At 46.1% G+C, this 72,089-nt stretch overlaps 3 protein-coding genes across 3 annotated transcripts; 2 read left to right on the forward strand and 1 right to left on the reverse strand.

Annotated features, from left to right (window-relative positions):
* Window positions 1-750: 750 nt before the first annotated feature.
* On the forward strand, window positions 751-1,372 carry LOC135391639 (transcription factor Adf-1-like). Its single transcript, XM_064621965.1, has 3 exons — window positions 751-904; window positions 973-1,136; window positions 1,247-1,372. Exons 1-3 carry the CDS (start codon window positions 751-753, stop codon window positions 1,370-1,372), a joined length of 444 nt encoding a protein of 147 aa, XP_064478035.1.
* A 5,930-nt stretch (window positions 1,373-7,302) lies between these two features.
* LOC135391646 (uncharacterized) lies at window positions 7,303-10,770 on the reverse strand. The gene is made up of 5 exons (XM_064621977.1): window positions 10,531-10,770; window positions 8,248-8,411; window positions 7,862-7,991; window positions 7,603-7,746; window positions 7,303-7,482 (listed from the first exon to the last, which is right to left on the reverse strand). The coding sequence occupies exons 1-5, from the start codon at window positions 10,768-10,770 to the stop codon at window positions 7,303-7,305; spliced, it is 858 nt and encodes a 285-aa protein (XP_064478047.1).
* Window positions 10,771-12,016: 1,246 nt separating this feature from the next.
* On the forward strand, window positions 12,017-12,976 carry LOC135391653 (uncharacterized). Its single transcript, XM_064621992.1, has 2 exons — window positions 12,017-12,307; window positions 12,590-12,976. The coding sequence occupies exons 1-2, from the start codon at window positions 12,017-12,019 to the stop codon at window positions 12,974-12,976; spliced, it is 678 nt and encodes a 225-aa protein (XP_064478062.1).
* The last annotated feature ends 59,113 nt before the right edge of the window (window positions 12,977-72,089 follow it).

The following is a 72,089-nucleotide window of genomic DNA, read 5'->3' on the forward strand; positions in this document are numbered from 1 at the left end:
TTGCATGGTATTTAGACGGCAGTTTGTTGCAGCACGTCTACTGAGCATCCTGTCATTGTTAATGCTGATTCTGTGCTGTGAAATGAGGATCAACGTATTTCCAAGCAATAAGCTGAAGGTCCCCGGAAGAACTGTCCCCTGTGAAGAGGTTTCTCGGAGTTTCCCCAAAAAACAAAATTGGGGTGCTGAACAAGTGCAGAAAGTTGGGCTCGTTGGTGGGATAGCATACTGAAATATTTGGGGACGCGAAAGCCGAGTACATAAGGTACAGACAGAACAGACGTCAGAATCGAACGAGCGACTGAACGGAACGGGGTGTTGAGGATACGATCGCATGTAATTTAGGCCGCAGTTTGTTGCCGTACATTTATTGATCGTCAGATCATTGCTGATGCTTATTCTGTGCTGACAAGTAAGGGCCAACGTGTTCCAAGGAGTAAGTTGTAGGTAAGCCTGTTCACAATTACCGTCTAAAGGGCCAGACACATGTACGACCTAGCGCGCGACACGACGTGCGACGCGTCGGAGTGCAAAGCACTCTGGGACGGATTTTTGCGAAATGGGTCGTCGTAGCAGCCCTCTCCGACCTGTCGCATCGCGACAGACTTGCTTGGATATTTCGGCTCCTGTCGTGGAGTTGTCGTGAGGAGCCGGTGACGTCACGAGCTAAACCGCCAATGACGAGCCTACGTCTCGTGTGCGTTTCTCGGTAGAGAAGCCGAGAAGTCCTCGCCCGCTCTTTGCGAAAACATGGCTGAATCGACGCGCGTGGAATTCAACGAAAAGCTAATATATTTAGTGGAGGAGCGTCCCTCGCTCTGGGACATGAGGTCTAAAGTGTATAAGAACATTCACGTGAAGAACAAGGACTGGCGAATGGTGGCCGAATTACTGGACGCAACAGGTAAATAAGTTTTGGCGTACTGCACGTCCTTCCAATTGATAGCATTCTAAAGTGTCATATTATTACAGAAAAGCAAGTACAATCGCGATGGCGCAACCTGCGCGACTCCTACTCCCGTATCGTGAGGGACACAAAAGGGAAAAGTGGCGACCCAGCGAAGGAAGTGATCAGTACGTGGCCACATTATGACCAGATGTCCTTTCTTCGGGACATCGTGGAGCCGAGAAAGTATGTACGGTAGAAACTTGTAGCAGGCACGGTTTCACCAACGCCGATTAACATTTGAACCGAGATCAGCGCTCCCTTAACTTGAATTTAACTCTTAGCTCTGCTGTATTACAGGAAGTTACTGATACTGTCACTGAAACATTCATCACGTCACCAACGAACGTTTTTACAAAAGAATTGATCACAGGTTCAGAGTTAACCAGCGTTGAGAAGTCCATCAAGCCTGGTCCAGCTATTTGAAACTCTCTGCTTATTTATTTAATCAACACCCAGAGTTCAACTAACATACATGCATGCATATGCATGTATGTTGTACGTTAATGTTGTAAGAGTATATGTTGTACAGAAGCTATAGAAGAAGTGCTATTGTTTATGACTTTGCTTGTAAATTGCTATTGTGTGGAGAAGTAGATGAAATGTTCGAAAGATTATTGCAGAGTGAAATTAGAAATGAGATTGTGGAAATATTGTGGTCTCAAACAATGTGGGCTCATGCTCGTATTCTCTTATGCCCTCAGGTTGGTAATTCACCTTCCTTGTATGCCAAGAAAACCAGTGATCGTTGTTTGGTTGTCGTCCCATGCCCACAAGCGCTGATTTGTATATTCATTGATTGTGTGAATATTGTTCACCATCTATTAATACAGTGTGGTGACATTGAGCAAAATCCTGGACCCCCGACTGATGCTCTTGCAAAACAGATGACCGAAATGTTTGAAATGTTAAAAGAGTTAAAGAGTCAGACTACCTCACTCAATAGTCACCAAGAGGGCATCCTAAATGTCGTTCAAACCCTGCAAACTGGTCAAAAAGAAATATCAGACCGGTTGTTGAACTTAAGCTCGCGCCTTTCTGCTGTTGAAAAAATCAAATCCTCCGTTGAACAGATGAACGATGAGCTGAAATCTGTAAAAGCTGAAAACCTGCTCCTTCGCAATCGTCTTGATGACATTGAAAATCGGTCACGGAGTAACAATCTAGTCTTCCGCGGCGTTCCCGACTCACCGGCAGAAACGTGGAATGAAACAGAGGCTAAGATTGTTGAATTTATCTCAGAGAAGCTGGCAGTCCTCGTTAATAGCGATGCATTTGAACGAGTTCATCGTATAGGCTCATTTAAACAGGGCAGTTCCCGTCCAATCGTTGCAAAGTTTTCGTCATTCAAAACCCGGGATGCTGTGCTGCAAAACAAATCAAAACTAAAAGGCAGTGCCTTTTTTGTGCAAGAGGACTTTTGTGCTGCAAAACGGTTGGCAAGAAAAAGGCTATTCGAGTTTGGTCTCTCACAGAAAAAAACAGTTCAAACTTCGGTTTAATAAGCTCTGGATTGATAACATCTGCTATATATATGATTCGACCAGTGCTACTGTCCGCTGTGTTGACCCTAGTTTTAGTGATAATTCTGCTGTTCCCGTAGTTTCTTGAGATAACGCGGTTAGTGAGCAGTCCTCTCTTCTGCCGCAACATAAAAGTTCAATGATCTTGCGTCCCAGACGGGATGAAATCCGTAACCAATAACCATTGGCCAGGGCCATGAATAACCCTTCCGCCGTGTCCAGATTATCTGTTCTGTATACTAATATAAGAAGCTTAGTCAAAAAAACGTGACGAACTGTCTTCGATTATTGATTCATGTGACGCCGACATCGTGTTTCTCACAGAAACCTGGCTGAACGCCAGAATATCTAACTCCGAGCTATTCACGTGTTACAAGGGGTATACTACGTACCGTGCTGACAGGCCAAATAGAACAGGTGGTGGAGTACTGATTGCCCTATCAAATGTCTTGAATAGTTCTTTGGTAAATATTGACACAAACCTAGAAGCTATATGGCTGTCTGCAATGTGCTCTCGTAAACGAATAATTATCGGTGTGTGTTACCGTCCCCCCGCTGCAAGCAGTAAATTTGTTACAGAACTTCATGATGCATTGAATCTCATTGTCACGCGTTTTCCAAACAATCCAATATTTTTATTAGGTGATTTTAATTATCCGTCTATCGTATGGTCTCCTCGACATGTACCTGAAAGCTATGGTGAGGCTGCTGATTTTGTCAACGTGTGCAATGACTTCAATTTAACGCAATTGGTCACAACACCTACGAGAATTGTTGGTGTTACTGCTAACGTTCTGGATCTTGTCTTGACTTCCGATCCCTCTAAAGTATCCGACATTGTATACTTGCCCCCATTAAGTGATCATGTTGTCATGCACTTCTTTATTAACATTCCATCAAATCCTCGATCTAAACTTGTTAAAACTATACGTAATTACAACAGAGCTGATTTTGACGCCATTAATAGCGATCTAGAAAGCTTTTCTCGCGTTTTTTTTCGAGGGTTTTTCTAGTCGTACGCTCGAAGAAAACTGGAACATGTTTATTGATAGAATTGCGAAGCTTGTCGATGAATATATTCCGATTGTTAAAATCATCTCCTCACCCGAGTCTCCGTGGTTTGATAAAACTTTACGGCGTTTAAGAAATCGGAAGCGTAGGCTATTCCTAACAGCTCGAAGCACAACTAACCCACGTAATTGGCAAAGGTACAAAGAAGCCGTCAATGAATACAAAGTTGCCATTATAGAAGCCAAACAAACTTTTTTCTCTACAACACTTCCAAACTTGTTGCAAACTAACCCAAAACAATTTTGGCGCACTGTAAACAAACAAGTCCACCTACCAATAACACTCACTGATAATGATGGCACCGCCATACCGGACTCCGCAACAGCTGACGCATTCAACAACTATTTTGCTGATACCTTTTCTGCTCCAAATACCGATAACCCTCGTATGTCAAGACCACGAAACTTCTTGCCTATGGATGCACTAATAATTGATCCATTCGGTGTGGCCAACGTAATTGAGAGGCTCAAACTGTCGTCAAGTTCCGGTGTTGACAATATCAACACTAAACTCCTAAAAAACACGAAATTATATTCGTCAATCATGCTTACTAAACTCTTTGAACAGTCGCTGGGGGTGGGCGAGCTCCCGGATGCGTGGAAAATCGGAAAGGTCATCCCTACTTATAAATCAGGCAACAAATGCACTGCTGCTAACTACCGTCCCATATCACTAACGAGTATACCGTGCAAGATATTGGAACATATCATCTGCAGTCATCTAGTCCATCACCTTGAATCAAACTCTTTCTTTTGCCCTTATCAACATGGTTTTCGTAAACATTTTTCTTGTGAGACTCAGTTGGTATCTTTCATTCATGACATCCATCTCCTTTCGGACAGAGGAACTGATGTTGATTGTATATTTCTTGACTTCAGCAAAGCATTCGATAAGGTCCCCCATAATCTGTTGCTTTTAAAATTATCCTTACTAAATATTGACCCTAATGTATTGTCCTGGATTCAGTCTTTCCTTATTGGGCGGTCACAATTTGTCACAGTAAACAATGTCACCTTTGCCCTAACCCCTGTATCATCCGGCGTCCCCCAGGGTTCCGTCTTGGGCCCGCTACTTTTTCTCATATACATTAATGATTTACCTGGGTGCGTCAGGTCTTCCATTCGGCTTTATGCCGACGACTGTGTAATCTATCGAGCCATAACTAACCCCTCTGACCTTCATATTCTGCAGTCAGATCTAGACTCCGTTCTTGACTGGTGCTCAGCTTGGTGCATGGAAATGAATATTAAGAAATGTAAATGTTTAAGAATCTCGCGCTCACGTAGTCAGCCACCCGCGTTTTCATATAAAATTAACGATGTCCCTCTCGATCAAGTAACTGAATATAAGTATCTCGGTGTTCATATCTCATCGGACCTCTCTTGGAAGTCCCATATCACGCATATTTGCAATTCAGCTAACTCTTCTCTTGGCTTCATCAGACGCTCGTTCTACATGGCCCCGTCGAAGGTTAAGCTACAGCTATATAGGTCTCTCGTGCGACCAAAATTAGAGTACGCATCATCGGTATGGGATCCTGGAACAGATAACCTCATCAATATGTTAGAATCGATACAAAACCGAGCCAGCCGCTTTATACTCTCAAACTACCATCGTACATCAAGTGTCAGTACCATGAAAAGGTTTCTGGGTCTACCCTTGTTAGCGTCTCGTCGCAAGAAAGCTCGTTTGTCACTTTTCCATAATGTATTCTATCATAACGATCCCATTCTCTCCTCATACATTTCATCTGCCACTTACACTTCGCACCGCATTGACCATTTCCGTAAAGAACGCATTCCGCATGCATATACTAATGCCTTCTCTAACTCCTTCTTTGTTCGCACCGCGTTAGAATGGAACAGGTTGCCTCGTACTGTTGCTTCCATCCAGGACTCGCCCACCTTCAGGCACACCTTATCTGATTTACTTTGATGACTAACCTTTTTGTGCTATTTTATGTGTCACTATCTCTACAGAGACGGATACTTGTTCCATGTTGTCCTTTTTTATTTTGTTTCGATTTGTTTCCCAATGTTGTACTGCCCTTCCCCTCTTCAATGCCTCATGGCCCTGAGGGTATGGAAATAAATAAATAAATAAATAAATATGATAATCACACTGAACCCTTGAGAAGAGTGTAAGCTCGGCGAACGCTGAATTAGAACTATATGGCATACGAAACTGTCATTTGGCTTATACTGGAATATGCTAGTATTACATGGGATTGTCATACAAGGAAAGCTATTGGGAAAGATAGAAACGAAAGCTGTTGATAAAATAGAAAACATTCAGAAATTAGCTTTGTGGTATGGTGGATTCACCTCAACTGCTGAGCTGTTACATAAATGTAAGCTCCCATTGTTACAGGAGCATCCCAAACAGGCAGGACTGAGATTCATATATTCTCTTTATTCCAACAATTAGTTGCTCCGGACGGAAAGAAGCTGAAACGCAGGTATAGCCGTTTAGGCAACAGATATTTTTTAATTTTCACGATTTATCCGCAGAGAAACAGACCAAGCGGCATTATCGTAATAAAATTTTGGGGCATAATACGTCTTCTAACATCTACTTTGGCTTTCCGACACGGTTCTAATTTGTTTTATCTTCGTTACAATTCCCGAAGTTTATCTTGTCGAGCCCTGTACATATGTGCAATCATACAGAGCATGGTAAAATCTCTCAACCAAAGTACTGTTGCAAACAGAACGTTTCTGAGACCAACAAAGGTGTTGTAGGGCTACAGACCGGGAGCCTGGTACTGGCGACTGATTGCGCCAATATCGCTGATAAAATACCTTTTATAAAGGTCTCTAACGTCACTTGCTACACGCGAAAAATTTCTACAGGATGTCCTCTGCAGTGGCTGAGCTGTTCCCTGTAGCCCCTCTTCGCGCCACTGGTCCTGCCTCACATTTCCGTGCACATCCACGAAGTCACCATATCCAGATGGGCAATAAAATTGCTGTTCCTGTGCTCCTGGAGTCATAAGGAAGTTGTGCAGAACACATACGGCCTTCACGAGCTCCTCGGCATGCTCTGGGTGCTCTCCCAGTGAGCGCTCAAAAATCCTCCACCGTGACACCATTATGCCAAAGGTGTTCTCAACACACCTCCTGTGACAAAGAAATAAAAGTATGTAATGCAAGTATAGCTATGCTTCCTGAAGCATGCAAGTCCTTTTTATAAAAGCAAAACATAGCGGAAAGTGACCATTCTGAGCAGAGATGGAGAGTAACGCATTACCACTTTTAATACGTTTAAGTAACGAGTAGTTAGTTGAACCAAAAATGTTGTCGGTTTGGTTTGAGTTCCTTTGCAACACTGTTGTTGGCGCACATCATGCTCCGCATAGCATAATTTAAATTTCTCCCAGTTTTTCTCAAATTTGGGGCAGGTATGAATCATTATTTGAATCGGTTACCAAACATTTACAGATAACCTTTAATGTTTCAACTCAAGTTCAGCTCAGAGATGACGCCAATAGTTTCGGTCTGGTTCAGTTCAGGTAGACTCTCTAGTAACTGTAATGAATACATTTTGACCGAGTAATGCTGGGTGTCATTACTCACAACTTTCGTTGAATTTGAAATGTGATGATAAGTATGCGAAACAATAAAATAATGCTACCTGGCTCTGCTCAACCTGAAGTTGAATATCCTCTTCTCACTGTCCAGCCCTTGACCAGGGAATGGTCTCAGGAAGTTTGGCCGTAACTGAAACGCCTCGTCTCCCAGAATCACACATGGGGCTGTGCAGCTAGTGCCAGGTAGCTGTTGAGGTCCTGGTAACCGCAGTGTTCCAGCGTCCAGCATCTGTCCAAACCGAGACTGCCCTCAGGATGCCGCCGTCACTCTGCTTCCCATAGGCACCGACATCAACCACTACAAAGTTATAGTCTCCGTCGGCTACAGCCAGTAGAACGATTGAGAAAGTGTCCTGAAATGGAATTTGGAAATACTGATGCTTGTGGAGCGAACCTGAGCAGGGCACTGCGGTTATTCCTGCATCACCTGCACACAGATATTTATGATTTATTGACATCAGAAGTATGCATACCTTGTAGTTATGATACATGCTCCCAGAATTTGGTGGAGCACGGATTCGGACGTGCTTTCCGTCGACAGCTCCCAAACAATTGGGGAACTGCCAGTTTCGCTGAAAGCTCTCAGTTATTTTCTCCCAGTCTGCAGTGCCAGGTTTCTAAAAAGAAGTTACAGTTACGGATTTGATTAAAAGATGTTCAGCTGCCCTATAGTTTTCATAGAAATACTTATTGCAATTTGCATAGAAAAATAATACCGAGCAACTGTCGCACCTTCATGTATAATGGCTGCAATCTCGTCCACAAAGCCCTGCACGTTTCACGGATGGACTCCCTTGCTGTGAAGATGCCCACTCGGAAAGCAAGGGCAATATCCTGAACGAGGTCACCAGACGACAGGTACCTGCAAAATCATATAGCACTAGCCGTTCAAAGCACAGCCCTGAATTGGTCACCATTATACTAATTCAATTACATTAATGCGGTTAAATTTAACTACAATTAAACACAATTACAATGTCCTAAAATGCTCGTATTTGCTTGACTAACAATCGTTACAGTTTGACCAGTACACCATAGTAGTTTTACAGTAGACCACAAGTAGAACGCGAAATCGTTCATGTGTCACTGAAACTGTGAAATTTGCTAGACTTTTGTACCTCAGTGTCATGGCCAATCGTTGGACAGGACAAAGCGGCTCCCTGCACAAATGCTCCCTTTGCAGGTCAGCTCTGAATAGGCCAACAAGGAAGTCGAACTGCTGAGGTGTCATCCTGTAATACTTTTTGAAGTACTCCAGGTCACCTTGTCGCATCAGCTCCATCTGCAAATCATTCAGGAACGTTCAGCTGGTGAAATAGTCAGTATCATCCAATCATTCTTAAATCCGCTTACCGAAGTATAGAACTCGCTCTCGTTATGCCTGTTCCTCCAGGAAGGCCTCACCCACCAAGTTCGCTTTTTTTTCTTGCGCTGCTCTCTCAGCAACAACACTTTCTTCTTGAGCAGCAAACGTTTCGTGCGATGGCTGATGTGATACATTGTAACACGGGCGAAAATCACAGGAATGACGCGCGGATACGAACGATCTGTAGCGAGCGTGAGCGGCTGCACAACAGACAGGGTTCCCAACACAAGCCCCAGCAGTGCGCTTAACTGTAGATAAACGCGATAAATGGTTCGGCGTGGGATCAGTTTTCAGATGGGTATCACGGAAGGCTCACGAAACACTGAAAAAAGTGTTCTAGAATAAGAGTTTTATTCTCTGGGCACATTTTGTTTCGTGAAATGAAACGCAACCAAGCATTCCAGTCGCAGACTCTGGCCACACTGTTTCAACGACACGACGGTCGACTGCGGCACGTCGTGAGGGTGTCGTATCTCGTTTGTCCCCGGGTGGGAGATACGACATGTCGCAACGCGCGTATGGTACGACACGTCGCATGTCGTGTCGCGTGTTTTGTCGTACATGTGTCTCGCCCTTAAGGACTCATTTGCTGTCACATTAACATATATGATGATACTCACACAAGTCTGCTTTAATTAATCAAGAAGCAATAGGAATACCGCCGAAAAAGCGTGCAAAGCTGACGACAGTGAATCTGCAAATACGGCATCGGAATCTTGGTATGCAGTACACACCGAGAGAGAAGAGCCTTGGAGCAATTTCTTCGCGACATTGGACAGACGATGCGATTTTAACGTCAGCCGAACACATGTGGATCAGGAAGAATGTGAATAAATATAGAATTGCAGAAAAAAATAAAGAAATATAATGGGCGGCATTTCCTTCTACTCGCCTCACAGTTGTTTCGTGTTTATTGAGAATAACAACTCCACCCCCCCCACCCCCACCCTTTATTCACTTAATCTATTCCACCCGCAGTTGTAGGTATGTAGTTGAATTTTGAGGGGCTGGGAACGTTGACATTTTTTTCGGTAACATTTCTTCCGGGGACATTTCTTCCGGGGACGTTTCTTCTGGGGACGTTTTTTCCGGGGACATTACTTCCTACACCCGACAAGATGGCGTATATGCAGGCAAGCTGGTGGAAGAACTCCATTATGTAAAAGCCTATCCGTGAAGCAAGTTCGAGCTCCTTTTCTTCAATGGTCTTGTTGAAAGACCATAAGCTAGACATGCCACTCAGCATTGTTCTAAAGGAAAATTACACTTGGCAGAAGCACGAATTCACGTTTATTTAGAAGTCACTTTCAGTTTTATCCATGCCCAGCACTTTGTCGTTGAAAAACTCTGAAAAAATTTTAAACGGTTTGAAAGTGTTCCATGGTTCTAAGGTTCATGTGATGTCATCGGATGTTAAAGGTCTGTATTACTCGTTGAAGAGGTCACTTCTTCTGCGACGTGTTAATAATTTTTGTGTGTGACAATTTGGTCAAATTTCAATCGTATGCTGGATTAGTCATGAGTGACTTTATAAGATTGTTAGACTTGTATTTGAGCTCTACTGTAACCTGTGTAGATGATGCTTTGTACACAGAAAGGGAAGGTGTTTTCATTGGTTCATCTGTGGCCCCGTTGTTGTCAGAGATTTATCTGCACTCATTAGGCTATTCCGTAATTTCTTTTGTGAACTTGTGCCAACCTGATTCAGTGTACGTACCTAGATACGTAGATGACTTAATCATCATTTCTCGTTCTGAGTCAGTTTTCTTGAGTCTCCAGAGGGTAGTCCGCCAGTCTGCCCCGGAGTTAACTTTCACTGAAGAATTCTATGGAGCGGGAAAGTTAAGATTCTTTGATGAAATCTTGTGCATGGAGGGGGCCTTGGTTGGGAGTACGGGCAGCCGAACGCAAAACCTATTCTCCCTGTTAAGTTGTCACTCGAAGCCCACAGAGTGCTAGTAGAAAAAGTGACAGTTCCTGAAATTGGGAGAGGGAAAGTGCGATCCCAACGAAAGTCGGATGCGATAAGCCATACCTGTGGTATCTGTTTCTGCGTTGCAGGTGTGGGCTGGGTTTCCAAGCTCCTTTCGTCGGACTGAAGCGAGGCCCGCATGGAGCGCTTTTTGTCGGCGAAAACGCAGCGCGCGTCAAACGCTGACGCCCACGCCGACGACGGCACACCCGCAAGGAGCAACTGTCTCGGCGCGGAATTCACGGCTGAGCTTTCACAGTGTTTCTTGGGGCTGGGCGCAGTCAGCACGCAGGTGGTTTCCATTGGAGCATAAATAAACATGTTGTTCCTAGGTTATCGAAGATAACACTAGCATATGCTCTCTTTAGTAAAGAAGATGTTTCTCCTTCAGTTTTAGGTCCCCGCTTTCCGCTGTCAATTCGGCAAACCGGTCTAGTGTACGAAACAGGCATGCTGAATGAGCCGCGTCTTGTTTGGCATTGTTTTGCCAGCGAGACTTTGTGGATGTTTCTTGTTGCTTGTCTGCGTAGTATTCGTATTCGTTCGTTTCCCTTGTCTATAAGTATGGAGCGGCGGCAAAAGGTGCTCTTATTAAGAGGCTTGCTTGTGCTCAAACAAGCACACATGGTACAGATGCAAAGAAGAAAGGCCTGGGTACGTCGTGTGTGGCAAAATAGAAAAACGGAAAGCGAGTTCTACACATCGGTAGGTACCTGCTCTCTCTGCTGTAAGATGGTGAAACTGAATGTTGGGAAAAAATATCTCGTAACCGCAGATGCAGGTCATGCGGACTCAAGAACCGGACTTGTTTTTGAGATACTACCGGATGACACCTGACCTTTTTGACAAATTGCACGACATGGTCCGGGAGAAGCTGACGAAGGAGTTCGTCGTGCGTGAGCCAATAAGCTCCGGAGAGCGCTTAGCAATGACTCTTCGGTGAGATATTTGAAACGTTAATATTATTGTACGACCTTTTCAGTATCTTGGTTTTTGTGGAAATGTGCAGGTATCTCATCTCAGGAAGTTCGATCATGGATATCGCCAAAGTGTTCAGGTTTGGTCTGGAAACAGCCCGAGAAGCGGTACACCTCACATGCGAGGTTCTGTGGCAAGAGTTATCCCCACATTATATGAAGGTATGTTTGAGGGCAAAGTAGAGGGTGACAACGAGGATATATACCCCACGCAAAAAATAATAGTTGAAGTGGTTGGTCTAGCCGCCCAAGCAAGCCATAATCAATTATGAGAAAAGCTATTGTTATGGCCTTAGTGCGAATAAGATAAAGCACAGAACCAAGTCCCAAGAGATGTCTATTCCTGCATATTTAGCCACCAACAGAGAAAGACTGGAAAGCCATCGCAGACGGATTTTGGAAGCGCTGGCAGTTTCCGAACTGCCTGGGGGCAGTAGATGGAAAGCACATTCAGATAGATGCGTCACCTAAAACCGGTAGCCTCTACTACAATTACAAGGTAGGTACTGTTTGTGTGAAGTTCATGAAAAGTTTTGTGTCTCTTTTTTCAGGGTACATTTTCCATAGTGCTGATGGCAGTTGCTGACAGCAGCTATTTATTTCGCCTCATCGATGTTGGTGCCCCAGGACGCATGAGTGATGACGGTGTGTTCAAGAGGTCCCCCATTGGTCAGCGCCTACATTCTGGTCTTCTTGGATTGCCATCTTCTCAGCAGTTACCAGGCTCTGAGGCATCGTTGCCGTATGTTCTTATTGGGGACGAAGCATTCCAGCTTCGAGAGGATTTTTTGAGGCCTTACCCTGGGTCCAGGGAGAGTCCAGCTGAACGCAGTTTCAATTATCGACTGAGTCGAGCAAGGTGGGTTTTAATGCAATGTGTCACTTTACAAGGGTGACGTTCCTGCAGGTGGTAGACGGGCATAGTGTGAAAAGCACGACAACCCAGGCAAAGACATGACAAAATACGAAACAAACACAGAGCACAGAACACCTGCGCTCGGTGTAGTCCTTTGTCGTGTCTTTGTCTGGACTTTAGTGCTCTTATGTCGCTTCACACTTGTCTTTGTTTAAACACAGCCTTGTCTGAAGGTTATTTTTTGTTGTGTGCACTCACTGCAACGTTTCTCGGTTCTTTGTTTCTCAAGAGATGCGTGGAAAATGCGTTCGGGATTCTGACAGCACGGTTCAGAATTTTCAGAGGGCCAATCAAGCTCAAGCCGGATAATGCAGAGCGAGTAGTCAAGGCCGCCTGCGTTCTGCACAATTTCCTGTGTGTCGAGTGCCGCAACAGTTCTGCCTACTGCCCTGTTGGATATGCGGACCACGAGGACTCCTTCGGCAACATCATCGCTGGGTCGTGGCGCAGTGAGACTGCTGCGGACACATCAACTTTTGCATTGCAAGCTACACATGCAAGAAAAAGCAAGAGTTCTGCTCAAGGAGTGCGAGATCTGTATGCGCAGTTCTTTGCAAATGAAGGACAAGTTCCATGGCAATGGAACTTGCTGGATATTACAGAGCCAGACACCTAACAACCTTGTTGTGTTCATTTATTGGTGTACCTCATATTGTGCAGCAACATGTAATATTTCGATTTCCATCTGAGAACGTAACTCCTTGGGACAGTTCCGCACCTTTTCTGCAACCAGCAGACCGAAATGCTCAGCGGAGTCTACAGTTCTCACAGCTATTTTCTCCAAAAGGTCGATCTCTTTTTGTAAAGGCAGCTCAGCTCGTTTCTTTTTGGCAGGTAAAGATGTAGTAGAGGTTCTACATCCTGTGAGTGGTGAGCTGGACGAGCTGCTGGAATTTTGCGTGCGGCCTGGTAGAGGGCTGGGTAGAGGGCTGACTGATGCAGCATCACTTGTGACTGAAGGCCTGATTTCTGTCAAATGCACCACGTCAGTGTCCCCTATCGAATCATCGTACATGCTGTTAAACATATTCTCTGCTGGAGAGCGTTCGCTGCATAGAGCTTGCGATGATACTGGTGCATCCCCTGGCATTTCTTCAGAGTCCACAGGTGGTAGGTTGCCACTGGTCCTGAAAGAGGAAATCACATGCATGAATATGATTAACGCAGATAGTAACTTGTCCACTGGTGATGCTATTAGGCCAAACAAATAACAAACCACTCCCACTCCTCAAAATTTGCAGTTCACATTCCTTAGTGCACGTGTGGTAAATATTTGTTCTTACAACATCTTCGACTTGGCCATGTGACTTCAACATGTTCGACAACCATCTTCTACTTGGCCTCTGTTTTCTATCTTAGAACTGCACAGAATAGCCCGAACAGTGAACACGACATACTCTGGGTACTCCAAGGTGTCACGGAGAAACAGCATCTGCTTGAAATGTGGCCAGCGGACTGCCACACCTTCATGTGCACCAGCTCCACTTCGTGGAATGCAGGATTCTTTCTTCTTCCGCACAAAAGTGTATCGAAGTGACTTCCATCGCTTTGCCACCTTCGCTGCTGTAAGGCAAGCTGAAAGTTAGGTCAAAATGACAACCACAAAGTCCATGATTGAGAAAGCCTGAGTTTGGGCAAGGAATGACAAAAAGTTTACAACACGAAGACTCAGACAACCACAAATGTTAAGCGGATTCTGCTGCAGATTTGCAGATTTCATGAGCAACAGCCTTTCATGGAGGGCCCACATACAATCATGATAGAGTTATGGGTGTGCATTGCGCCATATTAATTTTCATGCCCTTCATTATTAGAAGTGAGTTAGAAACAAGCGCTGCTTGTTATATAGCACCTGTTTGTTACTCAAGTGGCATAAATGTAGCGCTCTTTTTGCTTTTATTCGTGAAGCGCTGTGTTTCCAATAAAAAAAGACACTCTGTATGGCATCACCGGCATAACAAGAAAACGGGGAACTGATGATGATCATGCCGAACATGCACGTTTAGAAATATCGATATGAAATAAAATCGTTCAATCGTTTGCGCGTTCCTGAGGCTATGGCTCGTCCCCATGTGCGAAGACAACAATGCACTTTTATTACCACGATCGCAAGACTGAGCTACAATCGTGTCATGCAAGATAAATAATAATAAAGCGTGACGATCCATGAAGACGGCACACATTGAGAAAATATATACCTACCGTCTTCTCCGACGGCAGCCCCTACTGCTCTCCACGCCTGGTCTTTCTTCTACAAATTTTTGTACTCATTTGATCGCACGTCCCACAGGATCCTGCGCTTCTCCACTTCTCAGATGAGTTTTTCGTTGAAGGCAACTCTGTCATTCATGTTGACAAACGCAGTGATCACGTCAAAACTGTAGACAGCCAAAGCGTGAAACCCTACACATAGCACAACACAATTCGTGTATGGCGGCGACGGGGAAGGAGCTTCCGTCACATGATGACAACGCCGGCCCCGATTGGTGGAGAGCTGGCATCACCTCCGGCGCTGTCGGGACGCCGGGCGCATTTTTCTAGTCTGCCCAGAAACCTCCGAATCGCTGGAAAATGACGCGCGCGCGTCAAAATAGACGTCGCGCCGACGCCGACGCGAGCTAGTCGCGAGGAAAAACGCTGCATGCGGGCCTCGCTTGACAAGGATTGCGCTGAAAAATTTGTCGCGCGCTACCTCCGTAGAGCATGATGTTCGGCTATTTTTTCTGATGGAATATCCCCTGAACATCCTTGTTAATTATCATTAATTTGTGTAAATTAGACACGCTCTTCACATTGGTGGGGTAAAAACGTGACCTTTACTTGGCAAATTTCCGACTTCAGTTCGCAAAAATTTGCATAATTAAACTTACGTTACACGACATTCACATCAGGAGGTGGCAAAAACCTAGTAAGAACAAATGCCGTTGACCGCATGATTCTAGGTGGTGTAGTTTTGTAATTATAATTCAGTGACATGTTTTCTGGGACACCCTGTATGTACTTGCTGCTCTGTTCAATAGTAAACTTTGTTGGTTTGAGTCATGTGTTCGTGTCGTCTCTCTGTGTGCTCAGACTCAGGGTTTTACATAATGGAGTTCTTCCACCAGCTTGCCTGCATATACCCCATCTTGTCGGAAGTGCAACACGTCAGTTTGGCACAACAGAAGAACCAATGTGAACTGTGATACATTATTTATTAGACATATATACACAAAACACGTACAGAGAGTGAAATAGTACATACGTCCAGCGGAAGAAGAAGAAGTCCAAAGGTAAGGTTGCGCTTTTCCGTTGCTCCGGAATATAGGGTCATTCCAGCTCAAATGTCCCAATGGCGTGGCTGGACCATCGCCGATTTTCGTGAAAAAAATATGTGTCTTCCTCACTGACGTATATACGTTCTGTCTGAAATATTTCTTGCGGGATCTGCACGGAATCGCCGCTAGGGGCTTCCATCTTCCGCTTCGAACCCAAAACCGTAATGCTTTTGAGCAGGTGCAGAGGGTGAATGGCTCGATATATCTGAAAAAATTCATACGGGACGCGCTTCCGAAAAGTTCAGTCTAGTTATCATCGGATTTGCAGTCGCCGCGAGCGGAGAAATAGCGAGCTACGCTTCCGCGAAAAAGGCGCAAAATCGAACTAATTCAAATTTTTTCTAAAAAAAAACACCATGAGCACAACTTGCCGAGTTATATTTTTTAGTTGTAGGGGCCTACCAGTACATTCTACCAAAAACGTTTGACGTCAGAAAATTTAACTGTTAGGCTGTCAAAATGCGAAAGTCTGTAGTTTTAGGACAAATTGAAAACTTCGTCTAAGAAAAAGTGGCATTGCCGGACGCGCTAAAGGAACGAAATTTTAATTTCCTCAGAAATGTAGCATAGTTCCCCAGTCATAAGTACAAACAATTTCTCAAGGGTGCTCACCCTGGTGCGCCTCTCGCGACACGACGCACGGGATGGGCTTCCTCGCCCAGCCCTCCTCCTTTCCGCACAAAAGTCAGTGCAGAAACACTGCCCTTGACAAATTTGAAACCGTTACCCAACTCTGATGCACGATTAAGCATTTATGACACTGAGGGTGGTCCTGGACAGGGAATAATTATAAAGCAAGCAGGGTTCCCTAACACCCATTTGCGGCCCTCATAAAATATGCTTTGGAGGCTAACCCGTTCCAAAGCTGCAGAGCGTTACCACTGTTAACCGATTGCAGTTTCTTTTTATTTATTCGTTCATTTCGGCAACTTCAAGTCAGCTAGACTGAAAAAAACAAAACATAATCCACGTGCCATTCGGTGAACGATGTTTACCCAAGCAGCACAATGTACTGAAAGTCGAGTGCAATAGGGGTGGACGGGTTGGTGGAAGGCCTTGAACAGACTCGTGGAACTAAAGAACATTGATAAGACACATACCGTCCACCCCTATTGCACTCGAGTTTCGGTACATTGTGCTGCTTGGGTAGTCTGTCCACTTAAAGGAGATAACATAAGCTTCACATCCTGTTGCAGTTTCCGTGGGAGGTCATGAACAGACGTAATAAACAACACTCGTAGATAAGCTGTCGCATGTATCGAAGTGATGTTAGGAATTTAGGATACTGCTGAAGTTGTTTGCTTATAGTATGCAGTTCCACACCAGTGGGGTCAGACGGAAGCTACTCTTGTAGCAGCTGGCCAGATTCAGTAGATCGCTGTTCTTTATACACTCTGGACAGCTGGCTTTCCCGTGATGTTGGTGTGAGCGATGCACTCACATGGGTTGAAGAAACAGGACGGAAGTGGTGGTACTTTCGAGTTACAGGTAAGCGAACCGAGTTAGCAAACCTGGAGGAAAGTGACAGTGCCTCTTTTGAGATCAAGCTTTCGGTGTGATCTCCTTCAGTTCTTTCTCCGCCCATAAGAATAGTTGGTGGGGTGAAAGGATGTGATGTTTAAGGTGCCTTTGTAGACTGGCCTCCGCTGCAAGCCTCTTCAGTGTGCCACCGACACCATCATACGGCCCTTTGCCATGCGACGTGGCAAAGAAGTTCCAAGTGGCCTCAAGCCCAAAATCTTTGTGAAAGCACAAGTTAGCGAAGTTTTTCTTGTTTTTGTATTGCGAGGCTGCACCATCGCTGAACTAATGAATCTTGTCAATTTTTTCTACGCAAGTCAGGAAACTTTCGAGGAAGACCTCGACGTACACACGAACCACGGTGCTATCGTGAGACACGCAGTCCGATACGACTGCGTACGATTTGTGCAGAAGAGCCGTACTGCTGTTCGAGCGATAGTAGACAACGATTGGCCCACCAACGGTAGGCGGAGGGGTGGAACTGCGCCTTGGCACAAAATGATGTCTCTTCGTGTCATTCAGTTGATGCAGAAGGTGTTCGGCAAGTTCTTCAGTCGACTGCACACGTGTCTGTAGGGTAATGTGATGTCCAGTAACCCATTCTCGATAAGTTACGCTGTCCCAAAACTCAGAAGAAAGCACTTCCTGATACTCCAAGCGTTGTCTCGCATTCCTCACACCTGTGCAAATATCGCAGTTTGACAGCATGTACTGTTCATTCTTAATGTTACACACAAGAAATTTTAGCAATTCCGTGTACCTTTCTTGGAAATATATCGGATCGAGCATGAGTTTTATATTTTGATGGAACTGCTTGCGACATACTTGTTTGATATCTCCAGCCCCCGTAAAAGCGGGTTACCGAAGCAAGTTGCTGTGCTACCATCGCCTTCGCTTCACTTCCGTTCCCCTGGTGGCGGCGGGGCTGCGCAGCGCCACCAGACGGGAGAGATGGCGATCCGATTACCGCGCGTCGTCTGCTAGCTCCAAATGCGTCGACGGGGCAGCGCTTTCCTCGGAATGCGGAGTGGATGGGGGTTCCTGTTTTCTGTTGTTCATTTTTACAGTTTTTGAAGCTTAAGGACACAGAGGTTAGGCTACATTTGAGCAGTTCCTGCGGTCGTCAGGACTCTTTGTGAAAGGTGTCACAGTAATCCAAGGGACCACGGCTGCTCCGTGAAACTGGCACAAGAGAGGGATTACCTCATTTTATTTACTGTGTTATGTGTTATGTGAAGCAAGGTGTTAAGTTAAGCAAAGTTAAGTTAAGCCAGGTTAAGGTGAACACTGGTGTTATGTGAAGCAAGCAAGCCTCGCTTGCTGGCTAGGATTTAAAAAAAAATGTACAAAATGAGAAAAAGAAACGCTCTGGAACACAGTCCCTGGACACTCTCTGGAACACAGTCACAGAGAGTTCCCTTTCATAGATATATGCGAACATGACATGGATGCTGCACATCGCGTGAATGGTTATATAATATATCGATCTCACCAATCCTCTGAGACCAGAACAGCGTAATACGTTCGTAATGACCTCGTTGCTGCTCCCATAGGGTCAGTTTGTCATCGCTGTTATGATTATATCACCTGCAAGATCCGCCTTGGGCACAAGCTGTTAACAGTCGTCAGTATCAATCTACGTCCCGCGGTACAGATTCCGTGGACTGACCTCGAACGATTATTCAATTCACTGGAATCCCCAGCTCTCGCACTTGGTGACTTCAATGCTCATCATACGGCCTGGAGAAGCCGTAGAACGGACGGACGGGGAAGGAGGTTGTTGGAAGCAATGAAGACTGCTCACATGTGCCTACTTAAAACCCGACAGCCAACTTATATTGTTACATGACGACGAGTGGTTTAGCGCGCGCACCGGTGATTCGGCTAGCTCTCTCTGGCTGCTCTGAGCACTAAAACATCTCTAGCGCAATCCTGTCTCTACTAGCGTCATTCTGGTACCATTCCCACACTCCATAGTGTCGTGACCTCCTGGGGACGATGGTCAATGTTGATGAGCGAAGATGTTAGGTCGTGGAGGTGGATGTGGATGTCAGTGGACGAAAGATGAGGTGACGCTGTGCTGCCCGCAGTGGTAGTCCGGTGCCTCCGGTCCGCTTGCCATGCCTTGCCATGCTGCTGTCCTGGACGCCGGTCATCTACGGGGCTGGGGATCGTCTGGTCAGGTCCGTCGTCGTTGTCTGGTCTGTCGCGTCATCTGGGCGGACTGGGGCGTCGACGACCATCACAGGAGCGTTGGGGCCAGAGGCGCAGCAATAGTACACGAAGGGGGTCACCGGTTATGCTCCGTAGATGGTCTTGTAGAGCGTGTTTGAGGGGAAGCAAGCCAGCACCTACACCAAATGATACGGGCAGCACAGCGTGGCAATGGCAACGATTTAATGGACAGTAATGAGAATGCGCGTGACATGAGTCGCGTGAGATGAGTCGTCGTTATCGTCATCACAATAGGGAGTTTTACTCAATCGTTTTTACCCGAACGAAACGACCGACACCACCTATACGAAAGCAAACGAATGAGCGAGGCGAGGCGACTTTTATTGGGTCGGGATGAATCGTTCCTTTCGAAATGGTGCGGTGGCGCTTTGAACTAGATTTCAGCGCCGGATTTGAGTGGAGCACTGCACAGCATCTAACGGTTTAAGTGGAAAATTCGCAATTACGAGATGAATGTGCCGTATCGCAGCGTTCTTCGCGACCCGCTGTTGGCCGAATGCTTAAGCTGGGACGAGATTGAAGATGTCATTTTGCGATCCCGATTTCGCGAACGGCGGGCGAAACAGACTTCTACATATGGCCGACTGGAGCTGACGGCAATGGATGCAGACAATGTTAGAAAACAGTTTCGTTTCGAGAAAGAGGACATCATGCGACTAGAAGCAGCTCTACACGTGCAAGACGTGAAAGCACAAGGAAGCACTCTAAAAGGGGACGAGGCGCTTTGCATAGCCTTAAGACGGCTTGCCTACCCGAACAGACTTTGCGACCTAGAGAGAATGTTCGGCCGCCACTATTCGACGCTTTCTATTGTCTCCAACGTCGTTATTGAACATATCGCCGAATCGTTCGGGCATCTTTTGAACAACCCGCTATCGCACTCGTGGCTGGAGCTGGAGAACTTTGCACTGGTAAGCATCTCAAATGAGAGTGCATGCACCAGCGCCTATGTGCTGTAAACATGTTTACGAATTTTAAAACGACATTTTCAGGCAATCTACGAAAAGGGTGCTCCTGTAAAGAATTGTTGGGGCTTTATCGACGGTACCGCGAGGCCCATATGTCGTCCATCTTCGAGTCAAAGAATTTACTTTTCGGGACACAAGCGCGTCCATGCCGTTAAGTATCAGAGCGTTATGTGCCCAAACGGCATCATCGCACAGCTCGACGGTCCCTATCCCGGAAGCAGACACGATGCAGGTATGTTTAGAGAGAGAGAGAGAGAGAACTCTCCTCCAAGATGAATTTTCTCCTTGTGTGCATGTGCAGCAATGATTTGCACGTAAATATGCTCTAGCTGTCACTTACCAGCTATCACTGGCATAGCCAAAGGTGAGTGGTTTCTGGGGGTTGCAAAATAAGTACTTGAGGTAGTGCATTTAGGAGGGGGAAACAAGAGGGAAATCATCCTCTCCCATGTAAAGTCCCTGCAGAACCCCTCGCAAAATATTTTTTCTGGCAACGCCACTGCCACTGTAGCCCAATTCAGTTTTGTACATTTTGTTAAGACATTTATGTTTATTTAATTTTCAGGAATCTTCCGTGACAGTGGTCTGTATGGGAGGCTGGAACAACTTATGGATGGACGCACATTTGTTCTGTATGGGGACCCTGCCTACCCGCTGCTACCGCTCCTTTTTCGACCATATTCTGGTGCTGCACTGTCTCTTCAACAGGAGGCATTTAACTAACAGATGAGCACTGTTAGGCAATGTGTGGAATGGGGTTTCGGAAAAATCATTTCGGAATTCGCATTCCTAGATTTCAAGAAAAACCAAAAGCTGCTCTTACAAAATGTAGCATCTATGTACAAGGCAGGAGTAATATTAACAAATTGCCACACATGCTTGTACGGGAGTCAGACATCTGATTACTTTAGCCTTCCACCACCGTCCCTAGAGGAATATCTCAGGTAGGTAGGTGGTACATGTCTATACATTTTTTTTTGGCAAACTCCATGAGCAAATTTCAGCAGCTGGAGTTAATTCATTATAAAGCAACAGTTATTTGCTTCCCCAACAATGGGGTAGAGTACCACCCTTGGTGATGAAACTCCCCATTCACTATCTCCAAATAAAGTTGTTGTTGTTGTAACATCTTACCGCATAATAAGAGTGCATCAATTCCTTATGTGTGCAGTATATCAGTCTGGATCACAGGCTTGTATTAAACAAGGTAGAGAGCAGTCTACCAGAAAAGTTCAGTTTAACCTGCTGTTAAAGAAGGTGTTTATTCAAGTAAATATCACAGCATGAACATCCCACCGTGTGGTTGTTGCATCTTTTCTGAGGCAGTGTAACATATCACAGTGTACAGTATATATGTCTTAAAGCATAAACATCCAGCTATGTGGCGATCAAATCTTTTTTTCTAGGCCTAATGTATCACAAATATAGAGCACTGTTTACTGTATTGTTATTGCAGTACACTAGCGAAAATCAGCAGTTGAACATGAGACTGGTTTACGTGCGTAAAATCAGAACAATTGCAAGGTCGGAGCTTGCAGAAAAAACAAACAAACAAATCAGATTTAATAACAACATCTATGCGGGGGCAGTGAGCATTTTAACAGCAGTGCTGCCTTCAATAGGACATGTCCTCGCAACGGTAGCACTGCTGTCATAACGTTGACTCCTTTGCCGTAGTTGGTGTTAATTGATGATGTCTCTCCTGTTTTTCCTGTAGACATTAACTCCATTCCATTCCGAGGCTCAGCAAGCCTTCAACTAAACCCCTGGGTGCAATAAGAGGAGAAGTCAAAAAATCAAAAACCGAGAAAAGGGACCTGCTCTGATGGTACGTCCCATTGACACACATGCATTTCCCATTTCTTACCCTCCTGAGGCGGGCAAATAAATTGCAATACAGTCCTAAATTTTCTTTGGCAGGTACATACTGGTATGTAGATGTCATTGTAGGAAAAATAGTAAAAAGGGGATTAGTCGACTTATCCTCTTATTGCATACAGAGGTTCAATTATAGTGCCCAGTCAACATGACCACCTGCTCCAAAGCAACACTGAAGTCAAGTAAAATTAAATACTAAATAATACAGAAATAGAAAATGCTTCCTTATCAAAGATATACTAGAGCTATATAAAAACGTAATATACAGAGAAAAGGACTAGACAACCACAATGCACTTATTAGGTGCACCCTTCATATTGCACACAGTATTGCTCATTTCAGTGTGAACTGACCTATTCAATGCATTCATTCGTCAAAAAGAGTTTCAGTAATGCATTTAAAGCTCTCGAGCAAAAAGGAAGAGTAAACATTCTAAATATCACAGACAAGTTAAATTACATACAGTAGAGCCGAACTACAGTGAGTTAGTCGGGACACAAAATATTTACTACGTGAGTATCTTGAAGTTATGGGTCAGTCTCTAGAAACTGTAACTAAGTTACAGTTACTGGTAGCCTGCAAAATTAGTACCTCGGTTAGAGACACAGTTACACTTTTCAAGATGTAGCTATACTACAGTTACTGCTATAGTTACCACACCAAGGGAACTCAGTTACTCTGCGGTTACATCTAAAGGATGTCGAATAAACATAATTGTCTAAAATTCTTTCAGTATTTGTACAGTACAAGCATAGTTATGCACAGGTGAATTCGTACCAGTCAGTCTGAGGCCATCTTTGCTGCATGCGTTATATAAAAATTCGTTAAATTTCTGAGAGAGACAGAGGTTCTACTGTATACACTTGTGTAGAGTACTGAATCAGAAGGGATTATTAAACTTTGCAATGCTGCATTAAATTTACAAAATGCATTTTCACATCCCTGTAATATGATGAAAGAATTATTTGTTCTTAGGTACTTGAGGCTTTCTCTGTTTGTCCTTCTCTGTGTTCCAGCCTCAGAACATCAATTTCCTTCGTGCCCTTGTAATTCGCACTATACACTGACAATTACATAGCTGCCCTACACTCTTAAAAATGAACTTCACCGCATAGCACGCTCCTAGCCAACCATAATCCCGAGTGACAACGTTCTCGCCCCTGATTTGTTGAAAACGGGAGGCGTACGCCTTTTTTGTGACACTTATGTTGTTCATAATTGTCACAAAAAAGGCGTACGCCTCCGTTTTCAACAAATCAGGGGCGAGAACGTTGTCATTCGGGATGATGGTTGGCTAGGAGCTAGCTATGCGGTGAAGTTCATTTTTAAGAGTGTATGACAGATACTTCTGGTGATAAGATTCTACAGTGGACCTGACCTTTGGAGCAAATAGTTAAGAAGTGTTTCTAAGACGTGTGCTTGAGAACGAATCCTCTCCTCTTCTAACTGCATTCTGGAAATCTCAATTTCTCGGAAACGTTCTCTATCAAATGCGTGTCTGTCCTCTTCCAACCGAAGCCTTCTTTCTTCAAGCTGGATCCTCCTTTCCTCCAGGTTCAGCTGCCTTTCCTTGATTGTGAATTCACGTTCTGCTCTTCTCTCAATGAAGTCCAGGTCCTGGTCCTCCCTTCTCCTTTTTCCTACAAAAGGATCACAAAGATTACTGACCCATTTCATATAGCTTCATAGCTTGTGTAATTTGAATACCCCATATGGTATTTATTCTGCATTAGCAATCACCAGCACTATGCATGGGACTTACTGGCCAGATTTATACCAGACACTAAATTGGATAAATAGGTTTAATGGTGTTTAATTGCACAACAAAATTTCTTACTGCGTCGGGTAGCCTGTCCCATTGAAGTGTCTGGCGCAGTAAGCGCGGCATCTTGGGCAGGATGTATGGCGTCTTGGGCAACAGGCTGTGTGTCATGAGTGGCACTGCGCTCTTCTTCATGTGTCACATGCTGTGTGTCGTCTTCGAGCATGTCGTCCATGTGGTCATGTGACTTCCCATCGTACATCCGTGCGAAAGCTGCTTGTGCAGTGGAAGCTGCACACCCAAAAACAGAAAAACAAGAGTCATGAGAAAACTGAAGCAAGTGTGCTGGTTACTAGAATACACGGGGAAAAAACCCTGCCACTTAGGGAGACAATGAAAAAGTTGTCTGCGTGAGCCAGTTTTCCATCGTCTCCCTAGTCTAAGGGTTTTTTCATCATGTATGAAAATTATAGTTGTAAAATCAAGTCTCATACATTTAGTTCTAGGTTTCATTACGTTCCTTCCCCAAGTACAATGCGGCTCATGCAACATTGCAACATACAAAGAAAAATCACTGTATAAAAAAAAGTGAGCCATGCTTCAACACAGTCGTTGCATACTGCACAGCAACAAATTGGACCTGAAACAGCAAGTTACTACAAGCAAGCGACTCAGCACAACATTACAAAACCACATCAACACTGCCGGTGTCGTCCATTTCTGGCACTGCTACCAATTACATCAGCAACATCCCCAGAAAGTGACCGCTAGAGGAATGCAGAGCTTCAGGGGGCAGAATATGGATATATTATATATGTTATATCTGGGAATATGGGTACCCTTATGGGTATATGCATTGACACCCAAGCTGTTTTGAGTCATCTCAAACGTTATGGTGGGCATTGCTAACAACCAGGAAGTGTGTACAACACCCTGGGTTGGGGTGAACTTACGGGGGTCAACTTCAGCAAGAGCAGCATCACGTGCGGCACCAGCTACGGCTTTCGGTCTTGGTGCTCGTCGTCGAAAATGGCCAAACTCGGTGGCGATGTCGACCACCTCTTGCAGCAGCTTCTCCTTTTCGTCGTACTGCTCCTCCGTCCCTGATCTACGAGTAAAAAAAAAATCTAATTTAGTACTCTTCCACCTATGACATGTCAACTCATGCTGTGTGGTCTGAGTTAAACAGAAACATGTTCAACAGATCTAGCGTGACGTAATATACACAGTTATGGCTTCAGACATACCCTAAACGCCGTGTAGCTTACACTTTATGACGATTAGGAAATGCCGGCCTGGTGATTTATGACATAAGTACGATAGCTTGCGCGTTAACCGACACCAATAAAACACTTCACGTGTACAAGCATAGATCCTCCGCATGTTCTACCTTGCAAAATGGGAACTGCAACGTTTTTATGTACTTACTTTCTCAAGTTTTCTGTATCTTCCCTTCGAAAGAGCTTCAGCAGGTACTCCGTACGTTCACGCACGGCACGGACGCTGTAACCTTTATCCGTCAGCGAGTTCACAGCGCTCGCCACGTCTTGCCATTTTGAGGGATCATGGTAGGGGTTGCAGCCAACAACTTCCCGCAGAAGGTTTAAATCATCCGCCACAGTGAACCTTTTTTTTCTTCTGAGAAGTCGCAGCTGCGCTCGCACTCCCACTGGTCGCCGCCATCTTGTTTATCGATGTCAATCGGTCGTGCTCGCCGAATGCAACGAAACGACTCAGAGCGAGTGGGTCGTTAGAACGAAATCGCGCGTCCTACGATTCGCTCACCCATTCGTACAGCGCATGCGCGACGTTTGAGTCGGTCGTTTCGGTCGGAGAAAATGGACGCAGTAAAACTCCCTAATATACGATCACTAACGTCACACGAACCGCATGCTACCGATGTCGACACCCGAGGTCAGAGGCGGAGAGTTTTCATTTTCCTGGGGGGGGGGGGGGGGGGGGGCAAGGGCGCACCGCGAAGTAAGTACTCTGGCGGGGGGGGGGGGGTATGTTTATTAAGACAAAAAAGAAAGGAAAGGTAAGCCAGATTGATGTCAGCTTGCTTTCCAAGAAAGGCAAAGAAAAAAGAAAGCAAAAGAAAACAAAAAGAAGGAAAGAATAGGAAAACAAAAATGAAGAACACAAAACTAAAGCTGAAGAATCACACGCTCTGGCGGGTCCTATGATGTACGCAGAACTGGTATAGAAATAAGATAAAGCAGGAACAGAAAAAGAAAAAAAAACAGAGAGAACATAAACAGTGAACATGTGCACAACTGAAGGCATTACGCCTTTGAAAATTGAGTGCAAAAGGAACAAAATGCATTGAATCCTCGGTGTTTGACCCGAAATGCGCGCAATATAATGAATATGGTCAATGAAATGGAGCAGCGGTAGTTGAACCCGCTCCCAACGGATATGCGTTCCGAAGATCCTACCGTTACACCTCACTGGCAGCTTCTGGTACCTTTTCGACTGCTTCGTTTTATTGATCTGATTGCTTTGGGCGAAATTCAGTGTATGTGTTGTGTCATCCTCTGTGTTTCTTCGCCTCGCCTTCAACTGTGTTAATGAGTATGGTGGGCGGATACATATTTTACAAATTGCAAGAAGCATTTTTGGGGTTGATGCCTCTTCGCTCTTTTGACCCGGGCGCGCCGAGTCCCAAAGGTTGGTGTCAGTCTCTGAGCGGGACTTCCCGGGGTAGGCGGCGCCCCCCCCCCCCCTAGTTCATGTTCCGGGGGGGGGCAAGGCCCCTCCCCCCCCCTGCAGTCGGCGCCTATGCCCGAGGTGGTGACCACTGTCCCCTCTATATTTCGCACGACAGACTGCCTCTGTCCCCCACTACTGGACTGATCCCTTTCACGAACTTGAGACTCTTTCGTGCTGGCCTCCGAACAGTTGTACACACCGGTATGCCCCCAGAAGCCCTCTCGCAAGGCATTCGTTGCGCCATGTTGGACGCGTTGCTCATGTCTAAAAGGGTAACAGGTCACATCGGTCATTCTCTAGCAATTAACCACCTTAGAGCATTACGTCGTCGAGTAGAGAGAACGGCTCGCCGAACTGGGCAACTTCCTGACATTGTGGCATACCGCCGGATGGAAGTTAAGATAACACGAGAACCTAAGAAAGAAGACCGGAGGCGTTGGCGTAATTTCTCCCTATCACCGTTTGAACCGGCCACAAAGATCTGGAGGATTTTTCGAGCTCTGAAGGATGCGTTCCCAAAAAAGAATCCTCTCACGGTTAATACTCTATCGTTAAGGGTGTAGACGAAATCACGCTAGCGACAGATTTGTCCGTCGTCCTAACCACACCGGCGGCTGCCTCAACGTCTGCGGTACACAACAGTTTTGTCCACCGCTTGGTGACATAAATTCACAAAGACTGGCCCCGTCCAACGGAGGTTATGGACCGCGACTTAACTCTAATTGAACTGAAGACTGCGTTGAAACTTGTGAATGTGCGAAACGGCTCGACGCTTCCTGCGTTTGCGTGCGCACATTCCCCGTCACCCTCTCCTCAGGAAAATTCGATACCGTCCTGAAAGTGATCTCCATCGCGTAGCGCAGAGGACACGTCAGGCTCTCAACAGCTTCATACCTAAGGACCCCACCACCCACCTCCGCACGTCTCCCAGGCCTCCAGGACAGCAGAGATAATCTTCCCCCTCATGTCCTTCGAGCCCATTTTTATGCTCTCGGACTCGAAGTATTTTACCTCTGCCGTCGCATACAGCGATGGCGCATCTCGAAATGGCAAATCCGCGTCGGCATTCGTCATCCTATCCGCAGGCGTAGTTGACGGACGTCGCCTTTCGCACGAAACCTCATCTATAGCTGTGAACTCTATGCCATACTTTCTTTCTGCAGCACATCGTTCACTTTACCTCACGGAATTGGGGGGTACTCAATGATTCAACATCTGCGCTGCAAGCAATTGAAAATTCTGGCATCCGAGGCTCCTCCGCGATGTTGGTTATGGATGTGTTAATGGCTTATAAACGTGTCTACGAAGCAGGTCACGGGCTCGTTCTCCAATGGTTTCCAGCCCATTGCGCTGTCGAAGGCAATGAACAGGCTGACAGCGCCGCCGAAGCAGCTCTCTCGTCTCGAAGACGTATTGCACTGCTGAGAGGCGATCGCCGGTCCGTAGTTCGTCGCCTCGTCATTTCTCTGCCCACCCGCCAACGGCTGACATCCCCCACCCCCCGCATTGCTGAGAGTTGATCCAGCGCTCGCTTTCCAAATGCCTGCACATATCTCTCGTCAAGATGCGGCATTAGTTCATCGAATGTGCCTCGATGTGGGCTTCACAGCACAGTGGCGCTACTACTTGAGACAAGTTGCCTCAATCCCGCTGCAGCCATTGCGGTGCTGTTGGAGATCTAGAGCACATTCTTCTCCATTGCCCACACTATTAACCTCTCCGAACCGTACTCTCCGGATCCCTCAACGAGCTAGACTCCCGCTCCCTCTCTCTTTCACAAAATTGCTTTGTCCCTGACCACATCCAGCGCTCCAACGCTCTGCCCTCAATGCTCTCTTCACCTTTCTGGACCCACAGGACTTCGATCGATATTGTGAACGGCTTCTTTATTTCATTCCCCGCATCGCCATCAGCAATGGGGTAGAGTATCGGCCCTGGCGATGAAACTCCCCAGTCATCATCCCATAATAAAGTTGTTGTTGTACATACGTCCTAATCCGAGTCCAAATTGGCTTTGTCATTAGTATCGAAGTGCCCAGAATCGACCGCCACACACAGCAAAAAGAAATGCAAATATCCGAAAAGTCACAGCACCTACAGAAACGACACTGCAAGTTCGGACACATGAATACCATGACGCCTGAGTGCACTGTTTCGTTGAAAGCGTGTCTCTTCTAGCGTTCGAAAGAACAGCGGTCAATTTCTAGTACAAAACTGCAAAACAAATAGGCGCACGTCATAAGCGAATCACCACCAAAACAATGTAATGATCTGTAAAGCAACATGAACTCACCTATGTTTCGGTCACAGTAACACGTCTCATTTGCAGTCAAGCTGGTATGCAGCCTCAAAATTATAAAGAATTCGCTGAATTGACTTGCTCGAACATAGGTTATGACTGTGAAACAGTTTTGTTAGGCCTTATCGTGTTCAAAAACATCTCTTGTGGCCATGTGGGTGGGCACACTACGAAATGCATTGAATCCGAAGGACCCTTCCGAAAAGCATCAATTCCCTCATAGCTCTGAGCTTCACACATACGATTTTTAACGGCTCAGCCACATCGAAAACTTTGCGACGGCCGAACCCAAACCTGCGTTTGCAAAACTCCAAACCGACGTGAAAGGTCGCGTAAGGGTACAAGAGTGCGGCTGAATCAAACATGTTCGCAAATAATTTATTTGTGTTGGACTAACGAGAGACAGAGTTCATCTATTTTACATCATCACGGAAATGAACATTTGAGATTTAATACGTTTAAACGTTTAAAATTATACTGCAAACTATGTGTCCAATACCTAGCGGATGAAGGCGCAAGGCGGCGGTGCTGTCGAGGAGAGAGAGTAAAAGACACACGCGTTACCAATTATTCGCGAGGTTCGTACACCTCCTATACACCTTGCCCTCAGATGAAGGGGAAAGAACTATCTTTTCTCCTTCTTTTGGGAATAACACGGTGGAAAGACAGTTTAAGCATTAGTTCATCTGCTATCACCGCTGTATATACTGCTTATTTTATAGTGGAACGCGGTATATATGAGATGCGCTTTCTGTTTGTAGCAAAAACCTGAGGTTGACTTTGAAAATTTCAGTGAAATTAAGTTTATTTCAATTAAAATTTGATAAGATTACTTGTGGTACAGTGCTGGACAAAAGTTTACTAAACACGCTCTGCCGCGTTCGGTGGTGGTGAACGGCCTCGCTGTTGTCGGCCTCGCAGAGGTGGGCAATGTGACGACTGACGGCCTGGGCAATGTGCGTCCTGGGCCGACTTCTTTGGGAACTGTGCCGACATATGCCGCATTCCTTCCTCAGAGTGACAGGTTAACAGCGAATGGGACCGTATGGACTTACAGACATGTGCCTAGGTAACCCATTCACCTGCTTCCAAGTCTGTACTGTCGGATGCGCTGCTAGTGTGCCACTCTGAGGAAAGAATGCGCCAAAGCCTGTTCCGTAAACTTTTGTCCAACCCCGAACGTGGTAAACGTACCCCACATATAAATGCAGTTAATGGCATAGTTTTTTGATCCAGTGTGCTTTCCGTCTCAAAATTTTACATGGTTGCCACAACAACCTGTCTTTGGACTTTGTCCTAGCCGCTATGAATACCTACGAATGACAAATTTCTACAAGGACACATTCAGGCCCAATGTAGAAGTGTCTGTATTAATACGCACCCCATAGTGACAGATGATAAGTGGTGCGATTGGTGAATAATGAATGCGAAATCAACGCACATTACCTGGTTTCTAGTCGGGATTTTACCTTGGCTTTTCGTGTTCCAATTTCACAGTGCGGTTAAAAAAATGTGCACTCAAAGCATCAGGATAGGACGACGAATGCAATGGCTAAGGCCTGTATTCTTAGAGAATAAAAAGGCCCGAAATAGACAGGCGTATACGCCCCGAAAAGCACGTAAATAAGCAGTAAAAAGAGCAAATAGGCATGTTCTCATGCAATTAGCATGTTCATGTATATATTGACTTTCGTGTAAAGCTTTTCACGATATGTGATTCTGGTGCTTGCGCTAGTTTCAACTACTCAAGCAGGCTAACCTAGCTAACCTAACCTAACCTAGCGAAGGAAGGCCTCACGCTATAGTGAAGCCGAGATCTGAATTTTATTTTTCTTTCACATTCAGTTCCTATTTGTGGAGATAGCCTCCCACAAGGGGGCTCCATGCTCTGTGCCGTGGGTAAAAAAAGGTAGAAAAAACAGAGTCCAAGCCATTGAAAACATAACTACCTAAGAAGGTTTATTACCCTCCGCCGCAAACCACACAAAAGTCCCGAAGTCCAAAGTCTCTGATGCGACCCTGCCACGTCGAGTCAGGCCACACGTTCCTCTCCGGAGTCCGAAGGCTACTGCCACCAAAACTCTTACCCCTTCCCGCCCCTTGAGTCAATCATATATTCCCTGGGCATTGCAACTGTGTTTTCAACGCTTGATTGTACTAGAGGATTTTTGCAAATCCAAGTTGCCCTGGAGGATTTCCTCAAAACAGCCTTTACATGTCATAGGGGTTTGTTCGAACTGGTACACATGTCCTTCGCTCGGTCTATTTCACCCGCCAGTTTCCAGCGGCTGGTAGATACAGTACTGGGAGATGCGAAGTACAATTTCGCAATTGCGTACGTAGATGATGTGTTGTGTTTCCAATAACTTTTCTGGAACACTTCGCACACCTGTCAATCGTCCTTGCAAGGATAAACATAGCGGCCATAATAATCAATCGGTATGCCTGTTCGGGTTCCTCGAACAGCTGATCACTGACAATACAACCTACTTTACAAGTAAGGTGTTTTTGAGATTCTTGCGCTATCTTAGGCATTCAGCACAAAAAAATTTCCCCGTATCACCCTCAGGCTTGTTAGAAATGTGTACGCAGTGCGACCCGGTCCTAGTATGGAATGGCGCTGGAACAACGGGATTAACTTCCTCAACACCACAATATCACTAGACAACGGCAACCTCATCACAACGCTGTACAAAAAGCCAACTGACAAACAACAATACCTTCACTTCAAGAGTCACCACCCGCGTCACTGTAAGGTTGGAATTCCTAATGGGCAGAGTGTAAGACTACGCAGAATTTGTTCAAACGACACTGATTACGCTGAGAAGCAGTAGTAGTGTATCAGCTCAAGTATCCGGAAACTCACATCTTCGTCTGGACGCCATTAATTAGCAATTAGAGCTAATTGGGACCCCCCACATTAATCAGGACCCACCAGGGAGTCATTACACTAATTGGGGATCATCTAAGACACGTCCAGACCACTGTGTGAGTTTCCGGCTACTTGAGCTGATAAAAAAATAAAAAAATAGGTAGAAAATAAAATAAAAAGATAGAAATAGAGTGGAGAGAAACAATTTATTCGAAAATCAACGATGCCGCGGCGAAGAAGCCGCTCCGCAACACCCGAGTGACCAGCGCCCGCCATGTTGGTAGTTTGCACCCAGCAGTTGCAGAGATCGACGACAGGTGCCCACTTAGTTGCACGGCATCACACCAGATGGCGCCACCATCATAGCTCTAGACGAGAAAGACAGAACAAGACACTAGCGGCAGGTAAAAATGACAGCACTGCTGAGCAAGTCTACGCATGCGAGAGAAAAGGTCTAACCGCTACTGCTAAACAGAAAACAGTACACATCGGGGAAAAAGGCTTACGGGGACGATCGCTTAGGCCTAACCACAACACTACGCAGCTAACACAAGGCGGGAACCACACATCGCTAAACATGCGTCAACAGGCTTGGACACCGCAAAACAAGTCTAAACATGCGAGAAAAGGCTTAACACGAGCGCGGTCAAATCACTCGTTGGTCACCGCTAAACACGGCAAACATACGAGAAAAGGAGCGCGTCAAATCACTCACCTTTTCCCCCGCGGCAACTTCCAGGCAGAAACTGAGCGAGCGCGGAGAACACACGTCTGCTCTCTACGAGAGGCAGCCGGAAACTGAGCGAGCGCGCGGAGCGCACGTCCGTCTTCCGCGACGGTCCGAGAGAAACTGAGAGAGGCGACGCGCAGCGGCAGCTATGGATGCGCGCGCGCCCTCTGCTCCACCCGTCCGCGCATGCGCGCGCGCTGCTAGCTCCCTCTGCGCCGGCCGCGGGTGTTTTCGGTTTCGGCTCTCTGCTGCGCGCGCGCGCGCTCCTAGCGGCGACGGGTGGCTTCTGAGTTCCGGTTTTACTCTCGTTTCTTTCCGCGCGCGTTTATCTGTATAAAGGCAGCGCGCACCGCGCTCGCGTCATCACTACGTGAAGATGTTCAGCTACCACTCTTTACAAAATTGTTCCCGCACCCACGCTTCTTGGGAAGAAGTGGAGAAGGAATGTTTCAACGGCGAAAGTCCCCGCAACCAGCTCGTCATCACTGCTTTTCGCTACGTGATAGACATGGTAGGCTTTGGCAATATAGGAGAGACCTCGCCGGGGCCGCTGCAGGAGATGGTGCGTCGAATTTACGCCCGTTACAAGAACGTCTGCATAACGGTTCCGGACGGACCCCTGGGACTAATGAGCGAATTTGTGAGCTTGTCCAACGCAGAATTCAACTACATCGCTGCAGACATCGTGGACCTTCTTGCTCGTGCCATCGCTCATATTAAGCACGCTCTACGGAAGCAGCGACATTTGCAAGCAGTCTACATCGCCAACTTTGTCACTGATTTATTGAAATACCGCTTGGTTAGTGACATGCAACGCATTAAACAGTCCGAATAACTTTGACGAGACTCTGTGTGTTCTTTCACTCAAACATCTTTATTGAATACATACAAAGGACTTGGTCGATAGATGCCTGCACCCTCCCTGACTTGCCTCAAGAGAAAGGATATGGGGTATCTTCGTCGCAGCGTCGTCATTGCGCGGGTCACTGCACCAGCACGATGACGGAATGGTAATTCTTTTCGTACACTCATTCCGCTACCACACTGCCACGATGACCCGTACTTCTCCTGTCTGCGAGAGAGAGAGAGAGAGAGAGAGAAGCATGTCTCGACTAGAACTTTTATTATCGATTACATGCGCGTGCAGCTCTTTGTTCCGCGGTTACTCGATGCCTGACGACGACGCTCTCGGGCTCTCTTCCGGGTTTTCCGTTGCTGCACAAAGAGAGAGCACTATCGTAATCCTATACGCGTCAAAACATAACAAAGCTTACCGTATTCGCAGCTCCCATAAGGGAAGGAGTGTACGGCATCCACGAGATAGCGCTTGTCGTCGTAGGGGACCAAGCTCTTCTTGAGTCTCGAAATGGTGTACATCGTTTGCTTTATACTCTGGATGGTGCACTGCTTCTGAGAGACCGCCTTTTCATTGAACAGAGAATCTCGGTACACTTCGTGCAATAAATGTTTCCTCACCACGTCCTTCTTAACTCCTTTCGCTCTCGCGATCTGTTTGTGTGACCCAGCCAAGAGAATGCTGTACATTTTCGCTCGGATGGCTACGACTTCCTGAATAACTCCACCCCCCGTCTTGTCTTTCAAGAACCCCATCTGGTTCGCGTGCTCATCGTTGAAAAGCGGGTGGTCTGGCGGATAGGAAGACAGATCTAACTCACTCTCAATCTTCATCAGCTGCTCTTCCAGGCTTTCACACGTGAGAGAAAAAATTATGCTGTCCGTGTCGCTATAGATCAATTGCACTGGACATGACAAGCGAGAAAAGAGCGACTCGTAGATGAAGCTGTACATTCAGACTTTGGATAGTTCTAGAATGGCGAAGCCCACGTAAAGGGGGTGCGTGCATTTGATGCGGCGCTGCTTCATCTCGTACAAGATGCACTTGTCACTCAGAATGAGAAAATGCTGACAGTCGACGGAGCTAGCTTTTCTGAGCGCGCTTTCTTTGTCGTAGGCTATAGCGTACCTTTTCATCCGTCTTACATTTTGTATCGTCTTACCGAATGTACTATTCGACATGGTTTTGTACAGAAGTCGAATTTCGTGGACGCGGCATTCCTCAACGCGACGTTCCTCTGCACGAAGGTTCGCAAAAAGTTGTCTTGGCGGAACGAGAGGATGCTGTGAACACGTTTTATTTTCATGCCCAACCTCACGTACAGAGCGAGCAATGCATAATGAACGACGTAACGTTCTTTGTCGTAGCACGTCAGCAAGAGTTTCTTGGTGGGAGGGGCGTTCAGCGACAACGCATCTTTCAGGTGGCGTTGGTAGGGGGAGAGTTCGTTCTCGTCCACGCACCTGTGTTCGGGTGCCAAGGGAAAATCCCTGGTGAGTGCGTGCAGTTCTTCGGGATACGACAAGTCTACTACGTAGACGTAACCCACTTCCGAATCGTGAGGAATGTTGAGAAAATCGATCTCGCTCCACCTCGAAGGATCGACCCACTCAAAGCCCCCTGTTGGGAGATGAAAAGTCATCGCGTAGGGGTACAAACTGTTCACGTCGAGGTACTGGATAAAAGTCTTTTCTTGCTGGGGATCGTAATCGTCGCACCCCTCGTGATTAGCCCGACAGTATCTGTGGAAGCTGTTACAAATGCCTCCCCTGATTCCCTTCTCGATCGTTTCGTACATCTCTTGGTCGCTTATGAGCTCGAGTTTGACATTGGTGAGCTTCAAAGCGCTACTCCACGCGTAACTGGCGAGGGACACGGTGCGTAAGATATCTATCCCATCCGTCTCTAGCGCAATCTTTCTGAAATACAGCACGATGTCGCACAGCTGACAGGTGTCGAGCGTGACGTAGAGACGCGTGTAATCTCCTAGGTCCTTGCATTTGAACAATTCGAAAATCTCGAGGGCGTACTGATAGTCCTCGTCCGTGATCTCTTCATCGTTCAGGTCACTTTTGAAAGCTTCCTTTGGCGGTAGTGCGGGCAAATTGTACGCTTCGAAACTGTCGACGAAGGTGTACGGGTAAATTCCCTTCTTGAGAAGCCGTCGGAAACGGTCACCAAACATTTGACGGGTGCAATGAAACGCACTCTCGCCACCGCTGGAGAGGAGCGTTTCTACCAGGTTAGACAACGAGAGGTTGAAAAACTGCGTGGTATCGCGGAAATAGAGCTCGCCAATATTGAACCCTCTTATCTTTTCCGTGCTCGAAGCTAAGATCCACGGTTCGCCCAGATTTAGAACGTGCATGTGGCGGAGAAGGGAGCTCAAATCGTACTGCAGGTTGTGCACGCACACGACGAGTTCTTTGGTGTTACGACACGTAAGGTTACACGTATCACACAGCGTCGCGACAAAATTCGAGGAACCGGGGTCTACGAAACGGGTGTGGTCGTGATGCGACACCTTCCGCGTATGTCGGTTAAATTCGATTCCACAAAATTCGCAGTGCGTAGCGCTCGCGTGCCGAAAGTGGTCTTCCATACTCATGACCAACGGTGAGGGAAGACGGTTCAGCCTATCGATTTGTTCGCTAAATCGCTTGAGCGAGAGCAAGCATTTTTCTGCCGCGTTGGGTCCCAAATAGCCATCTACGTCCATTATTTTCCCATCACAACTTCTCACTAGCACAATGCTATACGAGCTCATCCTGTGCACACTCGAGGCGTCCTTAACGAGCGCGTCCTTTTCCAGTATGCTTTCCGTGTCCAACACCGCAAAATAGGGATAGGGATGCATGTACTGTATCTTGGTGAAGGAAACGCTCTCCCCCGCTTTTGGCATTTCGAGAATTACTTCGTTTACGTCTCGACACAAACGTTCGTGCTGCTCCAACGCCCCTCTCGTCCTATAACCGCTCGTGCATTTCTCGCAATAAAAATAGTCACCTCGCCCCATGAAAGTGCTAAATTTTCGGATCCCATAGAAATGCTCCCTAACCTCGAGCAGGTGGACTTTGTCCTGATAGAGCGTGCAGGGAACCCGTCCGGTAGATATCGAACTCGTCTGCTCGTCGAACACGTAGATGTACACGGAGATTTTGTTTTTTCTCTCCCACAGGGCAATGTCTTCGTAAGTGACTGGGAAGCAGGGTGGCCAGTATGTTACACGCGTCTCCGGATTCGAAGGATTCATGTATTTGTGGTATCTAACATGAAGGTTTGGTTTGCTCCTCAACGGATGCAAGAGTGCCAGCACGCTATACTTGAAACACTCGTTTTCGTGATTCGGTGGAAGTTTGACGTTTGTGAGAGTCTTTGTTTTTTTCTTCAACATTTCGGGAAGCTCGATCGTGCACCCAATCCGCTTCGGTTTCAAACGCGTTAGTTTTAAGTCGACACATTGGACGTCGTTCGAGGTGAAACCAGACCCTTCTCTCGCATAGTTTTCTACGCGTTGCGAGGATTCTGCGATAGCAGCATTTATCGCGTCTTCGATTTCTTGACGGTTATGAACCACTCTCATGTGAAGGTTCACGTGAAGGAGATGAGAAGTCAACCCGTCGGCTCCGTCCTTAACCATGAGCGCTTTCGAGCACAGACAAAATTTGAAAGGCATGGGATATGCTTCGAGGACGCGCGTGATTACTGGAGCTATGCTCGGTAGATAGAGTCGCAAATCGTCGACGTTGTCGTCGTGCGGGGAACAGAGAAGCGTGTACCTAGTAGCCGTTCCGTCAAATGCCTCATCTGTGACAAAGAAAGGAAGGAATCGTCTCTCCGTGACGGAGGGATGATTCTCTACGACGTGTTCTCTCAATTCAACGATTCTACGACCCTGGACAGGCTCAGCTTCGTTTCGAAATTCTGGGCTTGCATCTGGTGATTCATCTCGAACCCTACCAGACAGAGGAATGAAATCTGCATACGACTGATCCCCTTCCCACATGAGCAATTCGTCTGCATTGTCATGTCCATCTAGGGGTTCGTCGTCGTCGTCGTCCGTTTCAGGTATTACGAAAGGCGGACTACTGACTCTGTCGTCGTCGTCGTCATCTGAAAGGACGACTGGGCTATTACCGAGATTCTCTATTCTAGCTTCGTGCTCTCTTTCTACGGCCACGAGCATGGCATCGATGGGGTCGTACTGACATACGAGACAGCGCGGCACTGCGGTCAAACAAAATCAGTACGAGATTTCCTCTCACGAAACAATGCTCACTTTTCCCTTCAGTTGAGGAACGCTTGAGATTGATGATGATGATGAGAGAGGATGGGATGAGACCCTGTGTTCAGTGTCATGCGGTGACAGCGGCTATTGGTTCCTGAAAAACAATGTCATGCATAGAATACACTCTCACAGCAGAGACGGTCAACTTACATTTTGGCCCACGAAACGACTCACGTCGTGGATGAATGCCCCTCGTGGGCTGTCGATCAATCGTCGTAGAACTAGCGCACCTTTTATAGTCGCTACACCGCTCTCCTCCTCCTCGCATTGCGACGGTGTCGTCTGTACTTTGACCACCCCGCCTTCCGTCTTTCGCGCCTTTTTGCGATGTCGCATATGACAATGATGTCATCGGCGTTGAATAAAACATTACACTAATTTCTAGCTAACACTCTGGGTCTTCTTGTCGTCATGTACAAGTCGTCCCAGAGTGGGATTCGAACCCAGGATCCTTCTACACTGGGCGCGACACACTAACCACCAATCTAATTCGTACTGCGTGACGTTTTTCGTATTGCGGGGTTCGTGTCTACACACGTCACAACATGTTCAAACACGTCCAAACATGTTCAGACATGTTCAGTGACGTCACAACATGTTCAAACACGTCCAAACATGTTCAGACACGTTCAATGACGTCATAAAGAGGAAGAGAGAGGAACGAGTGTGTCCAGGGGCGACTTCGCCGCCCGTGTCCAAACATGTTCAAACACGTCTTAACATGCCAAACACGTTCAATGACGTCATAGAGAGTGAGAGGCAAAGCTTTACTATAAATGTCGAAGCGAATGGTCGATCGTCATTCCATCATGATCAGCTTGGTAGATCCTCGTAAGTAATACCCATGACGTCATCATCAGCGTCGAAATGTTTGAAGAGTTTCGTTTCCAGTGTACAACACTTTTGCTGCGCGTGAAGTCGGTTTTTTCCCGCCTCACATATTTCGGGAGATTGGCAGGGCCCGCTTCTTCTGCACCAATTGCGGTGGATTGTGGTCCAAAGGTACGCTTCCTCGTTATTTTTTTAATACGTTCTATAATCGTTCACATTTTTTTCCAGAGCAAAAGCATTGGACGGACCGATTGATTCGCCCGTTTCTCGGCTGTCGGACGGTACCGTTCGACGTACGTTGCGAAGGACTTCGACTATTGAAGGAAGATGGAGAAGATGGACCATCAGTGTCACTCTGTGACTGAAGAAGATTGTACGTGTGTGTGTGTTTGAGTTAAAAAAAACACGCGTTTCTCACACTCCTTTCGTTGCAGATTACGAATGGCTACTGACGGGAGATCTACCCCTGGTCCTAACCTTCAAGCCTCCTCCAAAGACCTTCTTTTTGCGAATCGGCGATCAACTGACTACCTGTCGCTGCGGTGGACTCTGGTCGAGAAACCCCAGCCATTGGTTAGACTCGAGCCTTCGTCCGTATTTGGGCTGCCTTCCCGGCTACGAAACCAAGCTGGAGCCTAATTCATGTGTAACGAGAAATAAAAAAAGGTTGTCTACTCTCATTCCGTCTCAGTCATGATGACGCCCGAGCAGAGGTTTGCCACCTTTGTGCAAACGCGAATGTATCGGGACTTGCTGCGATTACGCGATTATATTCACGGCGATAGCTGCGAGGGAGACTTTCGCTCGATTCTCAAGACGATACCCTTACGTCTGTTCACCGTCAGTGGGAAGATTGCAAAGAAAATGAAGCGTTTCGTAGATTACAAGCTCGAGCTGTTGGAAAAGTATAGACGAGGAGAGACAGTCGACCCGTGTCTCATCAACGCGGGTTTCAACCGACCTATCGTCCGTCGCTACTGGCTTCTCCACACATCCCTCGACGTCACGGTGCAGACCGGCGACGACGGCGGTGAGCGTCGGGTCAGCACGTTGGAAGATCGTCTCGCAAGGGTCTTGTGTATGTCGTGAAAATAAATAGTCTATTTTTTTTACGAAACGAGTTCGCTCACGAGGAGACGTTTTATTGTTTCGTCATTCTCTTCGAGGTTACAGGAAAACATGGATACACAACTTTTCAAGCTGTAGCGTTTCGACATGCGCGTGGCTACGTAGATACAAAAAAGCCCGCAGTAAGGCGAAAAAGGCGATTGAATACACTTGTCGTTATACTCGTCCACTACAGGTAAAGTCCTTCGAAGGTTTGCTTCGATGGGGGGAAGTCCGTAGCTGTCGAAAAACACGGCAGACCCGTCGTAGTTTTTCAGGTAGAGCACCCAGTGCTGCCCGCGCCTTCTTCGCTCTTCCGTATTGATGATTAAATAACCGGCCTTGCGTAAAACGAAGGCTTCGTCGGAAGCGCAAATGCCTCTCAGCATGGAGGAAGCGAGGGGGTTCAGGGACACGAGTTCCAAGATGTCGCTCTCGTACATCTTTTCTTATGGGAAGGTGACCGTACGGTCCTTGTCGACGTACATGAGCTTGGGACACTCGGAAATCAAGAGGACGGTGACCGCGTGTGGAAGGGCTTTAGCGAAGCGTAATTGCAGGCGAACGTTTCCTTTTCGCCACTCGTTCAAATGCGAAGGAGAAGAACACTTGTCCACGTCCAAGTTAAAGTAGAGAAGGAACCCGTTCGTTTTAAATCGCTCGTAGCTATACTTGAAATGTTTCTCTCCCAGTTCTTGCAAGAAGTTAAAGTAGGGAATTTTGACGAGGTCGTTCTGAAAGTCGTACTCGGCTCGCACTTGCTGACCGTCCACGGAGAGCATCGAATGAGACAGGTCGTAATGACGGAATTTGTAGGGGTTCGATTGGATGTCGCCGAGAAAGTCGGACGTGGCGAGCAGGGCGACGCATAATTTGGAAGGCACCCTTTCGGGGTAAACGTTTTCAAAGTGAGCGTCCAAGCTCCCGGCACTCAAGCTCCGCACCTTGGTTTCCAATCCGCGTAACACGTAGATGGCCGGCGTGGTCTGAAGCCGCCGCTCGTATTCCAAAAACAGGGAAGGTGCCAGCGTCACCTTTTTCAAGTGTAACGTCATTTCTTTAATGTCCACCTCGTAATTGTACGTTTTCTTGTCTTTGGGGACCGATACGAGTTTAAATTCGTCGTTGTTTAATAGGAAAACGACGCGAATTTCGACGGCAGGTACCATCAGGCGCGGCTGTTGAAACAGGTCGGTATTGATCTGACCGACCAGGTTAAAGTATTTTCCACCCTTCGTCGCTTCGTAACGTTGTTTCGGACCGCGAGACGAGACGTCGTAATCGTCCTTTAAATGTTCGTCGTCCTCGACATAAAGTCCAGCCGCGTGCACTGTTTCTTGAGCCATGGGCGTGGAATGAAGCACGACGTCCAAAATACTCCTGTAGGCGTACAACTCGTTGGAACTGACGAGTTTGTTGTTCGCATAAACGGTGACCGTCTTAAACATGCCGCTCAACAGGTGGTTTATTGGGAAAACGACATCTTTCTCGTCCATTTCTTCCCCGTCGTCGCGAACAATGCGCACGGTCAAAGACACGAAACTGCCGTAGAGATCCAAGTGTGCCCTTTGCAAATTTTGAATACAAAACTCGATCACGGAATTATTTACTCCGTTGACCGGATAAAAAAGTTGGTACGAAGTATCTTGTCCACGCCGTAGTGACTTGGAAGGGGGTTCGAATATCATCACATCACTCGTTAGACAGATCGGCGTCTGTATTTTTCCTTTCGTTGACGTCATGACGGAGCGCGCGCAGCGGATGTGTGACCTTCACGGCGTACCAAAGATATCTGCAGGTGCGTCGTGTGTCGGCGCCTTTTGTTGTCGTTTGCGGCGTTTCTTCCCATTGTTGTTTCCAGAGCCCTCCATGGAATCCAGCACGTCTCTCCCTGTTGCTATGGCCGTCTTTTTTACTGCGCGCGATATTCCTTCGCCATCGGCCAAATTCCGCGCCAAGCGCTTCAGCGTTCTCTTGGCGATCGGTTTTATTTGCTGCCAGATGGGAACGATAAACTTGGATATGTTGCTCAACACACCGCCCCCTCGTTGGAAAAGGGGTCCCGTGTACACGGGAATTATTTTGGGGGAATTACGGTACATATTTGAAATGCAACGTTAGATTGGTTCTGCCTTTGGACCGCAACGGCAAACGTCTTCCCGTTTCGTCCGCGAGAACGCTCGTCACTGAAGGAATTTCGAATTGAGACACGTTAAAATACTGGATGTTATCTAACGTGTAGGTGACGACGTGCTTGTCTTTCTCGTAATAAAAGGGTAGTATTTTTAATATAGGTTTTTTCCCGCTCCCCACGTACGTGGGTTCCACGATAACCGTGTACACGATTATGTTGTGAAACGGGGGTTCCAGGAGTACCTCGACGGAGCTCGTAGCATCATCATCCCCCGTGAACACGATACGCGATTCGAAGCCCAAAAGCACGGCCAGGTACTCGGAAAGTCTTAGGGTGGAGGTGCCCTCGGAAAGCCGAATTTTACATTTCTGTTCGGTTCCGTCGAAGCTGAAGCGCGCGCGTTCGCCTACGCGCTGATTAATCGCATTTAGAAGTGCTTGCGGCGTCGCATAATAGCCGGGAGGCAGATGTACTTGCAAAGATCGAGGAATTTTCGTCTTGATCGTGAAAGAAAATTGACGCGCTATAGGGAGAGAGACGCGTAGCGTTTCTTCGTGTCCCTCGACGGCTGTGAGATGTAGCAGCTTGACAAAGGGTTCCGGTACGTGCAACCCTTTCGGTGTTTTCAGAGAGTACACGTTATCCGCGAATTCTAGCGAGGCGTCCAGCTTGTGCGTCTGGAAATACTTGTTGAGTGTGTTCCGTAGGGACGTGGTTTCCGAATTCAGAGTGACGTCGCCGAAAGCGACGGCTGCGGCGTGCTCCAATAAGATGGAGGTGGCTTCGCGTTCGCTCAATTTGGGGGGTTTCACCGCACGACCTGCTTCGCGGGACGCTAGCGAGGCGTCGAGCGCTTGCGCGAGGCGAGGGTCCAATTCCACGGCTTTCACGTCCACGGGTAAGACGAAGTCGTATCGCGATTTATTGTACGCGAAAGAAACGTCGAATTCCGAAAGGGCTTTTCCCAAATCCCTCTCGAGATCCGAGGTGACACGAAAAGTTCTGCCGGCTTCCACCGTATCCTCGAAAGAAACCTCGATTTTCGCATCTTGCCTTTCGTACCCGATATTTAAAAAATCGTTACTTATGCTGAGATCCATCAGACCGACTTTATACCGATTCGAGAGCTGAAGCGGACTATCGAAAGCTACCGTGAAGGCGTTGAGTTTATTCGAGGGAAACTTATCCATGCTGGCGTTCGAGAGCAGATGGACGTAGATGTCTGACATCATTTCCCAATCTTGACCACGTCGCTGCTCGGAACCCAACTGTCGTGTTCTTTGTCGTAACCGAACCAGCGAACCAAGGAGAAGCTCTGACCGTTCAGTTGCTTCTTTCTCAGCACTTTCGTTACTGGCCAAGGCTGATTGGCGTCTCGGGTTACGACGAGTACCTCCTCCGGGTAGAAAGATCCGTCCACTTCCTTACCCCGGTAATCTTCCAGGTGTACGACGGGAGGAGAGGTGTCTCTCAGGCGGGAGACGGTGAAAATCTGAGGCGACCAACTCCCTTCCGAGCTCTTATGAAAACCTTTTCTGTGAAGTAGGACCCTCACTTTATCCCCCAGTTTGAGCTTCTTTTTCACGGAGGGTACGACGGGCTTCCCATTTATCTTATTGAACAGCTCCAATTCGTTTTCGGGCGTGACTTCGGACGGGCTGATGCCCAAAGTCCTGTGTTTGGTGGTGTTGTAGTCGCGCACGACCTTGGGAAGCGCGGAAACGAAGTGGTATTTTCCCGTTACTCTAAAATAACGGAATATTCTGTCGCGTAAAGTGCGTATGACGCGCTCTGCCTGCGATGCTTTGATTACTGGAGAGAAGGTAGAATACATGTGAACCTTCTTTCGTGAGAGATACTCCTTGACGGTCTTGTTGTAGAATTCCCCGCCTCTGTCGCAAAAGTTGCGTGTAGGTACGTTACCTCCCCGAAAAAGTCTTATCATGGCCCTTTTATTTCGGCGGGGCGCTTCGTCTTTAGCGGGAGGGTGCGCAGAAAGCGGGAGAGGGAATCGATTGCCACGAGAATGTAGCGGTAGCCACCGTTGAATCTCTTGTGTTTTGAAAAATCGGCGAGGTCCATTTGCCACACGTCGTTGATCTTGAGCGCGATGATGCGTCTCCTATTAAACTTTCTTCTGACCGGATGGTGGAGCGTGTAGGCATCCAGCTTTCTGAGAATGGCGAGAGCCTTCTTTTTGCTCAAGTGATGCGCTTTTCTATAGCGTTCCACACCGCCCAAACCACCCTCTGGTTTCTCATATCCCTCCATAAGTCGTCCACGCAATGGAGGCCTGCTGCTGCTGTTGAGGCTTGCGAGATTTGGGTAGAGAAATCAGACGCAATAGTTTCGAGACTTTGGGGAACCAGGAAGGTTTCTTTCCCGTCTTACGTTGCAACAAATAATTGACGAGTTCGTAAACTGAGGAGTGCCTGATGGGCTTGCCCGACACGGAGACACAACCCTCGCGATCCCAGGAAAGAACCTTCTTTAATTCCGAGACGACCCTTTCCGCTTCCTCTTCGTCCACCTCTGGAGAGAGGAGCGAATAGTCAAAGTCATTTGTAGCGTCGGACGCCTTGTTTTTATTGTCGTAGGGGTCAAATCCGTACTGCTTGAGTATGCGATACAGTGCTTGCAGTATGAGTTTCACTTTGACGTCGTCACTCTCCTTCGAGGAAAGAATGTTTCCGATGGAGGTGGTCACTTCAATTCTCTTGGCCATTGGCGAAAAGGTTCAACACGGCGGAAAGCAGGAGAGGAACCACCGACGAAAGAACGTCCTGTCCTCGCTGCTGAGACATATAGCGCTTCAAACGTTGCGGATTCTTGTGAATCTTTTTTGTGGGCGAGCCGTCGTAAAAAGCGTTTGTGCTTCTTCAAACGCGTGAACGTATCTGGAGCTAGAGCCACCTTTCCGTTCAATACATTGAGGCAAATTTCGGAGAGGTGTTTCATGTCGGACGAGGACGAACGTCTCAAGACGTCGCGGTGGCGCGGAGGGGGTAGAGTGGAGAGTACCTTGAGTAAAGTGAGGTGAGGGCGGAGATTCATTTCGGAGCGTAGATATATTGACGTTCTCCCGGAAAGATATTGCTACGCAACCTGTGATCCTCGTGCGTATAGTTGTGAAGATCCACGAGTAAATATGCGTGGGGCGACGACATCGCTTGTTTATATGCGTCCAGAAAATACTCCAATCTTTTTCTGCCAAATAGCTGTTGGCCGAAATGTTCCATCTGGTGCACGCTGCGCACGGTGCGCCACAGGACGACGTAACTGGCGTTGTAGGATATTGTTCTAAAATGGCTACTGTCGAAAAAGATGTTTTGAACGAGTAAGAAGATCGACGCGTTGGCGTGGTGAGAACCCCGAATGAAAAGATCGGTCACCTCCTTCAAGGAACCGGCGTCGGTCATGTGATCGTCGACGACGATCAGCGTAGCGCGCGACGTGTCCCACTCTCGCGGTAGCTCCTTGGTAAATTTTACGGAGTCCCCGAATTCGTCCTGCATGCTCGGCGAAGCATATTTCTGCACGTAGAATATTTGTGACGGAGGCTTGTCCACCACGTCGTTCAGGTTCCTCAGCACGTTAGCAACGAACGCAGATTTGCCGCACATGGAGGGACCGCTTAAGATACAGCGAAAAGGATGACGGAACCGAAAAGGTTCGGGGGAAGACATGTTGCGTTCGTACACGTTTCACGAAGAGAAAGAAGAGACTGAGTCTCGAAGAGAAATGCATCGCTTTTATTTACACATCCTCGTCGTCGTCCTCTACATCAGAACTGCGTTCCCAATACAGATTGTCCAGGCTAAAGTTGGACTTCTTTTTCGCCAGTCTGTCTGCCGCTAAGATGCGGTCGAGCGTCTTCATCTTGTCCTGACACATTTCTTGACGTGCTTGCAACCATTCCAGACGGTGGACTTGAAAGGCTTCCTCCACGATGCCGCGTATAAATTCGCGAAGTTCTTCGTTTTTTGTCTTTTCCTTGCGACGACGAGAAACGCAGGAGAATAAACCACACATGGCGTTTTCCACGTATCGGTCAGAATGATGACGCGAGCGCGGTGCGCTCTGCCTTTATAGAGATAAACGCGCGCGCGCAAAGAATGGAGAATGAAAGCGAAACTGAAAAGCCACCCGTCGCCGCTAGGAGCGCGCGCGCGCGCGCGCAGCAGAGAGCCGAAACCGAAAACACCCGCGGCCGGCGCAGAGGGAGCTAGCAGCGCGCGCGCATGCGCGGACGGGTGGAGCAGAGGGCGCGCGCGCATCCATAGCTGCCGCTGCGCGTCGCCTCTCTCAGTTTCTCTCGGACCGTCGCAGAAGACGGACGTGCGCTCCGCGCGCTCGCTCAGTTTCTGGCTGCCTCTCGTAGAGAGCAGACGTGTGTTCTCCGCGCTCGCTCAGTTTCTGCCTGGAAGTTGCCGCGGGGGAAAAGGTGAGTGATTTGACGCGCTCCTTTTCTCGTATGTTTGCCGTGTTTAGCGGTGACCAACGAGTGATTTGACCGCGCTCGTGTTAAGCCTTTTCTCGCATGTTTAGACTTGTTTTGCGGTGTCCAAGCCTGTTGACGCATGTTTAGCGATGTGTGGTTCCCGCCTTGTGTTAGCTGCGTAGTGTTGTGGTTAGGCCTAAGCGATCGTCCCCGTAAGCCTTTTTCCCCGATGTGTACTGTTTTCTGTTTAGCAGTAGCGGTTAGACCTTTTCTCTCGCATGCGTAGACTTGCTTAGCAGTGCTGTCATTTTTACCTGCCGCTAGTGTCTTGTTCTGTCTTTCTCGTCTAGAGGTATGATGGTGGCGCCATCTGGTGTGATGCCGTGCAACTAAGTGGGCACCTGTCGTCGATCTCTGCAACTGCTGGGTGCAAACTACCAACATGGCGGGCGCTGGTCACTCGGGTGTTGCGGAGCGGCTTCTTCGCCGCGGCATCGTTGATTTTCGAATAAATTGTTTCTCTCCACTCTATTTCTATCTTTTTATTTTATTTTCTACCTATTTTTTTATTTTTTTATCAGCTCAAGTAGCCGGAAACTCACACAGTGGTCTGGACGTGTCTTAGATGATCCCCAATTAGTGTAATGACTCCCTGGTGGGTCCTGATTAATGTGGGGGGTCCCAATTAGCTCTAATTGCTAATTAATGGCGTCCAGACGAAGATGTGAGTTTCCGGATACTTGAGCTGATACACTACTACTAGAAGCTTGATGAACTCTGCAGTACACTTGCCCAAAGGGACTATCCAGACTCCCTCCTAACCGAATTCCGTCGCAAGGCACTCACACTCGATCGAAACGAGGTTCTGGAAAACCGAAAAAATCCCGACGCGTGCCAGATAAGCTTCATCACAAGATATTCCAACACACTTCCAAACATCAAAGCCATTCTACAGAAGCACGAGCCCCTCCTCCAAAGCAGTGACCGACTTAACAACATATTCACAAATCCCATACAGGTGACATACCGACGCGCAAGAAACCTGGCAGACTCCTTGGTCAATGCCAAAATCAGCAAAACGAGCGCCCCCTACACGGGAACACGACCCTGCAACCTCCCGCGCTGCAAAACATGCAAGCACGTTCAACACGCTAACTCCTTCAAAAGCACTGCGAGCAATTAACCTACCCCGTTAACCACGCATTCACATGCACAAGCTCCAATGTTATATACTGCATTGAATGCGGTGACTGCTCTATGCAATACATTGGTGAAACCGGCCAACAAATGAACAACCGCCTTACCGGACACAGAACCGACACGTCCAACAAACTCCCCAAAGCAGTCGCCGAACACTTTAACGTTCCTGGTCACAATTTTGACAACATTAAACTATATATTCTAGAAACCGGGTTTAGATCCACACGTGACAGACGTGATAGGGAGTCTTATCTCATATACAAGTTCAACGCTCTTCACCCGTCCGGTATCAACAAATCACAAGGCACCCTAGAAACACTTCACAAATAAAATATGCTTTTCCCATCTACCTCCATTATCATCTGTTATGTTCTGCATGGCCACTGCTTTCTGCTCTCTTTATTGCTCAACTTTGTATTACAAATATATATTTAAAAAAAATATTTGCTCGTTCTGGAATTTTCCCCACGTAACCACTAACCTCCTTATCTTTCGCTATGCTTGCGAATTCTTGCCTGTTGTCCCGTTTCGTCCACGTGTTCGTGAACCTTCCATTTTTCTGCAACCGGTCTGTAGCCTAGATCACTACGTTCACATAATCCCCTCCACACTCTAACAAAGCAGCCATTCACTCCCGCCGTAAAAACCCGTACGGACCTTTCTTCCCTCCGGGCTGTTGACCCACAATTCGCATGAACCTTTAAACACGTCACACCTAACCCTTTAAATACCATGCCAATGATGAGGACGGTGCCCAGAAGAAGAACAGTCTCTGTTCGAAATATCGGCGGCTTCTGTCCTGAGGCAACTCCCTTCCTACATCTCTACCGGTTCGCTGGATTTCTACCCATCTACGTTCGCTACTGACGATCCGATGGCCTCAGGAGGTAAGCAACCCGTCCTCTCTTTCTCACATGTCGCACTCCTAGGGGATAGCTGTTACAAGTACATACACGAACACATCCCGCACGGAGAACACGGACCTCACATACACTTCTCAAGCGGTGCAAGAATACGAGGCATCATGACACACGTAACCGCCGCCCCACCGAACATCACGCACTTCATACTCCACGTAGGGACCAACGACATCGCACGCTCGACAGCACAACATGTCATCCAGGAATTCGAAACACTAGTTTCCTTCATCACAAACAACAGACCAGGCGCTGAAATAGTACTGACAACGATACTTCCCCGAAGACAGAACAAACACCGAACATACATATACCAGGACACATGGCTACACGAGTTCGACAGGAAGGCGCGCGCTGTCAACAACCACCTCATCCACATGCGTCAGGTACACACCAACGTTATGGTTATCACACACGCAGCTTTCGAATACCCAGCTGAAACACATCTCGCTCGGGACGGCATCCACCAAAACCACGCAGGCGTACGAGCTATGGCACACAACATCAAACACCTAATGGTCCATAGATGCCGTCCTGCACTGACAAACGCTCAAACACAACATCCTCAACCAGCTTACACTTCAAGTGTCAGCACCGCAAACACGCCAGAACACACGATGGCATCAAAGGGGACCACAACGACCACTGCACCCACGCATACACACGCGGCAAACGACAACACTCCAAACACAAACCGCACACACACAAAGTTCACGCAAACTGTGACACGGAAAACCACAAGCACGCAAACACAGACAGATGACATCGAGGAACACAGCGAGTATCCCCAGCCACTGACCCCACAGACACCGACCCCACAGACACGACGCACGCGCACATCACGCAGAAAACACCGTTGACTATCTAATCACCAGCCTACCATGCAGTCAACAAACTTTCTACGAATGCGAAAACTCATGGAGAAACGTAGCCGATACCTACATCATCTACGGATCTACACCTACCACCTGACTCACAACACAATACCTAAAGGCCTCACCCCTAAAACAGTTCCTGCATTAGGAAAACTGACACCTGAACTAGAGCTAGAGTGGGCATCAGCCCTTAACAACACAGCCCGTACGTTTCTTGAAATATTAAAGAAACAGTGCCACGCGCAACTCGCTACGATCCAGGCCCATATGAACAATATCAGTCTCACCGACGCGGAGGCAAACACTCTCGAACTACACATTCAACAACTCAACCGCGAGCTAGCTAACAAGGAACACTCAAAACTCGGAAAACCTAATTCCAACAACGACACGGATACCGGACCCACTAACACGACACACGCAACAGCCGAACAAATCATTTCCAGCACCACAACCACAACTCTCCGCAACATCGCTGAGCCACCCCGAGAAAACGCTGACGCAAGCACCGTAATAGATATATCACGCTCACTAACCAGCGACGAACTACAAGTCCTCTCTAGGGGGTTAACATTCTGCCCTACACTCAATTATGTTAACGAATACGAAATCCACAAAGACATATCAGACTTTGCGAGACGGCTACGCCTTAGAGAATTCTTCGCTCATACAACACAAGAAAACAACAACGACCTCCGACTACCATCAACCTGGACACCAAATCACGACCGAGAACCCGCACTAGACCTGTACATTAAACAAGTAAGCAACGACATCCTTCGCGGTATTTCCCAAAGCTCGCGTGGTCACAACCTCACTAAAACACAACGTGACATCATCAATGCGCTAGCTGACAGAGATGATATCATTATCAAGCCCGCAGATAAGGGTGGGAGTATCGTCATCTGGCCCACAGATAAATATATCTCTGAAGCACATAGGCAACTCAACAATACGCAACACTACCTCAAACTGGACCATGACCCAACAAAGGAATACACGGCGCTAATAACCCATACCATACAGGACCTCCACGAACGAAAGCTCATCACACGTGATGACCTCAGATATCTCACCCCATCAAACACAGACGCAGGTCGTTTCTATTTACTGCCCAAAATCCACAAGGTACACGCCAACGAGCTCTACACGGCTGACATCCCCGGCAGGCCAATTGTATCTAATAACAACACACCAACAGAAAGACTCTCGAAATTCCTGGACCACTATTTAAACCATATTCCGACAACACTGCCATCGCATGTACAAGACACACCCCACCTCCTCAGAATAATCAGAGATATAAACAACACTCGTACATTTGGTAGGGACACAATACTAGCCACGCTGGATGTGACATCACTGTATACTAACATCCCACACAACGACGGAATCACAGCCCTCTGCAATACCCTTTCTACTACAAACACCAGAAAAGACACGGAAACCATACTCGCTCTAATGGACTTGGTTCTTAAACTGAACTACTTCGAGTTCAATGGTGAATACTACCTACAAGTACACGGTACAAGTATGGGCACACCTGTTGCACCCACATACGCAAATATCTTCATGGGGTTCCTAGAAAACAAAGTTCTCAGCGCCCTCTCATTAAAACCCACGGTGTACCTTCGATACATCGATGATATACTGATGATATGGGAACACGGGGAACATGAATTTCAAAAGTTCGTAGATCTACTGAACACCGCGCATAGCAACATAAAGTTCACATCACAACAGTCAACTCACTTAATTATCTTCCTCGACACCACGATATCACTAGACAACGGCAACCTCGTCACAACCCTGTACAAAAAGCCAACTGACAAACAACAATACCTTCACTTCAAGAGTCACCACCCGCGTCACTGTAAGGTTGGAATTCCTAATGGGCAGAGTGTAAGACTATGCAGAAATTGTTCAAACGACACAGATTACGCTGAGAAGCTTGACGAACTCTGCAGTACACTTGCCCAAAGGGACTATCCAGACTCCCTCCTAACCGAATTCCGTCGCAAGGCACTCACACTCGATCGAAACGAGGTTCTGGAAAACCGAAAAAATCCCGACGCGTGCCAAATAAGCTTCATCACAAGATATTCCAACGCACTTCCAAACATCAAAGCCATTCTACAGAAGCACGAGCCCCTCCTCCAAAGCAGTGACCGACTTAACAACATATTCACAAATCCCATACAGGTGACATACCGACGCGCAAGAAACCTGGCAGACTCCTTGGTCAATGCCAAAATCAGCAAAACAAGCGCCCCCTACACGGGAACACGACCCTGCAACCTCCCGCGCTGCAAAACATGCAAGCACGTTCAACACGCTAACTCCATCAAAAGCACTGCGAGCAATTACACCCACCCCGTTAACCACGCATTCACATGCACAAGCTCCAATGTTATATACTGCATTGAATGCGGCGACTGCTCTATGCAATACATTGGTGAAACCGGCCAACAAATGAACAACCGCCTTACCGGACACAGAACCGACACGTCCAACAAACTCCCCAAAGCAGTCGCCGAACACTTTAACGTTCCTGGTCACAATTTTGACAACATTAAACTATATATTCTAGAAACCGGGTTTAGATCCACACGTGACAGACGTGATAGGGAATCTTATCTCATATACAAGTTCAACGCTCTTCACCCGTCCGGTATCAACAAATCACAAGGCACCTTAGAAACACTTCACAAATAAAATATGCTTTTCCCATCTACCTCCATTATCATCTGTTATGTTCTGCATGGCCACTGCTTTCTTCTCTCTTTATTGCATGCCACAACTTTGTATTACAAATATATATTTTAAAAAAATTTGCTCGTTCTGGAATTTTCCCCACGTAACCACTAACCTCCTTATCTTTCGCTATGCTTGCGAATTCTTGCCTGTTGTCCCGTTTCGCCCACGTGTTCGTGAACCTTCCATTTTTCTGCAACCGGTCTGTAGCCTAGATCACTACGTTCACATAATCCCCTCCACACTCTAACAAAGCAGCCATTCACTCCCGCCGTAAAAACCTGTACGGACCTTTCTTCCCTCCGGGCTGTTGACCCACAATTCGCATGAACCTTTAAACACGTCACACCTAACCCTTTAAATACCATGCCAATGATGAGGACGGTGCACAGAAGAAGAAGAGTCTCTGTTCGAAATATCGGCGGCTTCTGTCCTGAGGCAACTCCCTTCCTACATCTCTACCGGTTCGCTGGATTTCTACCCATCTACTTTGGCCAACAGGTTCTTCGCCAACAAAGTAAAATTTGAGGTTGGCCAAAGTTCGGCACACCAAAGTTTGGGAAATGGTTGGATGCCATCTATGCTACAAACACGTTGGCCAGATTTCTCCCAATGTATTAAATAATTCCAGTTGCTTTCGGACAAAGTGCAATGTGAAGTTTTCAAAGGTGCGTAACACATCGTAAAGACTGCACTTCCTGTGGTTGGCAAACAACGTCAACATTCAGTGAAAAATATCAAATTAAATAAAGTTCAGAAAGACAGAGCAATGTGTCACACTGGTCAACGGCCACTGATTGGCAAGCGTATGCCATGTGTGTGGCAGCAGGTTGCTTGGCCAACAAAGCACCTTTTTCGATATATACATCAACCTTTTGCCAGCCAATGATTGGCAAAAGCTTGGCAACCATGTATCGTACGCATACCTTGACCAAACAAGTACCAATCCCTAAAATATATCTGATGAATATAAAGTCAGCAGTTGGTCAGCAATTGGTCAGCAGTTATTAAGATTCATTTGAAAGCGTATGTTCCATCCTCTTCGGTAATTGAACCTCTGTATGCAGTAAGGGGATACGTCGACTTATCCCATTTTTACTATTTTTGCTGCAATGACATCTACATACCAGTATGTACCTGTCAAAGAAAATTTAGGACCATATTGCAATTTATTGACTCGCTGCAGGAGGGTAAAAAACGGGAAATGCATGTGTGTCAATGAGACAGACGATCAGATCAGGCCCCGTTTCTCGGTTTGGAATTTTTCGACTTATCCCCTTATTGCACACAGAGGTTCAATTGTGGCCACGTGGGATGCTGAGGCGCCTGCCCCCCACCCTATTGAGGCAGGTGAGGTATACGGTACTCACGCTGGCCACACAGCTAAAGACGGGTGCCAGTGCCAGTGGCGCATAAGTGCTTGTAGTCAGCCGTTCATCTGGCTTCCCACATCAAGAAACGAAAACGGCGCACAGATAACAATAAAACAAAACAAAGAGAACCCGTATTTTGCATGTGAATCCATAGATTACCCGTGAAAAAGAACTCGTTATAAGTTAAGTTACCGTGTGCAAAATGTAACTAAGTTAATAACGAAGTTGTTCAGCCTGAAATGTAACTCGTAGTTACTGAGTTACTTAAAAAAAGAACGAGTCCAGGTTACTTCGGACACAAAATAGCTTTACTCAGGTGCAGTGCGCGTGATCAGTTGAGTTAGACCTTGAGTTGCCTTCGGAGGAGCGCAACACGCTTAGATCGTTTTCGTTTGTGTCCAACAATGGACCTCTCCCTGTTTCTAAACAAATGATGTCATAGTGTTCGACAGCGCCGAAATTGGTAGAATGGAACTACGCTCGAAGCTAGAGGTGAACAAGGTCGCGCCCGAAGGCCACGGTCTTGAGGGAATTAAGATATGATCCCTTAAAGGGACGCGATCCTCCGTCCTACTTTTCTTTCAATGGGAGGCAACGAACAAGTGCCCCTTCGTGGAACCCAGCCCTCTCCTTCCGATTTGTTTCGGCTTCAGTCTGTCTACCAATGTCATGATGACGTTTCTCTGGCAGAGGTCTATTCGAACGCTGTGCATCTTACTCCCTGTGGGCGCACAATGGTTTAGCTTCATTTCAATCGCGGTGGTTGTTAATCCCTCAACAGGATACTGTCGTTGATTGAATATCACGTTTTATGGCAAAAATGCCATGAAGGAACCGGAGAGAAAGCAAGAGAATATGTGGACGTGAGTGAAAAGCGAGCTAAAAGTAACTTGGAACATTACTTAAGTTACTTTGGCAAAGTTACCTGAAAAAGGAAAGAGTTCCTCTGAAAGTTACCATGGCGCAAAAGTATCGAATTAAGTTACAAGTTACCAAAAAATGGAACTTAGTTAAAGTAACGAGTTACCTCGAACTCTGTGTGAATCCAACCCTACACTCTTAGCCCGGTTACTTCTAGTAAAAGTATAAAAAAATTGCAATATTGTTACCTGTACACTAGATGGGTACAACGTTACCTCTGCCGGGGTTACCTCTCTAAAAGTAACCAGATGCATCGTGTATTTAGAAGTAACACCGTTCCCGGGGCTCCGGGGCTGCACCCGCCCGTTCCTCGCGTCGGTGCATGCACACAGCAAATTGCATGCAGGCACACACGAAACACGACACGGGTGACATACCAAAATAGAATGACCATGGGCTTTCCTGGGCACGTATTTTATTGTGAATATCAGGAAAACACAACCCAGCATTGGCAACGTAAGATAACGGAGATATCGTTTCTCAGTGTGGTGGCATATGTGAGACTATGTAGAAGGAACACAGCTCCAAAGGGGCTTCGATGTGTTCACAGAATTGCGTGAAATATTGTGTTGTAAAATTGCAGGGGCGGCATGCATGCATACGGACCTTGTCCTCATTCTTGCTTGTTGCTGTGGGGACGGTGCCGCTTTCACCACCATAAATATCTAAAATGGAATGGGCACTTCTTATTTATCGTTCTCACGTTGTTTGGGCTCATCATTAATAGCAAAAACAGGCCTTAATTACACTTGTGCAAGCAGGAGTAATGAATGCAAAAAAATTTAGATACCTGATATGTTGGAAGACTCGGTGTTCGGTATCGCAGCGTCGTTTGCCGAAAACGGGGGATTTTCCAATTCACGAGCTTCCATATTTGTACATGTAGCCGCAGTGATGAAACCAGCCACAGTATGGAGTTCACATTGAACTTCCTCAAGGCAAGGTGTAATGCAGCATAATTGTGAGGCCAGCGATACATGCACATAAAAAGAAGAGAGTACTGAAATGTTAACTTCCAACAAACACAGATGGCAAAATATTTTGTAGATGGCAGGTCGTTATATGTAAGAAAATAAATACCATGGAAAACGTCACAGCTATGCCCTGTTTCCTCCTGTGGCTGCAAGTTCACGGCCTGAACATGTTCTTCACCACCTGAGGGAAATCAGTCGACATTAGTTTGCAGGCCCTTGACATATTAATTACCACCAGCGCACCCGCTCCTCCGCTGCCTGACTCATCGGCATGGGGATTTAGGTTTTCCTGGTAGATAAATTCATCTGAATGTAATTCAGTAGCAGATGTGATCGATTTTTTATTTTTTAACAGTTTACTGACTAGTCGGTGTTATTGACTGATTGATTGTCTTGACTTTCTTCATTGGTATAATTCGCGAGATGCTATCTAATGGTCAGTTGTACTAGCAAACCACTGATAGCAACCAATTAAGGCATCAATGTGGGCTACCATTCCGGTCAATTAACCACATCGACCAATCACAGTGGCTCAAGTCATCAGTCGACCCATTCACCACGAAGTCAGTGAAATTTAGGAAGGCACTCAGCCAGGAAATGACTGAGGCAATTGATCAACCAGCCAGTAAGACGCCGAAATAACCTGTCATTGACAACACGACCCTGAACAAGTCAAAATCAAGCCGTATCGAGAAGTAAAGAAAATACTAATCTCCCACATACACACACCTGGGCATAAAGGAATGCAATCATAAAATTACTGTAGTGGTCAATCAGTTGCCTATTCATGAGGAATTCCATATCGCGCATCGTTTCATTAGTGAGTCGCCTAGGCTTTAGTTTTTTAGCAATTAGCCCATACACCAAAATCGATTAAGTCCGTCAGAAAAAAAATGAAATGAAAAGTATAACCCCACGATAAGAGAACTAAATACTTCTCAGAAGAATGTACTACGAAAAATCCAGTTTCTTTTCGTTGGAATTGCTACGACACACAGTCTATAGCGCATATCACTATTCTTCAACGCTGAATGGAAACAATTTGCTCGTAGTTCAATTTCATTACACAAAACCCAATGTCAAAATGGCTCTATAGGTATCGTATACCTTTCAGCGTCTGAAAGATGCTGGGACAAGAAGGCGACACGGAGCGATACAAGGTAAAGTCCATGTAGAGAGCAAAGCTGGCAAGAGAAAGCAGAATGCGCTAAGGCGGAGCGTTGACACTGCGACCAACAGCTTACATATGCGCAGACAGCACATCATGTATGACTTACCATAAGACAGGAACCAACAGCGAACCTACTTAGAACGATCATGATGAAATACGCACTTACCCATTTCACGTATCCTGTTATGTGAAACCGGGCTGTGCGCACAGTATTCATATTTTAGATGACGACTGCCGGACTCCACTATGTATTTCTTGCAGTCCTCGCACTCTTTGCATCTGCCTCTCGGCAATCCCCAGAAGTCCTTGTTTGTAATCGTCATTTGGAAGCAGTTCACAACACATCTACAACCACGAGCGTGATTTAACTTGTCAGCCACAGAGGCGTCACATTTCAAAAGATGCAACCGACAAAACACGAGGACGCGATGTAGGGTCCCTTCTCGTGTGATACTGTAAACTGTTGCCAGATGAGCGACCAAAAGCGATCAAAAGCCGCTGTGATTGTTTGCGAACGCATTACGACGTAGAAGTAACGGACTCCCACTTGAAGTAACACGTACAAGTAACCAGGAGAAGACAGGGGTTTTCCCCACAGGTTACCTCTGCCCCAGCTCTTCGAGACCCAATTACTTCTAAAATTCGCAATTTCCTGTGTTACCTCTTCCTTTGAGATGTTACTTCTAAATACACGTAACAACGGTCTAAAAGTAACAATAGAAGTAACACAGGTAAGAGTGTAGGGAACACATTTGGGCAGTTGTTGGGCAACCAAATACATGCCATGTGTTTCGCCCTTCTGACAAAAGAAACAAATCCCATTACCAAACTCTCTGGTGTAGCTTAGGCCATTTATGGCAACTTTGGTCTATTTGACCTTTGGAGTCTATAATGTTGAACAATATGCGCATTTCTACGCACTATTTTTGGCGATGCATTCAGTGAGCTGCTAAGTGGCCGGATCGGGACTACGTAGCACATGGGACCACTGGAATAATTCCACTAGTTCCACTTCAAGTGGGACCATCATGAAAGTAGTTACACTTTCAACTGGTTCGATTCACTAAATGGTCCCACGTTCAGAGTTGGACATGTCCAATAAACCACTTTGAAATGGTCCCTCCCCACATTTTCGTCTGGGTTGCTAGTGGAAACATGTAGCGACGGGCTGCGTGTAAGGCGATTGAGGCATCAACACCCCGTAACCTCAGAAGCAATGCCACACAGCTGAACACTCCTCTCAACAGTGTGTGCAGTTTGCCGTGTCGTGACGTCTATTGTGAAGACGGTGAAGAGTTTATGCTGTGAAATGTGTGCTACGCCTGTTAGTTGAAGCAATCTGAAGCAAAGCTGCGATAGGGGTTCACAGGTGATCTTTCAAGGTTGGTGCAGTGGAGAGATCAGCTGGGGTGACGAAGGTTCCTTACGTACAGTGTTTGTTCATAATATCCATCTTGTTAGATTTCCATTTCCATTTCTATTGCGGTGTAGCCTTTACGCCCATAAGGGTGTGAGTTATCTAACGCTCATAGGGGTGTAAATAAATTTACTGTGTAGGTCAAATTACTAATCTTACCATGCATTTTGACAACATGTATTTTGTACATGTATGCATTTTTATTCAGCAACATGTATTTTAGCCTAGTCGCAGTGTAAAACACGGTACTATAGTGGGCTAGAATGAGTGGTGTGCTGAGCCGAGCTGGCGAAAGTACCCGTCGAAGTTCCTGCCAATAGATGGTGCCCCTTGCGCCTCGACAGAACGCAACTGAATCGCCTCTCACAGTTTTCGCCCAACTACTGGTCACGTGACAGCTCTGCTGCCATTAGACGAAGAGCATGCATTTCATACTTAACGCAACAAACAGACAAGGAAGGAAAGAACTTTAAGTATGATTTACCAACTACCCTGTTTCTCTACCTTAGCGTGCATTTCGTCCTTCTTGCATGGTGCTGCGCTGCACCTGGAGCAGGGAGAGAGTCAGAAGAATGCCACATGTGGATCCCGTTTCGGAAACCTGTTATCTGTGCGTTATCTATTTGTTAGCTCAGCCAGCATGTTGATGTCGGGACGCGCGCCCTTCAATACCAAGAAAAACAACGTTTATCAAGCCGGCTTCGATGTTTTTTGCAGCATGCGTGGAGAATAAGGCAGTCCATCGTCTTTACCCCAAAAGAGGTGCATTTTCTGAATGTGGTTTCCACATATTTTTGAACATAAGCATGATCACATGCCATGTTGCATATAATAGAACTCAATACGCCTTATTATTCATGATATCCATCTTGTTTGTGGCAGATACGATGTGGCCATCTTAAAGGTTAGATATGCCGATTTTGAAGTGCGGCAGAACTGAGCGATACTCGCGCTGTGTGTTCATTACCGAACACTGAATATGTGTGCGAAATATATTGCTCCAACTGTTCGTAGTTTTTTAGAAAACAGTTTTTTTAGTTCCCACGCCCGGCCGTCAGACCGTCGGCAAACCCTGCGCACGGGCGCACCGACGTCACTGCTCTCGGTTTATCTGTCTTTGGCTTGGCATGGACTCTTGGCTTGGCTGCTTGGCTTCTTTCGTTTCCTCCTCTGTGCACCGTACATAAGCGAACAGCTGTTATGTTGTTGCTAAGCCGGAAACAAAGCATGTGAATGTTTTTTTTTTTGGCACAGCGTCGTTTGGAAAGTGCACTTCCTTGTTCTGACCTTGCCTTTTATGGGCTGGAGCGATATGATTCGTGAATATGCCACGGCGAAGTTGTCGAAGATGCGACGGTGCTACGCTGTTAGAACAATTCATCTGAGCTTTCAAGTGTTACCTATTATAAGCTGCCAAAAGACCAAGCAGTGCGAAGCTCTTGGCTGACAGTGGTGCCTGCTAATTTCCACTGCAAGGATTTCGTCCACGAATGTTATCATAGGTTACGCGTGACTCCAGAGGCAATTTGGAATCTCGGCACGAAATCGTCTGATGAAAATCTGAGGTGCCCGACGCATAACATTTTGAACGTGCCACGGATGATCAAGGCAAAAAACGAGAGCAAAAAAAGGTAAGTCGAGGTTCAGATATAAAAATAGCAAGCTTAATGAATCGATTGTGCAGCTGTCCTACTGCGCTTACTCTGATATAACCACGATTAACAACACAATAGTACTATTGATAATCTAACTTCTGAATTATCACAGGTACACGCTGAAGGCGGAAATGAAGCATGATCTGGCTTGCATCTGGTCATCAAGAAATTGCTGACACGTTAGTTGCATAGCACAGAAACGCTGTCGGCATTTTCTTGCTGACACGGCTGTCGAAACGTCAGTCTCTACAATGGGCAAGTGCTGTAAAGGGGCAAACGCAGACGCGACTTCATACAAATTGTACGTGCTCACAAAACACAAATGACGAATTCCAGTCACAACATCGCACAGAGGTTGGTTCGCGAATGAGTTCGCAGCTGCTGCACTGTTTACTTATCGCGGAACGGTGGAACCCGGCTGTCCGCCATCTTCAAGCACAGATACGTGAAGCCGCGAGAAGCCGTAGCTGAAATCCACTGACAAGTACGAAGGCGCGTACACGTCACAATGCCCGTTCGGGTGCATCTACGTCATAAAAATGGCTGCGCCCATGTGTGTTTCGGAATAAATTACCTATTTTTTTGACCTGGTATTGTACCGAACTGAGAGAATGAAGGTGTATTTTGGGGAGAGCTGGATGTGGGCTCTCAGAATATCACAACCGTTTCGACTTTTTGGGATATCGGCATAGCTGACCTTTAAGCAACAGTGAGGAGGCTACAAGAAAAGCCGTGTCACCGGGTGCTTCGTCTTTTCGACTCCTTTCTGTTTCTTCTTTTTTTTTTTCATTTTGCGTTTGCATAACTTGATGGAGGACTGCACTGCCGGCAATTTCCATGAATCGTGCAACAGTTTTCCGTTTCCTTTTTACAATTACTCAGTAGCGCGGGTGTTTCGTGATGCCATGGGATCAGGCCTCGAGTCATGCTGTTTCTGTATGTATTCGGAAGAAATATTGATTCGATTCAAAATTGAACACATAACCCCATATTCGATTCGGAACACCGTCATGCGCCTCGAGATCCGAAATATTCTAATGTTCGCGCAGCCCAAATATATTGACAACGTACGATTTGACCTGAAGTCCTTCAAAGGTGTATTGTTCTCCATTTCACTCTTCACCGGAGCGGACAGAAGGGGTGCGCTTTGTCGTTCTTCATTCTGTCACGCTCGTGCCAGTGGGCGGGTCGCGCACACACTGATTTTGATGGGCACAAATATTTTTCTTAAACTTCGGAAGTTCAAAACTGCTCCCCGCGCGACGTCATCTTTTGAACTTAGTTCCACTTTAACGAGTGTAGCACCCCTGGTCTGGCATCACGCTTCCACTGGAAATTCAACACTCCCGCGCATAAATGTAATCTTGTGCAGCTCGCCTGTAGCATAGGCATAGAAGCTGCCGTCCCGTGACACGCAAAACAACCCCAATCTAAACATGTTCTGACCGTGAACGTGTCACGTGCCTTTTTAATTATTTTTGGAGGCAATGATAGCGGACTGAGGATTTACCATCTCGGTATTCGGCCCAATATTGCCCCCTTGGGTGTAAAATGGCACGAGCAGTAATGGGGAGTTGCCGGTCGACCTCCCGGGATGCCGCGTTGTTGGCGATAGGCGATGTGGCGAAAACCAAAACCTCCGGCAGCTATACTCAAACATGGCGCGTAAACGTAGTCGCTGTCTCCGCACATAGATGGCGCGCACTTGTGAATAAAGCGTATTTAGCACAGTCTTTAACAAAGTTTGTTTAACACCGCATAACTTCGTTCAACAACCGTATTCCACATAACTACGTGCCATCACATATTTACGGCAGAGACAATTGATACATATCCGATGATATCATACTGTAAAAACAAGCGCGTAATCGCTGAAAACCTATGTCTACGAAGTTTAAGCACGACCACTCACAATTCGTTGAAACTTGTCAGACATGGTTCATATAGCGGCGGGGCCCATGAAGTATTTTCCAAAAGATAGATGCACTTAGTTACCAGCTAGCACGTAGTGTAAATCGCGCAAATCCTAGATGAGAAAATAAATACATAGGGGCCGGCAGAGGTTCGATGCGACGTTCACGAAAGCTCTTGCAGTTCCTGGCGTCTACCTGAGCAGCATTCCGGCATAGGTTTGAAGGCATGAGCTTTGCGTACTACATAGACGTCACCGGTCAGGACAGCCAATATATAATCCCGTTTCATTTGTAACGTTCAAATATCAGGACTTTAATTGCTGTTCTTGTGTGTAATTTTTAATAACATGGGCTACGAAGATAGTTTCCGTCATGCAATCAGTTGCAAATCTAGGGGGAGTGTGTTGATAGCACATTTCAAACTGCGATTTTCAACGTTCGAGAAGATAAACAAAGCGTCGTTTTTTTTAGAACACGAACACGGAAATATATCGGAAATGCAAAGAAATATCGTCATAGTCATTGCGCTCCGTACGTACCGCCTACTTTGCCTAAAGGTTTCTTTGTTTATAAGAAAAAAATAAAAGTGGGAAAGTCTTCCGCCGTGTTCTGCTTCTCCTAACATAAATTCCATCTCTCTAAAAAAAGCAAAAATCAAAAACCTACTACTTCACTCCTTCTCAAGTGCTCTGCTGGCAAGTTCACTATTCCAAGTTGTTTGTGCCGTATGGGTGGAGCATTTCTGGCAAGATAGAATTACCTTAGTTTACATAAGGCGGGAAATGCCCCAGGACGAGAGCGGCCGATATTTCGAACAAAGACAGCCTATGTTCGAAATATCGGTGACCCTCGTCGATGGGCAATTCCCTTTGTAATTCCTTACCGGTTCGCAGGGTTTTCTACCCTTCTCCGTTACCGTACACAGATTCTAGTTATTTTGACTCCACACTTCTACACCTTACACTATACAGGGTGTCCACGCTAAGTGTGAACAGATGTTTTAAAAATATATATAACACTTTTTCCAAGATGAAATCAGTTGCAATATAGCATATGCTGAAGGGCACTCCCTAGCAGGGCATTAGCGAAGTCCAAAGGCAATGTCTTAATTAACTTTCATTAATTAACTTTTTAATTAACTTTTTAATTATAAAAGCTACAAAGTTGTCCCAATGAGAACATCTGTTCCTTTCGGTCACCTGGTATCGTAGCCGTTTTCAGAACAAAAATCCGTTCAATAGATCGCCCGCAAAAAATTCGTGAAGGAACGCCATTTTTTCTTTATTTTGTCCATTGGGCTTCTTAGAAGACGCGTATTTCCTTCATCCCCAACGGGAGTGGGGGAGGGACTGAAACTCTGTGTAGCGACACAAATTGAGGAGGGACCTTCGGGACACCCACCCCCCTAAATCCGCACCTGCTCTTAGTCTCATGTGTGTCATGAGCTGTAGACTGGAAAGCTGCACCCCACAGTGCAGCACATGCAATTCTAGAATTCTAGGATGGTTCTCGTCCGCGGTGGTCGCCTTCATTCAGGCTGCCTTGAATTTTGCGACTCGGTCATGAATTGGTGGCGGCGGTTGGGACCTGGGCTAAGAACGTCAGGACTCGAATTTAGGATGTTGCATGTGTGGAATGCATGTGTGGAATGACGCGTAAAACAGTGTTGTATGCTCCACAATGACTGATTCGAAAATGCCTTTTCATGTTACGGTAAACACTGTCCCCGTGATGCAATTGGTACATTTGTGTGCCATGCTGCTAACACACAAAATATGTTCACATACGTTGCTTAACATATATATTACATGTTGCAGTGTACACTAACTCAACCCAAATGGACATTAAAAGTACACAAATGGCAATAGTGCCAGTGAGGTGCATTGCAACTTTTCTTGCATGAAATATGGTATATAGGGTCCATTCTACAATTTCACGTGCAATGGTAACGAAAAAAAAAAAAGAACGAAGCATTCGCCGCTGCGATCTTTCGCGAATACGCACGGCTCACATATAGTTGCGTCCGTTAAATTTCACGAATCCTCAGTGCTAATTTGCCGCTCGATTAGCAGAACCTGTGTTGTACTAACAGCATGCCATAAAAACAGGACTGAGGCAAAATGTTTTGTGCTTTTTCTTTGAAACAGAATAGCCATTAATCCTGTGTTTGCAACCAAATCCCTGCCAATAAACGTGGTTTAGTTCTGTGTCCAACGCGGCGAGGTAAACGTTGTGAATGCGTCCAGTAAAAGCGGTTGTGATGCACAAACTCTATATACAGAAGATAAAGGTGGACATTGAAAACTACAAATGAACAATTTCATGTGTTGGGCGAAAACCCCGGAACTGGGATGTATACCGTTGAGGAGGACCTGCAGCTTCCAGAGTTTTGACAACATATGCCAGCTCAGAAGTTAGCATACAAACAGTCGTCAATAAATAAGTGCACGTTTCTTAAACTATTCACGGACTTCGGAAGCGCACTAGCAGCGCTAGTGTTTTGTGCAACTCTCGGAAACAGGAACCGAGCTCAACTAGTTCTGCGAATTCGGTTCCGTGTAGAGCGTCGTTGATGCAACCGGAGGTCGGTGGCGAGTTAGTGGTAAATACGAGAAAAATGCGTTTGCGTTAAGCGTCTTTTCCAGTCCGTAGTATCCACTTACGGTACAACTCGAGTTCCGGTTGTCCACCTCCGGTCTATACTTGACTTCGGGCTCGACACCTTCTATATGTAGGTCAATTTAATTACCCTTTAATTAGCCTCAATTGCTTTCAATTACCCTTTAATTAACGAAGGTAACCGCAGGTTACCTGAGCTAATCTTGAATTCCATATAATTTCCTATAATTTACTGGCGTTAATCACTCGCAATTTTCCTTTAATTTACGTTAATTACCTTTAATAACATTTAATTGCTTCCGGTAGCGGGCGGTTGCCTTCGGTAATCTTTAATTTCATTTAATTTTTCTCTTAATTACATATATCTTACATTGATTACCTTAAAACTACATTTTATTTCTTTAATTACCTCTAATTACCTTTAATTACTCTTACTCTTAATTACCATCAACTACTTCAATTTCGTATTATTTACCTCCATTCCCATTTACACTCTTACATACCCTTTACATGTTCACTTTATACCTCGACCTCGGTGAGGCTTCTCCAACTCATACACACACATACATACAGCTTTTTCCACTTTTACACTCCTAATGCTAATCCATTAACAAAGCGCAAAGAATCACTCAATAAGTTTGTGAAGAGCACCTCTTTTGAGTGCCTAAAGCTAACGTACTACTAAAACTGCGATCTAGCACATTGAGTCTGCTGGACCCCTGTGTTTGTTAAAAGTACGGTCCATTGATAAAGGTGGGAAGAAGCAGCCAGTAGGTGCACGAGGCAAGACACCTGTTCGTGTTGTTGTGTTCTATGCATACATAAACCGGCGCACCACAGCGTGCTTGTTCGATAGACTGCTGTTTATTATCCCACTGATAAAGATGAGCGAGCACCGCCCACCGCGCCTTCGAAATCGCATGCGCTGTCATATTCCCGTGTCTTTCACTGGCAGCCGCACGTCAGGATGTCACGTGGCTTAGTACGAATACTTGGGTTCGAATAAACCAGTTCAGTATCCAGAAAAGCAGGCTGCTTTCAGAAAACGTTTACCCCGAAAATAGCCACACACGTGAACAATAAGTGCAGTGTGCGGCAATCGCGTGCTGTCAAAGGCCACATGCTAGGCTTCAATCGAGGGGCACATGCCTGAAATGCTTTGGATAGGCCGCTCAGCAAACAACTCAGTCTAACCCATTATAACCGTCGGCCGTCGTTAGCTGACCCATTGTTATCAAACGTTCGCTCGTAGTGGATTATAGTAGGCTACAGATACAATCCAAGTCCCATCTGACTCGCAGCAGAGAAGGCAAAGCCCCAAAGCGTTTCACGCAGAGAAAACAACATGAAGGAACACGCCATGTGTTCGCCATGATTGTATCGTCTGTTTGTGTGCTACGGCCTCAGAACAGTTACTTTCAAGCATATTGAGAAGTTTCCAAGTCCATTCATGTCCAGATCTCTTCAGTGTGTTATCTGATTGTTGTCTTCGCAATCTATGTTTGTTATTGTGAGCTTAAGGGGAGTGAAACGAAGCACGAAAGAAATGGCCGTTTCTGCAATGTGTGTCCGTATGGAGCACTTTGATACAGTGAGGTTGTTTCGTATACGCATGGAGTGAAGAGGAGTCGTAAATTCTGTTTACTTTCTATAGTAATAATACTGTGCACAGTGCACCTGCTTACTACCCTGTTAGCAAAGCCACAAAAAGATCTCCCACCTCTTATTGCGTTGTTGATTTCGCCAATTACACGAAATGTACACACAGAAGCAAACTAAACATTAAATTGCAACACGCTGAATACATGAACACTTGCGGCGATGCGCTGGTACCATGCGAGTACATGGGATCATGGGTATTTAACAACAGCAAAAAGAATCACACGGCACGTACTTACAAGATCAGTAGCAACATGATATGATAAAGTACTCATCAAGTATATTATAGTTCCTATCGTGCTGTTTGGTGTTGTGCTTGTGCTTTTTATGAAGTAGGCCAGTTGATTTCTCTCTCATGAGTATGTAGTGGATCCAATGGAATAATTAAACCTCTGTGTGCATAAAGGGGATGAGTCGACTTATAGCTTTTCAATGTTGTTGATCTAATGACATCTAAAGACTAGGATGTACCTGCCAAAGAAAGTCTTGAAGTGTATCGCATTTTCGTGACCTGCTGCAGGAGAGTGAAATGTGTGTCGGCGAGATGCATAGTTACATGAGACCCCTTTCCTACCCGATCATACAAATCGCGTAGGTTAAATCTTGATACGATGCAAGCAAGCACTCCGACTTCCATTCCAAAAACACGTTCATTCTACCTCACGTGACCGTGTCAGCTGTGCTGCTCGGCATTCTATTCGGAGAAATGTGCACTATCCTAATAAGTCGTATTGCTGGTCATCTTGGACATTATTTCCAAGAGTGTGCTTGTTTAGCTGCACAATAAGCCCGATCATAGCTGCTCTGTTACGTCTGCTTATTCTACCCCAATTCATCCTACCTGATGTCGCCATTGTTCAGCCATCATGGTCTGAGTTGTGGATTTTTTGTTCAACAAATACCTGTGCTTTGGGCGCTATAATGAAAAAATGTGAAAATTCATGTTTCTGGTTTTTGTTCAAATAGACACACCGTAAAACGATGCTAAGAGACATCCATGTAGAGTAAGATATATATATGTATATACATGATAAGGTATAGATATAGATATACATGTATGGTACACATTTTCGATTTGCGCTATTCAAACAATACCAACTGCAATTACGTTACCTAATATTCACTTGAAGCTTTCTCAGTTTGGGATTTTCCGACGCATCCCCTTCTTGCACGCACATGCTCATTTGACATTTGCACTCTCACAAGAGTCACTTGTGGGACTGCAATATGTTATTGTTTCCCGAAGTCCCCGTATTTGTACTGCACAGGATCCTGCTACTGATCTCTGGGTGTTAAATGGACTACGAGGTCATAATTTCGGGCATAAAGGAGACAGGATCATACGTTTCATATAAAGTACAGGCTTTCTAAAGCAAGAACAAGAATGAAAGAACCGACACACAGAACGATCCGTCAGATATCTCTCTTGAGAACAAGGTCCTTTGTGCTAGACATGAAAAGGATAAATTGCAAAAATATGAAACGAAGACATATGCGCTTTCTAGTCTCCCTTTTTCATTCATCACATAGGAAATAAAAACCAATAACCCATTTCAAAAGAATATGTTTATTTATTTTCACATCTGATTAGTTTTCTTTTTCTTCCCGTTAGCTATCATCTCGATTACTCACTGGGTATTTAATTAGCTAGAGTACCCCGCTCGCTTCATGTGCCACATTCCATTTTATTTTTCCAAAGCACCAAACCAAACAGTATGTTGTACTGACAATCGAAAGGCACAGCGTAAGTAATCAAATCATAGATGGTGAACACAGTAATTATTCAAAAATAAGCTACTGCACTTCCTATAGCGCAACAAGTCTGCAAATTTTTATGCTACTGATTTTGGACTTCTGAAGGACATAAACGTAGTACAGTAGTTATGTCTTCTCAGAGTCCAAACCCTGGCGACGCTGCCGTCCCTTCTCCCACATGCCCTATGAGACAAAAGATTCACTATTGATGTGTGCAGTATTATTTATTATTGTTTTTGCATTACGAGTTCAGTACTTGATTGGAAAGGGCTGGATAAAAGTACTCGGAGCACAGTACCAAGTACACACTTCGAAAAGTATTTAAAGTAAGTTACAAATACTCAGAAATGTAGTTAAAGTAGCATTTCAGTGTTTGTCTTTAAGTACCATCAATACGGTACATTTGTGATATCAAACCAGCATTCACATATTTCAGCTCCATCTGAAACACTGATGTGTACATTGATGTGTACATAGCATATTCAAGCTGGAAAGATGTCAGCACAAGTGTCTGAAGGCCTGCTCTCATGGAATTCTGGGGGTCTACAATACATAAATAAAGCAACGAGGTTATGGAGAAGTACATACAGCGAACCCTCGTTATTATGACCGTGGTCGTTCCCGAAGATTTTGGTCATAATGCGGAATTGTCATATTAACGGGGGGTATGTGCAGAGCAGAGGTTTCACAGCATTGTTCCTCAAGAGTATGGTTGTAAAGCACGTATGTCAGATTATCGGGGGTCATATTAACGAGGGTTCACTGTAAATGATTCAGCTATATTACTGATATAGCTGATAATGGTGGAACTACTATACGCATAGAATTGTAGGTGCATTTCACATTAATGGGAAGTTAGCAAAGCGCTAGGATCAGTTTGATGTTTGCGCTTTGTTCCACATTTTCGCATTTCGCAAGCATGTTCGTGCTATCTGTATAGTTTGGACAACACGTGAAACGAAAGCCAGATTACTTTGACAGAACCTGGCCATACAGCACATATCTCACACAATACACGTGCGTCGAAAATGTATCTAGTTAAAAGAGGAGTAGAAAATATCTTGTTTGTGGCATAATACGGAAATTTGCAGCAATATAGACGTTCACTGGTTCATTGTGCAGCTAAGATACGGATACGGTGTAGAATCATGGGCACATCAATCCAATTCGGAGAAACATAGAATAGAACAATTCATTTTTTTATGAAAGTGCGGTAATTACTTGTGGAAAGGTACTCCTTATCCTGCGTCTCCACTTTGATTACAGTTCTCCACGACGCATTTGCATGGCATGTCCACATTTGTGCCCCCAGAAAAGAAACGCAGACGTTTGCCGATCCGGTACCTTTTATAGCGGTTTTAAAGGAACACTGAGGTGACACCAAATTGTTTTTTTTTTCGGGGCAGGGTGTTCTCCAATGAATAACATGACCTCCTGCGAAAGAACGATGAGCGTAGGTGACCAACACATGGAGCGGGATGGCTCTGTTCCGTATACCTTCGAAAAATCGTTTTCCTCATGAAAAGAATGCATCGCAGAACGAGGGGACGGCGTGACGTATGCTACTCACCTTCCGTGACTAGTGACGTTCAGCGGCAGAGCTCAAGCATGTATAAGCGGCACGTGAGCTGCGTAGAAGAAACAAGGTACTGAGTCTCCAGTATGTCACGAGAGCATAGTGTCGGCGTCCGCGGCTGCTTTCTCCGACTGTTTCTTGTAAATGTGATTGCACAGCTGTAAGGCACCGCAGAGCGAAACTATTTTGCATGGTGAGTCCTGGTGGAAAGCTTGATAGGCGAGGCAGGATTTCGAGCGACGTTAAATGTCACCTGATTGTACCTTCACCAAACAACGCCTTGAACCGGTTATTAAAATTACCTTGGCGCAGTTTATGTTCTGACAGTACACGACAGAAACCGAAACTTGCATAGAGGTGAACAACCCGTACGCAATGTGGATTTTAAGAGAGGGGTTCCGATTGAAAAATCCATCAGGGCCAATCCTAATGGAACCATTATACCAATAGGCTCATCGTAATTTCGGACATCTCCAATAGGTTTAACGGTTTAGCGGTTTGATGGGACCATTAGGCCCTACGGGTATAATGGATGGGAGCTCCACAAAAGTAAAAAAGTAGTAGAAAAGCAAAATGTGCTTTTTTCTATAATCAAACTCAAATTCAAACTCCCCTTTTTCTGTCTTTTTCCCGACACCTGTCATGACACAATTTAATCTCTCTTGCATCACTTCTTTCTTTTGTTTTTGTTTCCAAGACTTTTCAAAATATAGAATGCGTGCAGCGTTTGAAGAGGTAAACAGAGAGAGTAAAAAAAAAAAAAAAAAACGCTATCCAGAACTGAGGGCCCAAAAATTCACTTAGGATGGCAGTGTCCATTACCTATGATGCATTGGATCAAAGTGGAAGTGGACGCAGATAGCACAAATACTATAGTTATTTCTTGTTTCCCGTGGTTTTGTAAATCCGAGAGTTCTGTTTGCTGCCACAGTTAAATAGAAGAGGTGAGGTGTCTAAATGTATTTCATTTACTGCAATGTCGATGTGAGGAATGGTTGGGAGTATTGTCTCAAGAATAACACAACGTTTGTGTTTCCTACGGCTTTTGGTTCGGACATTTTGTAGGTCCATCGAGAATGGAACTTTTGCAGTGCAATTGTGCGTTTTATTTTCTCTGTCGCAACACTCCATTCCATCAGAGGATTTCCTCAGGACTAGGAAAATTTTTCAAACTGCCCACACGCGACATCCGGCTGACATATGGAAAGGGACGTTCACCTATGAAGCTCCCAGTCTAGTTATGGTTGCCTATGGTACTGCCGCATAGCACGAGGCCTTTTATAGGCTGAGAACGTTGCGTGATGCTCAATTATCTTTACACGCTGGGGCGTTCACACCTTCAGCCTTTGAGCCTTAATCAGTTTTAGGGAAGTTTTACGGGGGTCACATATAACGAATAATGTTTAACTGAACCCTGAAGCATTATTAGGATGTCCCATGTCGCAATGAGTCGCAAGATATTTATAACTATATAATATAAGAGATATATATAATAATATAGATAAAAGATATATATAAGTATATCAGCCTGTCAGGACAACACCAGCTGCCGTATTGAGTACTGGAAGAACGTCGGCTACAGCGCTGTTCATTTCCTATAACAGGTAGGACTTTCGATACAGGGAGACACTAAAGGATAAGACTAGGACAGGACGCAGTTTCCGTCTTATCTTTCACGGTTCTGTCAGTTACAAGATCTTGTATGGAGACTTACATGGTCTTAGCGATTATACGCTATGCCATATCTCTGATGTCCCATTAGAGGCTCCTGATCTACTATTAGGCATCACCTGTTCGACCGCAAAACCTCGTTGACGGACCATTGGTTTCTCCTGTGGGGCCACTAAGCTCACCTGCTTGGCAGTTGGATACCCTTTGTTGGGCCGCCAGGGGCCATGTGGTAACATTCAGGCCTTTTTGCGGGGCCATTCGGCAAACCTGACGGGCTGTGGGATAGCATCTGTCGGTGCGCTAACAGTCCTGCTGGACCACTAGGGGTTGTTAATGGGCCGAGAAACTGTTTTGGTGGTTCATCAAAATACCCTAATGGACCGTTAGAATTTCTGATGGAGCCTGGTCGGGTTTTTCGATCGGGGTGAAAGCATACTACGCAACTCATTGCTGTTTTTAATCGTTTTGTTCTCTCATCCAAGAAAACTTTCTTCGGTATGGGCAACAGAGAGCAGGAAAAACTGAACTCTTACACTGTTGCGATTTCCATCTCCGAAACTACCGGGCTTAAATGAATATGTTATTATTTTATAGAGCAGCAGCAGCAGTTCAACTAATGAGTGAATACATTAGTTTCTGCAAATTTTGGCACTAAAATATTGTTGCGGTCCACAATGATTGAAGGTATGAAAGGCGCCTTCTTTTGTAAGTCAATACCTCATTATTTGTTTATTTCGTCATTTCATAAGTGCCCAAGCATCACAGCCCGTTGGTAGCTGCGCTGACCGCTGACGGACGAAGATCTTGAAAAATCGAGCGTGTGCCGCCTCCCGGCAACGATCCTATATGTACGTTTTGCAACACTGGGAAGACAAAGGCCCGATCAGGATTCGCGGTACCTGCTCCCGACTCTTTCCGGACAGCGTCTCATTACCATGCCCTCCACGCATTCTGGTTCACAATAAGGATCGAAGTCCTACGGTATCCAGAAAGGTGAAGAGAGCTTTGTGGGCACAGCGTTGGTGGGCTGAATGTGGACAGGGACCAAGTAATTTTGTGACAGAGATGGGGCGAGTGACTAACTCGTTAAGGGATCCGGAGAGCACGGTGGGTATTTACTTGTACAAATTGATGAACGATAAGCAGAACTAATCTGAATAACGTTTTATTAAGACGTGATGCACTATATCTATATGTGTTACAATGACACATCTGCATGAAGATATTTTTGAAAGATATTGTCACGGATGAAAGCAGACGAGCGAGACGGCGAATAATCGGCGAACACTTTATTCAGCTGCCTAGCTGCCTAACGCACACAAGAGGGG

The sequence above is a fragment of the Ornithodoros turicata genome, chromosome 1 (assembly GCF_037126465.1).
Source record: "Ornithodoros turicata isolate Travis chromosome 1, ASM3712646v1, whole genome shotgun sequence".
Lineage (NCBI taxonomy): Eukaryota > Metazoa > Arthropoda > Arachnida > Ixodida > Argasidae > Ornithodoros > Ornithodoros turicata.

What these genes read in the sequence shown, in the direction of transcription:
- LOC135391639 (XM_064621965.1), top strand. Translation starts at nt 751, where the DNA reads ATGGCTGAATCGACGCGCGTGGAATTCAACGAAAAGCTAATATATTTA. An exon ending in CGAATTACTGGACGCAACAG is followed by an intron (nt 905 to 972) that starts GTAAATAAGTTT and finishes ATATTATTACAG; the next exon opens with AAAAGCAAGTACAATCGCGA. An exon ending in TCGTGGAGCCGAGAAAGTAT is followed by an intron (nt 1,137 to 1,246) that starts GTACGGTAGAAA and finishes GCTGTATTACAG; the next exon opens with GAAGTTACTGATACTGTCAC.
- LOC135391646 (XM_064621977.1), bottom strand. Translation starts at nt 10,770, where the DNA reads ATGGAAACCACCTGCGTGCTGACTGCGCCCAGCCCCAAGAAACACTGT. An exon ending in CGATTGGCCATGACACTGAG is followed by an intron (nt 7,992 to 8,247) that starts GTACAAAAGTCT and finishes ATGATTTTGCAG; the next exon opens with GTACCTGTCGTCTGGTGACC. An exon ending in GCATGTATCATAACTACAAG is followed by an intron (nt 7,483 to 7,602) that starts GTATGCATACTT and finishes ATTCCATTTCAG; the next exon opens with GACACTTTCTCAATCGTTCT.
- LOC135391653 (XM_064621992.1), top strand. Translation starts at nt 12,017, where the DNA reads ATGGCAGTTGCTGACAGCAGCTATTTATTTCGCCTCATCGATGTTGGT. An exon ending in GACTGAGTCGAGCAAGGTGG is followed by an intron (nt 12,308 to 12,589) that starts GTTTTAATGCAA and finishes TTGTTTCTCAAG; the next exon opens with AGATGCGTGGAAAATGCGTT.